Here is a 53,810-nt window from a genome sequence, read left to right as displayed (position 1 = left end):
CCTGTCTGGAAGGGGTAGGGGAAGGGTTAGGTGGGGATTTTGAGTACATGCCCACACCATGTGGAAGATATCACAGGTCTCCCCACAGTGCGGGCATCGCCCATCCGTGTTAGGATCGTAATGCTTTAAGATTGCAGGACAGAGCAGAGTACCTGTCTGCAGGCGCCTTAAAGTTCGCTCCTCCGTCTTACTCATCCCCTTGGCAGGGGCCGGGAAAAGGCGGTGGTTGTCGCTATAATGCGTTATTATTTTCCTGAATCGCAGCAGCGGCTGGTTAGTCTCCGAGCCAGAAGAGCTGGGATGAGGAACCCGGTAAATACGCGCTCGTGCAGCCGCGTCAGCGGCCTCATTACCTCGTACGCCCTGATGGCCAGGAGCCCAAATGATTCTTTTCGGTGTTGGATCAGTGGCAGTCCGTCTTAGAATGCAAGCAGCTAAGGGGGAGATCTCCCCAGCCAAGTAATGATCACATGCTTTTCGGGAGTCCGTAATGATGATTCTCGAATTGGCGTGGGCGGCAGCAAGCGCTATCGCTACTTCCTCGGCTCGCATTGAATTCGGGGCTCGAAAAGAGAGTCCATCGACGTGCATTTCCTGGTGAACAACAGCGGCCGTGTAAAATCCCGTGGGCGACGGCCCTGCTACGTCTACATAATATACACCGGGTCGGGAGCCGTGTTGTCTCTCAAGAGCCCGAGCCCGCGCTTGTCGTCTGTTTTCGTGCATGTCGGTGTCCATGTTACGGGGGACCGGGGAGACCCAGAGCATATGGCGCCACAGTACCGGGATACGCTCCGTCTCCTCTGGAGTGCAGTCGTGTTGGATGTGTAAGCGGTTTAGCAGGTAGCGCCCAGGGGCCGTCTGCATGAGCCGTGTGTATTGGTTCACGAGGTGCGCCTCCCGCAGCTCCTGGTAGGAGTTTAGCACTCCCAATGCCTTCAGTTTGGCATTAAAGGTAGCCACCGGGAGATCCAGGGCTCACTTAGTTGCCTTGCGGATGATGGCGTCTATTCGCGCCTCGTCTTGGTTAGTAGTGCGGAGATATGGCACGGAGGATCCGGCTAGTCACGAAGGCATAGACGAGCTGAAGCGCGTCCCTGCCCCGCAGACCGCCCCGCTTGTTGGAAACGCGGCGGATCATACGCCCTACCTGTTCGCCTACTCTCTTGAGTTTCACAATGGTGGAGTCCGCTCTGAGTCTGTGGTGAATGAAAAGGCCCAGAATACGGAGCTCCTCCACCTCTATAATAGGACCTCCTGACAGAGAGATGTGAATTGCTGTCCTATCCTTTGGGTTCGCTCTGACATGCAGAAGCTCTGATTTCGCTGGAGCACATTGGAGCCCACAGTCCATGCCATACGCATCGACTATGGAAGCGGCCTGCTGAAGGCGGGCCTCCATGTCCCCAAGGCTCCCCTCAGTGGTCCAAATTGTAATGTCATCTGCATATAACGCGTGTTGAATGCCTTCAACCCGGGCCAGTTGGCTTGGGAGGCGCATCATAGCTATGTTGAACAGGAGCGGTGATAACACCGCTCCCTGAGGGGTACCCCGTGTACCCGTCATGTAAGCGCCGTATTCCTCGCCCTCAATCCGAACGAAGGCCTGGCGATTAGTCAAGAAATCTCTTACATACGCGTAGGCCCTAGCCCCACAATCGGTAGAACTAAAGTTGGCCAGGATGCCTCTGTGTTTAACATTGTCGAAAGCCCCTTTCAGGTCAAGGGCGAGGATGGCTTTGTCATTGTGTTGCATAGTTGTGGGTCGTCTTACATCCCTGTGCAGCTGGAGAAGGACATCCTGTTCGGACATATGGGGGCGAAACCCGAACAGGGTTACTGCAAAGACGCCCTTACTCTCCAGGTATGGAGAGAGGCGATCGCGAACCATCGTCTCCATACGCTTGCCCGCACATGAGGTCAGTGATATGGGCCTCAGGTTGTCCGTATTCACGGCCTTACCTGTTTTAGGAAAAAAAGTCACAAGTGACGTTTTCCATTCGGGAGGGAGTGGACGCCCGTCCCAGATCTGGTTGATGTATTCTAATAAATGGAGGTAGGCTGGGTCCTGTAGGTTCGCCAACAGGTTCACTGTTATGTGATCCCGTCCCGGAGCCGTACCCCGTCGCATTTTTGCTAAGGCCGCCTTAAGGTCGTGCAACTCAAAAGGGGCATCAAGTGTTTCATTAGGCCTGCAAGAGTACATGTACTGAGGCCCAGTCGGGTCCTCCGTACGACAGAGATATCTGTCGCACAGAGTGTCCGCAAGTTGCGCCGTCGTACCTTGATACCCTTGCAGAGCCCGCCCGAGCTGCTTTTGCGTCTCCCCTCTCGTTTGGGAGGGGTCGATTAGACTGCGAAACAGACGCCACGTCCCCTTCGAGCTCATCTGATGAGCTGCGGTGTCGCAGCGTGCTATCCAATTTGAATCTGAGAGTTCGCCAGCATACGCTACAGCCTGCTCTGTGAGTTTGCGATTAGTTTGCGATTAGTTTTCTGCTTTTTCCACCGTTTAGTTAAGCTCCGGCGCGCCTCCCAAAAATGCAGGAGGTGGGTGTCCACTGCGGGGATCTCTTCGGTGGTTTGTAGTGTTGTGACGTGTTGTTTCTGAATGTTGTATATGTGGTTAGCCCACTCCGCGTAGCCGCCGGAAAATAGTACGGGATGGATAGTGTGATTTCGGAATTTGTGCCAATCGGTCAGCTTGTCCTGACCCCAATTTTTGCGTGCTGCCTTCGCCATGAGTGTAATCCGGAGAAGGATGTGATCGCTGCCTAGAGAATCTCCCAAGTTCTCCCAAGCAGCCGCTCTAGCATTTTTAACGAGAGAAAGGTCGGGACACGTGTCGCGGGTTACCGAATTCTCCATTCGGGTGGGATACGCCGGGTCCGTGAGCAACGTGAGGCTGAGGGTGGCGATGAGCTCCGCCAGCTTACGTCCTCTTGCCTGTTCGATGTGGCAGCCTCAATGAAGGCTGGGAGCATTGAAGCCTCCAACGATCACTAGAGGCTCTTTGGCTGCCATTTTTATCGCGCGAAAGAAAGATTTCATTAAATGTTTCGCGCGGCTTATGCGGAGGGCAGTATATGTGGAGGATATGTATAGACGGGTCGCGGCGTCTGAGAGGCAGTACCCGGACCATTTTATATTCTTGCTCGGTACTCAAGTCTAAGTCGACCTGAACCACGGAGTAAGCTTTATTCACCAAGATGCACGTAGAGGCGCCCCCCTGAAAGGTGCTGTAGCCTGATAATTTAGCGTCTATGCCGGGCTCCTGCAGGGCAATGAGTGCCGGCATGTCTCCTAGGGACTGCAGGTAGAGCTGGAGGTGTGACCGTTTTTTCCAAGCTCTGAAACCCCTGCAGTTCCATTGGATGATCTGGAATTTTTCAAGGTTTTTATCATTCCTATTAGGTCTGCTAGCCATTTTGTTCTATTTATTTACGGGCGAGCGGACTAGCTCTGGCCGGGAGCCAGCGCAACCCCAGCGATTGGCCGCACCGACCCACCAGCCGCAGAGCCTGAACCATGTTCCTCCGCTGCCTGGCGGGAGGCTGTCTTATGTTTGAGGTGAGAGGATTCGCAGCTAGTGGCGTTCTTAATTTGGGTGCTTACCCAGGGCACTCGATTACTGATCCGGAGTTCCCGGGTTCGAACCTGACCGCGGCGGCTGCGTTTTTATGGAGGAAAAACGGTAAGGCGCCCGTGTGCTGTGCGATGTCAGTGCACGTTAAAGATCCCCAGGTGGTCGAAATTATTCCGGAGCCCTCCACTACGGCACCTCTCTTTTCCTTTCTTCTTTCACTCCCTCCTATATCCCTTCCTTTACGGCGCGGTTCAGGTGTCCAACGATGTATGAGACAGATACTGCGCCGTTTCCTTTCCCCCAAAACAAATTTTTATTATTATTACAAAGAGAGGAAAGTGGATAGCGGCGCAGGCCCCTCGAGGCCATTGCCCCGTCAAAAGTTACGCCATACGCTGCCACGATGGCATTTCCAGCAAGGGCTGCACACGACGCACTTAACGAAAAGAAGCAGATTTGGCCTCCGTGCCCGTCGAGAGCTCAGTTGGTGTAGCGGTCGACTGTAGGAGGCTTCGCACGATGGGCATCCATAGGTCGCTGGTTCGAATTCGGCGCGATGGAGGAATTCCCCCCCCCCCACCAGCTCAGAGTATCCTTGCGCAGTGAACAAGCGCTGATTACCTTCGTCAGTTATTACAGTGACCCTTTTAATACTTTTACTTAAGTGTTTTAGATATGCGTTAGGGTGCAAAATTCAGCTTGGGAAACAAAAATTGCGGAGCTTTCATAGTCATAAACGGCGAATATTGAATATTGAGCACCCCTAGAGAACGTTGCCTTTTAGGTCTATCAGAGAAAGCTAGTTGAGCATGTGTGTCACACGCATGCGTAGTTCGTTCCCCGTGCGGTAACTGGGCAGTACCGAGGCAGCCGCAAGCTAAAGCTTTCTACAAATAATACTCGCGGAAGACGTGCCGTGGTAGCTCCAGAAGGCAGCTCTACGCAGTAACGCTAATCTCAAACGCTCTGTAGACGTAGAAGTCACGAAAAGCGAATCTGTAGCACGGCCTTCACCGTATGCACAAATTATCGTAAACTAAAAAAGGCACAGTCTAACGTTGCCATCTAATTCTTATGTCTTACTGTAACGGGCGTTTTCAAATAACGGATTGCTGTTGCGGCTCTCTTGGCGCTGCCCTTTCCCATAAAGGTAAGAGCGCTGTGTTGCGCCGCGTAGCAGTAAACATTTTTATGAAGCGACTTTCTGCATGGCTGCCGAGTGAATAAATGCTTGGTTAATGGCGCGGGAGTTAAGGGAAAGAAGTCAGTGTGTCAAAAGCGAAAACTTGTGGAGCCGTCAGACGGGGCCACAAGTCTTTGAATGTAGCCAGAGGTCACGGTGGCCGCAAGTTACACCTTGAATGTAGGTAGAGGTCGAACCATGAACATAACTGGTGGTAGTCAGGTTCGACACATGACGTCAGTTGCAGCAGCGACACCAGCGGCTGTTAAACAATCTATCTCGACGACTTTGACCTTGACCTTTGATTTTTGCCCTTTGAGCTTTAACCTTTGACATTTTGCCTTCACCTCCGGTCAAGCGGAAACGCTTCCGCAGGCATCGCATGCGCAGGTCATGAAAGTGCATTCTACATAAAACGCCGGTGCATTTTGGTGCATTCAGCGGGAACGCTAGGTGTGATCGATGCGACGCCTGCCGTGGAGTCCGACACCCGAAACGCGCCCGTAAGGGAAACTAAATGATATGAAAACCCGCCGCGGTCGCTCTGTGGTTAGGGCGCTCGGCTACTGATCAGGAGTTCCCGGGTTCGAACCCGACAGGACCGAGCATGTGTCCTGTCTCTTACTTGCGTCCCTGTCTGTGTTTGCGCTGGTCAATGTTTCACTCGAACCCGGACGCGGCGGCTGCGTTTTTATGGAGACAAAACGCTAAGGTGCCCCTGTGCTGTGCGATGTCAGTTCACATTAAAGATCCCCGGGTGGTCGAAATTATTCCGGAGCCCTCCACTACGGCACCTCTATCTTCCTTTCTTCTTTCACACTCTCCTTTATACCTTCCCTTACGGCGCGGTTCAGGTGTCCAACGATATATGAGACAGATACTGCGCCATTTCCTTTCCCCAAAAACCAATTAATATTATTACGTCACATTACACACATTATTACAGTGGGTGCCCGGTCACTGCGGCATCGCCCGCAACGAAGAAGCTGACGACCTCGCGACCGCTGCACACCAACTACCTGCCAGCGATCTGCCCCTTGCGCTGGAGGACGTGCGTGCGGCCATTCACGGCCATCTCCGAAAGCAGCACCCCGACCCACGCATCGCAGGAGGTGAGCGCATCGAAAGTATCACCGACAGACGCGCACTTACACGGTCACAACGTGCAATGATCCTCCGCGCGCGCATTTGCTGCGTGTGGCCCGGGGAACGACGGGTGCGTCACGGAATCGCGACCAGTGATGTGTGTGACGGATGCGGTGCAGTGGAAACACTAGAACATCGGCTCCTTCGCTGCTCCGCGTTCGCCGATGCTCGTCGCGATATGCTCGCGGCCTATAGGGCGCAGGGCATACTACCAGACTCCATCAAGACGCTATTGTGGCCGCAGGGCAGTGCGCGCACTCGTGAGCGAACTTTGGTGAGCCTCTGTGCATTCCTCGAACACACGGGCTTGACGTCCCGTCTGTTCTCCGTCAGGTAGTTACACGCAGTGACCGAAAGCTCCGCGAGTTCTACCTTGAACGATTAATAACTGGACGCCCCACTCCAGTTGTAACCTACACAGTGCTGTGCGCGTGTGTGATTTAATTCCTCTAAAATGAACTAATCACGCGCACAACCTGGACACATTTCTTATTGTGTAAATAGTTTGTACATATTACTTCTCCCCCTGTCCTCTATTCCTGTTCCCTCACCTCTTTCATTTCATTTCTCCATTCTGCCTGCTGTCCTTTATTTCCGCTGCCCCAGCTCAGGTGCTTCAGTATCGATGGCAGAGTCCGAGGCTAGCAAAAATCTTTTCCTTCCTTTTTACTATTATTTTTAATAAAACCACTACCACCACCCTCCTTTATCCCTTCCCTTACGACGCGGTTCAGTTGTCCAAGGATATATGAGACAGAAACTGCGCAATTTCTTTTCCCGAAAAACCAATTATTATTATCTTTAATAATGAAATGAAAATTGCTTTTAAGGAAAGTAAATTACTCCTGTCTCACATATCTCGGTGGACACCCGAGCGGCGTCTATGGAAACCGCCAGTCGCTCGACCACAAACGCAGCCAGGGAGATGAAGCTTTTCGCTTTCGACCATTGTTAACCTGAGCTAAACCATCAGCAATTTTTCACAAAACCGACAGAGGTTTTAGACCGCCCAGGCCTGGCTTCGGACCCCCGCCGGCGAAATTCATGATGACGGCTGGAAGTGCTATGCACTAAAAAACACCCCACTCATCCAAAGCGAGCAATAATGGTTACAGTAGAGGGGTCAGGTACTTTACATTTTGATGCAAGTATAGTGACATCTTTTGCCTCCATAGTTGGTAGAAAAAAGTAATCTAGCGGAACCAGTGGAGTGGAAAGCATCTCTAGCCTTAAAGAGAAGCATCTCCTGTATATCCGTGTAATGTCCACCTAAATCCGCGAAAAAAACTCGTTTGCTATAGGTGGCTTTTTATCGGAACGTGAAAGCTCTTTAGGATGAATGCGATGGCTCCATGAGCAGTGATCGAACACCTTTCCGCATTCACTCCTCAAATTGCATTATATTCGTATACGTCAAGCAGCATCGGCATTTACATTTATTAATGCGAAAGCATTACTTAGCTGTGGCGGAGAGCGCGTGTACGCAAACCGTGGTGAAAGCCGATGTGTTGTTCTCAGAACAGTTGCGATCAAACGAATGATTGTAATCGATAAATGATGTGAGGGTGATGAGCGACAAGATTTGTTGTCGATGGGATGATTACTTAATTAAAGCCAGAGTACCTAAAAACAGTCAAAATAGCGTGGACGTCGATAAAGTGAGAGCACGGGAAAACAACGGTGCACGGAAGAAAAGTGAAAAATTGTCAATGAAGTGTAAATGAAGATTGAAATGGATTTAAATGTGTTTGATGAGCGATAACTTATCGAACAAAAAAAGTTTCATTGACATAAAGTAATTATTTAGAAGCAAAAGTCTGAACGAGCGGGCTGCGGAGGCTGATTTGTTTGACGAGCGGCAGACGGGTTTCCGTTGGATGCGGTGCACGGCTGATTCTATATCGGACGTTGTTACAGCGCTGGAGCATGCCAAGGCGGCAGGCCAGGTTGCGCTGCTGCTACTACTGGACGTCTCTTGCGCTTTTGACAGCGTTCACCGCGCACCAATTCTCGCGGTGCTTGAGGTGGCCGATGTGAGCGGGCACCTTTTGCGATACGTTCATGGCTTCCTGAGCGGGGGCACCATGCGCGTACGAGCATGGGGTAAGCTCTCCAAGTCTCGCCCGGTGGACATGGGCGTGCCGCAGGGCTCTGTCCAATCACCATTTCTGTTTAATGTGGCCATGTCAGTGGTGCCGGCCTCCCTCCCCACGAGCGGCCGACACCATGTGTACATGTCCATATATGCAGACGACATAGCTGTGTGGTGCCGAGGACCACCGGGCGAGGCGTTCCGCGTGCGGGAGTGCCTTTAGGGAGCCCTGACCAAAATCGATGCGAGCTTGCGCGGCCTTGGTACGTCGCTGAGCGCGGACAAATCGGTGGCCATGGCCTGCGTTTCGTGCTCGCGCGCTCACCTTGCGCCACTGTCACTGTACGGGACTCCGATTCCTTGGCGTAAATCGGTGCGGTACCTTGGCATGGACATCGACTGGCGCCTTTCCTTCCACCCCGCGGAATCCAAGGCCTGTCTGCAGATGAAGAGGATCACCGCCGCCGTGCACAAGCTCACCGCTCGAGGCCAGGGCATCTTCCAGAAAGCCGCGCTGCGGATATACAATGCCGCAGATTTGGGGGCGGTGCTCTATGCGCTGCCGCTCGTCACGGTGCGCAAGCCGTGCTGGAAGAAACTCGAGCTCCAGCTCCGCAAGTCTCTGCGCGTGTGCCTAGGCCTGCCCAAAAACTCGCAGTGCGCCGCAACGTTGGCTGAGGCAGGTGCGTGGCCACTTGAGCTCCAAGCAGCGCGCAGGCCACTGAATCACATCGACCGGCTTCACCGCGCGCCGGACGGCGGCTCGCTGCTGCAGCGTATGCGCTCGCACCCGCACTCACGAATGGGCGCGGTGCTGCTCGAGTATGAGCAATTGACACGAGGCCCCTACGGCTCCTGCGCGTCCTGGCCTGTGTCTCGGAGGTACAGCGAAAGATCGTCGGCATTGCGGGAAAGCAGAGCACACCCCTCTGTGCTGTACCGCAACTGGCCAGAGCCGTCATACACGAGAGCTCCAGGACCATCTCCTCGTGTACACCGACGGCTCAGTGGCCCGCAATAGCTGCTCCCTTGCTGCGGCGGCTACCATCTCCGCCCTGCGACTGCACAGCCAGCATCACGCAACCTTCCTGGGCTCCTTCGCCGCGGCGGAGATGATGGGGATCGGGATCGGGCTGGACCTGCTGCTCACCCTCGGCCCTCCGCCGCCCAGGAGTGCTCTGCTGTGCGACTCCCGCGCCGCCCTCAGCCGCCTGCAATCTAACGGCCGCGGTACCCCACTAGTGCGGGAAATTCGCTCGCGCATCAAGCGCCTCGCGCAGAGAGAATGTGCCGTGGGTGCACAGTGGGTGCCCGGTCTCTGCGGCATCGCCGGCAACGAAGAAGCTGACGACCTCTCGACCGCTGCACACCAACTACCTGCCAGCGTTCTGCCCCTTTCTCTGGAGGACGTGCGTGCGGCCATCCACGACCATGTCCGAAAGCAGCACCCCGACCCACGCATCGCAGGAGGTGACTCATAAACAGTATCACCGACGGTCGCGCACTTACATGGTCACAACGTGCAATGATCCTCCGCGCGCGCATTGGCTGCGTGTGGCCCGGGGAACGACGGGTGCGCCACGGAATCGCGACGAGTGACGTGTGTGACGGATGCGGTGCAGTGGAAACACTAGAACACCTGCTTCTTCATTGTGCCGCGTTCGCCGATGCTCGTCGCGAAATGTTTGCTGCCTATAGGGCTCCATCAAGACGCTATTGTCGCCGCAGGGCAGTGCGCACACCCGTGAGCAAACCTTGGTGAGCCTCATTGCATTCCTCGAACGGACGGGCTTGGCGTCCCGTCTGTTCTCCGCCAGGTAGTTACACGCAGTGACCGAACGCTCCGTGAGTTCTACCTTGGACGATTAACAACTGGACGCCCCACTCCAGCTGTAGTCAACATAGTGCTGTGTGCGTGTGTTTTTATTGCTCCTTCATGAACTAATCACGAGCACTACCTGGACACATTTCTTATTTTGTAAATAGTTTGTGAATATTACCTCCTCCTCCCCTATCCTCTCTTCCTGTCCCCTCACCTCTTTCATCTCATTTCTCCATTGTGCCTGCTATCCTTCATTTCCGCTGCCCCAGCTCAGGTGCTTCAGTATCGATGGCAGATGCCGGGGCTAGCAAAAATCTTTTCCTTCCTCTTTACTATTATTTTATAAAAAAAAACCACTACCCCCAGAAGCAAAAGTCGTCGGACGGCACAGTAGTCTAGAGGGGAAAGAGCAATGGCGCCATATTTGAAAAACCAAAATCTGTGATTAAGGAGAAAATAGGATGTAATCAGACTAAACGTGACACAATAAATGTCAACGCGGTGGCGGCGAGCCAATGGGGCTGCCATGGTAACACATGTTTCCGCGTTCCTCCACGTGAGCAGAATTAAGTGCCCTCCCAATTTTTTCCGAGCCTGATTTATTCATAAGTTTTTGGATAGTTTTACGAATGACAGATTTCTTGATTTTATAAATCTGCAAAACAATTGATTTCGTGCTTTTATACATTTTTTAAAATCAGGAGTAATACAAGACTTTGGCGCTTTCTTTAAAATAGGTAAACTTATTCTAGGAAAAGCGCAATCGTATAAATAGCTGTGATTTTTTCTATGAACATATAGTATAGGATATTACACCCTTTTCGTAGAACGATACATTCCAATTTATATTGTATAAGTGCCTTCTTTTAAAATAATGGGCCATTGCTGACAGCGGCGTTGGCAGCACAATCTGACTGCCTACCAGCTTACGAGCTTCGTTAGCAAAGATGTCATTTTGATCTTGGACTTTCTCTTTTTCTGTTTTTATATGTTACGGCGTTAAAAATGAGTACAAGCTTCTCCTGGCCAAGTAAGTGCTCGGCGAATTCAGGTTTTAATGCTCAGGAAATGGGTCTTTGACCCAATATTGAGCAGTCGAAAGTACCTTGTGCCATGGCGCTCTTTGATCACAGATGCCCTTGCACCATAAAAATCCATCATCCTTATCAAAACAACTGAAGAGTCAGAGTGTACTAAGAGATGTCCGAGAAATTGCCCGACCAATTTTTTAACGGACGAGCGTAAAAAGATGAGGGGCAGGCCAGGATATACAGACGAAAGAAGTAAACAGCGCCTGACACGTACCAAGAAATATTTAGGAGAATGCAATATTTTTCTTTCGTGTCGTGTTGATTACGGCCACAAATCAGTTGTTTGAGCGTCTAAGTAGAAAGTAATTTCACACCAAGTAGAGGAAAAAGCACTGTGCCAACGGTGCGATCCGAACCTACGCCCTCTGCATTTCGCAAGCAGCCCGTTGGTAGAGCACTGGACATGCTGAGGTCATTAATTCGGTTCTCACTAGCAGTGTTGTCCTTTGGCCTACTTTCTTTGAAATTATTTTGTAACAGATTACGCAATTCCTTTTATAATGTAATAAACAAACGACAAAAATAATCGCAGTTACATCATACTTTCTTCGTTTTGAGGGACAGCTGCCTTCTTATGACAAATGTTTTGCGCTACTGCCTGAGCAAGCCAAAATCAGCGTGTCCTGCAGCTCGAGGAAAATAGTCTTGATGGGTGATGCTGATCTGTAATTTTGACATCTACCGCCAAGTCATGCTCAGAAGACCATCAATTATCCCGCATAAGCGCGTAAAACACGTAATCTTCTACACTCACCAGAGGAACCTCAGCTTGGAGGCTGACGAGAAGGCTAGAGACAGAATCAGCACATCGCGGTGGCGAGCTGATCAGCCCTAAGAATGGTGCAACCGCTTTAAATGAGTATTTCGCTTCAATTTCCGCACTAGTCAGGCTCACCTTCATGAGTCGCATACGCACTTTTGTTCACAACCAATGAAAGGATTAAAACAATAATGCAGACGTCCGCATACCAAACCTCATTCGCTCACTTACTCTGTCAACGTCATGTGCCTACGACAAAATCAATCAAAAAGACAGAAAAACACTGAATCACTGAAATATATATATGCTATGACTAATATTTTCGCAATTTTTAGCACTGCTAACATGCCTGACGACTGGAAAATATCACTCAGGAAAATCAGGGGACCACTAAGAACACCCTATGTCAATCAACTTCCATCCTCAACAGCACGGCCGTAGGAAGCTACTTTTATGCGCATCCCAGTTTACATCAGTTACCTGTTTTATTACAATACGTAGACGCTACTCCCTGATTGCTTCACTTTTTTAGGCTTCTCGAAGGGCTTTGATCGTCTCTTTCATGATCACATATTCTTGAAGTTTCGCGGTCTTGTATCTACAAAAAACTTTTGAACGTAAATAGAGCACTTCTTGAAAGAGAGTGTCATAATTGATAATTCTTTCTTTTCGAGCCTAAAATGGCGTCTTCCACAGGACGCGCGGCGGTTTCCTTTAACTTTAGTAATGCACATGAATGACCTGCCGTCTAAAATTGGGTAAAGTGAGATTTTTCGCTGACAACCGCTTCGTACACGACGCCTTAATTGAGCAAGATTACATGAACGCACTCCAAAAAGGCATAAACGCTGTCACACGTGGTGTTAATCTTGGCTCACGCCATTAAACTTTGCGAAATACAAAGCTATGAAATTTTGCCCTCTTCACATTGCAACTCACAGTACAATACCACTCTATACTGGTTATCTACGCGCGATAATATAAATATCAATTCGCACGTGACATCGTCGCTGTAATGTGTGGCACTTATGGAAACGCTCGGTTGCTAAGCCTCGCGAAATTTGGGCGGCTTTTAGCGTTATCTAGGCCACTCACCTTCGGGAAATAAAAAGCCGCTATGTCTAAAGTTGCTTTGACCAAAGTTGAATGACCTTTATCTTTCTGGAACACATCGTAAGCATACCTCGCCGTTGTCCTCGAAGGCATTCATGACTGCGCTCCGCAATTTATCACCTCGACCTGCCGCAAAGATTTAAGCGTGAAGTCACTAAAAGAAGCCTTGAGCTCACGTCCCTCGCATAGCATCTCCTCTGGTCTCGTTTGTGCCTTCACGCATTTTAACACCGCCCACAGTCCTGACATGCACAAATAAATCAGCTAAGATATCTTTCAAGTCACAAGCAGTTTTCAGTAGGCATTCTCTGTGGCGCAAATCAGGGGAGCTTTTAAATTCCGCGTACTCGGTTAAATAGGCACGAATAGTTATTCAAATTTTCATTCTGTGTAAGTTTGCTTATTATAGTGCTTGAAGGGCACATATTATTCTATGAGCAGACTCCAGCCAAAGAGTAGGAAATTGGGAAACAAATGTCTTGGTTCGTGTTGCCTATAGGATTGGGACCGGCATCTATTGCAGGAAAAAATTACTCTAAGTACGAAAAACATTGCCGGCAAGAGGAGAAAAAAGAATATGGGAAAAGAGGCGCGACACTCAAGATGTCACATTTTTTTTCACGATATATCTTGATGTATCTTTCACCAAAAGTGCCTGTTTTGTCTGCCTCCTATGTCTCTTTCTACTGGAACCAATAGCTCACGCAAGGTTTTGCTCCCAGACGCACGTGCCTCTTCGTTTCCTTCCTCACCGTTACTTACGGCAACTTCGCTATGGAATAAACTCCATGCTCAGTTTTTATGCAAAAGCGGTTTCGTGTCCGCGAAATGTGTACGCAGCAGTTATGCCCTCTCAGAAAAGACAGCATCAAACGAATGACTGTAATCGATAGAGGACGATGTGAAAGTGATATGCAGAAAATTTGATGCCAATCGAATGATTAGTTTATTAGTTAGGGCCAAAAATGCCACAAATGTACAGAATGGTTGTGAGCATAGCGAATGGTTATGAAAACAAGTAGGTGGGCGGGAACGAACGATGGCGCCAAATTTCAAAACTCAAAATTTGCGATTGAAATGAATAGAGACGAGGCGCCAATGTTTTCGCATTCCTCCAGTGCAGGTTGCCGCAGAGATTTCTGTTTTTATTCACAAACACTATCACCCTAATAGGGCCTCAACAGGACTGGTTTGAAACCATCTACCATCATGACGGGAACGAAAAAAGGCAGTGCAGTGCAAAAAAAAAAGGAGTGAAAAAAATGCATGAACAGGAGTCGATTTGGTCAAAGTAATATGAGAACAGAATAGGAACAAAAGAGTGCACATACAGTCCAGGCAGAATACAGTGCAAAATATCCATGGAAGTGGTTTCAAACTGCCGAATATATGAACGGAAAGGAAACAAAACAAATGCAGAACAGTTTTAACAAAGCACATCGATAACCCACAAATCAACCTTTATTAAATACATCCGGTAAGAATGATGAGAACACTCCGCCATTCTCAACACTTACAGCTTGTTCTTGCAGCTTGTTCCAGGATGCCTATTCTACGTTATACGTGTTAGTTTCATTAATGTATTTGCGTTTGTTTTTCAGTGTTTTGTTATTGATAATGTTATAAAACAGATTTAACCATTTTATCTTCATTCGAACCTCTTAGGGTGGTAAGTCGGCTCTTTAGTAAAATGGATAAAGAAAATGCAGCGCAGCGCACGTCCTTGGAGATGTTCCGGTTTTGATGCTACTAAAACAAATCCCGAAAAATTTTTCTCCGGGGTCGCTGACCCTTTAAACATATTTAATTACCGTTTTGTGAGTTAATCATTCTTGTGTAACCGTTTTGTTCCGAACGGTCTATTGCCTTCTTGCGGGTTTCTAGTTTTCGTGGTTCTTGCATTATTTGTTATCTTTGCGCGCAAAAACTGTGCTATATTGTCCGACGTCCGGGCGCCATCTCATGTGTTTTATATCACTCGCCCCTGCCTCCTTATGTGATGCCCTTTGGGCCTTTAAGGCTGTAGATAATGCATATGACAGTGATCATAGTTACCGTATATCTTCCGGCACGTTGATCACATTTCACTGCAATTTGGAACACTTATTTGCGCCAGGAGCTCTTGAAAATGGCGTATCTGAACAAATAATAACCACTACAGGAGTCCACTGATAAGAGAACACAATGGGACGAAGAAACCCGAGGGACGCAGCCAATCAGAACAATGGTGAAATAAGCAATTTCTTAGTGCGAAACGCGGGAATGTGAGTTGCCGAGCAGGCCGCTTGGGGCCATTGTCTCGTCCCGCCGCATCCCGAAGGAAGGGTTGTTCTGGGCGCTCTTGATGAAAAGATGCCGGCTGGGTCTTCGTCCCCGTCGATAGCTCAATTGGTAGAGCGGTGGACTGTAGAGGTCAATTGCTGCGGACATCCATAGGTCGCTGCTTCAAATCCGGCTCGAAGGAGTGTTTTTTTTTCTTGATATTTTTCATCCCATGGAAGAGCAGCCTATAGTTGCGAAATGATATCCGGCAGGTTATCGTCGTCACATGAACATTTTGAATTGCAGTGCAGGCACCCTGGGGCCATTGTCTTGTCAGAGCTAACCGATATATTTTTGCCCGCCTCCAGAAGGAATGGCTGCTCTGGGCGCCCTTGAGGAAAAGAAACGCGGCCGCCGCAGCCGGGTTCGAACCCGGGATCTCGGCCCAAGTTCTTCCGGTGTACTACAGGCATATACAGCGCCCTTAAAGCAACGGCGACCGCACGAAACTAGTAAATTATCGGGAAGTAGAAGAGGATGTCGACAGTTGGATGCGCCATGGCGGGCGCTGATGGATCGACTCAGACCAATGAGCGTCGTCCTTAGTAACTGCTTGCTCGATGTGGTGTAACAACGCAAACAGTAAAAGTAAAAAGAAATCGCTAGCGTAATTTCTCAAATAAAATCCAGTTTATTACCAACATTCGAACAATGTTAAAACCTCATATGGCAGAAAGCTGTCAACAGACCTTGACTAGGCCGGGGAACAATTTTGGCAGCCGCGACGTCACATCATGGTGTAAGAACATGCTCTTACACCGTGCGTCCCATACGCAGTACAATGAGTTATGAACGAAATGGTAATATTTCTTTAGGAATTAGATTGAGATTCAAACGTACAATGCAAACAATACCATACATGCAGCGCGTTCATCAACATAACAAAATTGCTCGCGTACACATTACCAGACAATTCCAGCTCTGCACCAGCACAGCTAGATTAGCACTGTCGATTGCGTGTTACCAAAGAGCTTTCCTCACAGCTCTAGTCCTGGGAAAGAGGAAACGGCCTCTTTTGCAGCGGTGTATGATAGCATTGCGTTCAGAAACTCCGTGTGGGCTGCTTCCCACAATGTGATGCTTGCGTAAGGCGTTAGGTGGACATCACCATAGAGTACGTCAAAGTGCGATGTCAATGCATGTTAAATACGAGCTGAACAGAGTCAAACCCTGAAATGGGAGGGGGTTTCACTTACTCTCTCCCATTACCGGTATTGAATTAGAAAAGGCACTGCTACCGAGTTCGCGAAAATCGCGTCTTTGGACGGATAATAGCGATCGCATAGGTGCAAGGAAATGGTCGCATTTAAGCGGAGAAAAATGCAAAATACAAGCGAGTGTTGAAGAAACCCGGGCGGTCGAAATTAATCGGGAACCACGAATACCGCGCCACTATGTCTATCTGCCCTCTACTTTACCAAATCCTTCATTGGCTGGTTAAGGTGTCAAGCGAGAGTGAGGCACCAATTGCGATGCATTTCCGTTTCTCAAAAACATTCATATTTGCAGTAAAACAAAATAATGCAGAGCAAAAACCCTCAGTGCAGAAAGAAAATGAAGGGAATAGCGGCGCAGGCCCCTTGAGGCCAATGTCCAGTCAAAACTAAAGCGATACGCTGCCGCGATGGCTTTTCCATGGAAGGGCTACACACAACGCATTTAAGGAAAAGAAGCCGGTTTCGTCCTCATCCCCGTCGATAGCTCAGTTGGTAGAGCGGTGGACTGTAGGAGGCTTCGCACTATGGACATCCATAGGTCGCTGGTTCGAATCCTGCTCGACGGAGAAATTTTTTTCCCCGTAGCTCACCGAGTATTCTCGCGCAGTGAACAAGTGCTGTGATTACCTTCAGCGGTTATTACGGTCGTCCTGTTACCATGTTTACTACATTTTTCCTAGGGCGCGAAATTCAGCTTGGGAAACAAAATAGCGGAGCTTTCGTAATGATAAACGGCGGATATTGAATATTGGGCACCCCTAGCGAACGTTGCCTTTTAGGTCTAGCAGCCGGAAGCTGGTTGAGCATGGGTGCCACTCGCATGCGTATTTCGTTCCCCGTGCGGCAACTATGCAGTACCGAGGTAGTCTCAAGCTAAACCTTTCTGCAAATAATACTCTCGAAACACGTGCCATGGTAGCTCCCGGAGAAAGCGGTACATGGTAAGGCTAATCTCAAACGCTCTCTAAACGTAGCAATCACGGTAATCGAATCCGGTCTTCACCATACGCACAAATTATCGTAAACTAAAAAGAGTTCCGTGTTACGTTGTCAGCCAATTGTTATACCTTCAGCAATGGGCGTTGTCAAATGAGGATTGGTGTTGCTGCTCTTTTGGCGCTGCCCTTTCTCCATGAAGGTATAAGACCGTGGTGTTGCGCTGCGTAGCAGCACTCTCACAGCTTTACATTTTTATGAAGCGACTTTCTGCATGGCTGCCGGGAATACGAATGCGTGATTAAAGGCGAGGGGGTGATGGGAAAGGAGTCAGTTTGCCAAAGCAAAAGCACCACCTGAGTGAAAGTTCTCTGGGCTCGAAGTAAACTCAGAGACAAAATCATGGGCAACACTACAAGAAATTTAATTAACTACAAGCGCTTGGCATGTCCTCGCCTCGTCCTCTGTAGTTACCGCGCTATACTTTTGTTGCAACGATGAATCAACACTCCCAAACATATTCCCTCCCGGTGTACAACGTCTAACAGCAGTATCTGAACGAGGGACGCGCCGCGTTACGGTAAAATCTGTCGATGTCGGCATCGCAACCGCGAGTTGTATCATTTTCGTTAGCTAGCACGCAGTACTTCGGTCATCGAGCAGAAACGAAAAATAATGTGCGGCTGGTTGCTTCTTTGGGTGAATCTTGGTAACTTAGATTCTTAAACAGTGCGAATGAATGAATGAATGAATGAATGAATGAATGAATGAATATGCATTAGTCATTTATTCACTTAAGACCGGCATGAAACAAAGGACAACATATTTGAACAACGCCTTTAGAAAGCAGCAATAATCTTTACGCCTCATCCTAAGCCTTGAGAATTACAGATGCGCTTAGATGTTTTTTCATCCGGGCTCCCTTACCCTGAGTAATATGCCATGAATAATTTCCCTCGTATAACCACTCAAAAAGATTAGCGGTGGAGGTTTCAATCACTTAGCTCGCCGATACGCTGAATGTTGTATCCTTGGTGCCAGAGAAAATTATATGCAAATTGGGGCCACAGTTCTCCTCGAGCTCATCTGCCGTGCCGCTAACGTGGACGCGACTGCGGCCGGTACGCCCGCAATCTTAATCTAAATTAGCGCAAAGTGTGGACGAGACGTCGGACTGCACGCGAGCGTTGCCTCAAGGCGAGCGTTGCATGTTGGTTGCCTCATCGAGCCACCGAGAAGACTTGCTGTTATCCCTCGTTTTCTGCTGTTCCGTTTTAGAGTTTCTGGTTTCGGCTGGCGCAGCACCAGGTGCCGCACACATCTGCTCGGCGGGGTTGCAACAGTACTGGTGCTTTGCGGCGCAGCTAAGACATTGGCCAATGAAGTTGAGTTCAGTTGAGGTGTTGAATACTACAGGTGGGATTTGCCTTGCTGTTTCTACCGGCAATTGCTCCACCGTAGCGTCCCTTCTATATTAACAATGTCCTAAAGCCTCTCGCATCTACCCCGCTATGCGCACAGTATCTTATAATAGCACACATTCCTCTCCCGCAGTCGCCATTTATGCACACAATCACTCAAGACAGTCCACATCACAGTCCACTCCAGAAGTCACCATCTATGCACATATTCAGTCACAATAGAACATAGTCCATTGTAATGCCACAATTCATACACACATTCACTCACATTTTAACGTAGTCCACTCCAGAAGACATCATCTACACACACATTCAACCACAGTAGGCCATAGTCCGCTCCTGCTGTCACCATTTAGAAACAAGATCAGTGTCCTGCAGAAATGTTAAAAGAAGGCGTGCAGCCTCCCTTCTGCTTGTCCGGTTTCCACTCGGGTAGACAATGTCCTGAACTGTACTGTGAAGGGTTCCTGTCTTCTTGAAGGAAGCGAACATCACATGCTTTTTCGGGTTGTACTCTGGGCAGTACATAATATAAATTTTGACATCCCCGCACGAACCACATAAAGAACATAGCGAAGACGATGCTATGCCCGTCTTATGTATCCAGGCAGGAGTGCGAGCAGTTGGCCAGTGAACTCTGTCACACCTTGGCAAGACTCCAAAAGGGTTACTGTCTGACCGGCCAGCTACCATGTGCGTTAATACATGCTTCCTTGTAGCTTCGCCTATCGCCCGGCTAGCTAAGTCGGTAGAGCATGAGACTCTTAATCTCAGGGTCGTGGGTTCGAGCCTCACGTTGGGCGTACGTTTTTTTATGCTCCTCATTTTTTGCGTTTTGCGTATACTGATTTTTGAACTCGTGTCTCATTAAGTTACAGGCCGTTGCTGACAGTGTGGCTGGGATCACAATCTAACAACCTACAATCTCCAAACTTTCGTTAGCAGAGATGCCATTTTGATTTTGCACGCTTATGCTTTTGACCTGTTGCGTCAAAATAAGAATTGAAGAGTAAAAGTGCACTAAAGAGTGATCAGGGAAGGAAGTTGGGCGAGTTGCTATATATTTAGGATTCACAAAACCTAGCAGCACGGACAAAAGGGAGAATAGCGCTAGTTTTGTCTAGTCTTCCTTCTGTCCGTTTGTGCTGCGTTGTTGTGAATAAGAAGCCGGACTCTCTTTTGTCCCCGTCGATAACTCAGTTGATAGAGCGGTGCACTGTATACCCAACAATTCTGGACAAAATCATTTTTGAGTGGGAAAGCATTTATGAACTAAATTTTTCATATAATGGAAGATATCACTATAACAATCAATATTTCCGCTGATCACACGATGTCGGTCTTGTATTTTTTTTCTATTCACATTTTTGCTGTCGTCAAAAGCGTTCCCCATCGGTTTTCTATATATGGAAGACCTAACTGTTCGATGCGATCGCTGGAAAGACTTCAAAGGAAAGATTTTGCTATACATCAAAATAATGGACCATTACCTTCAATATTTCCATAACAGTGTCTTACGATTTCCCAATTTTCTTTTTTTTTGCACGAGAAAGCTTGACTTGACACAGACAAAAGGGAGACTAACGCTTGTTTTGTCTAGTCTCCCTTTTGTCCGTGTTTTTTGTGTTGTGAATCATGTACTAAAGACTGCCCGAGAAGAAGACAGGGTCTCTTTTGTCCCCGTCGATAGCTCAGTTGGTTTCTAATTCCGGCCACCGAGTGTGACGGAGGAATGCACCATGTGCTCCATCGGAGCTGTTTCAGCGGCCCATGCAGGCCGCGGTAACAGGAGTACGGAAAAACCGGCCGAGGACTATCAACTGATACTACCGCACCTGCCAACAGGTCCGAGTGTTTTGCATACTGTTTTGCATGGCGACGTCAGAGCTAGGCCATATGGCGTTGTAAACTTTCATGACGCTCTCGAGTGTCTGTCATTGCTGCCGGAAGCGGTCGCCCTCAGGGCATTTCATCTGTGGGTTGGGACGTTTTGCAACGAAGAAGCCAAAACCAAAAGTCTACAAGCGGAAGCTTTCAACGTCAAGGACCACCGCTGTGTGGTAATTGTCCCTTGTAACTAGGGCGTCAGACTGAAGCTGTTCTTGCTGCTACACGGCGTGCAAGATGACGACGTGAAGACAGCTTTGGCGGCTTTCGGCAAGGGGACAGATATAGCCTGGGACAAGTGGAGAGCGAAAGGCTGCGTCGACAAGTCGTCAACTGCGCGATCAGTGGCTTCTAAGCTAACTATCGAAGACCTACCACACAAGCTGCGGGTTGGAGAGGACGTCGCACTCACCAACGTTTCGGCCAGCTGCCTTCGGTGCCGACGCACGGGACACATGCGTAAAGAGTGCCGTGTGCCACGTTGCGGGCTCTGTCGTCACTACGGCCATGAATACGCCACGGCGTGCGTACTTATGCTAACATTACCGGCCCAGTGCGTAAGGACGTTGCCGAAGACACATTATGGCCAAAGCCTACGCAGTGGAGGCTACCAGTGAAAGCCAGGAAGACGCACAACCAAAATGCATGGCCTCCGAGAACATCTTGTCGCCTTAAGGACTTGACGCTTCCACCAACGCCGGGGCACCTCAGCCCGACACTAAGGCTGAGGTTGTGGCTGGAAAAGACATCGACCAGGTAGAGACTGCACCGCTTGAGGCAAGTCCGCAGCAGATTGAAGAGAAGGACAGCGACTCCGAGATGCCTGTGGTCTCCTGTTTGCCGGCTTAGAGGACACAAGACGAGACCGATGACGGGGCAACGAGGCTTGAGGACGCGTACCACGAGGAGCCTCTCTCGAAGGCGTCTTCTGTTCGCCGTGCGCCCTTCAAGTCCAAACCAAACGTGCCGCCGCATCGTAGCACTTCATCAGCGTTTCCTCCGTCTTAGCGCAGGCGCTGTTTTAGGTCGCCCATGTGGACGCCCGGTCTGTGATCGGGTTCAGAGGAACACTCAGCTTTGCAGTCAAGATGGACTCTCGTGCATGCCACGCATCAGATCGAACCACTCGGTTGTCTACACTGAGATGCGAGTACGATAGCGACCTTTTCCAATCTTTGAGATGGCTACTCAGTTCAATTCAAGTTTGCGCATAGCTACACTGGATTTAAGGGTGCTGTCTGCGCGGACAAGGAAAAACCAGCTAAATCGCGTCCTGCTCGAAAATGAAATCGATCTGTTAGCTGTTCAGGAAACTAAAATTGAAAGCGAAGAGCTGAGAGATACGGTGGCAGAAGTATACCGCACGCGATTCAGTGTCTGCGTATTCCATGCAGCTGGGAGGTCGGGAGGATGCCTTATTCTCGACTGTAATTGCAAATGGTATGTTGAGTCCGTGATTTCCTGTGAAAGCGGCCGCATTGTAGTATGTGACTTTAACTATTCTGGAATTGAGTGGTGAGCTGTCTGTGCATATGAATAATTATAATAATAATTGGTTTTTGCGGAAAGGAAATGGCCGAATATAATTCTCAACGGAAAGCGTATTTTACGCCGTGTGAAACCTTTCTTGCTTACTGAAAAGCGTGTTCTTCTGCTTGGTGATTTCAACTGGGCGCGCAGATCAATCCATAAAAAAACAGACAAACCGGATTGTTCGTGTCATAAGTGCCGAGCTGTTAAATGAGATGGTTAATGAGACAGACCTAGAAGATGTTGAATCATATTGCAGAATTAAGGACAAACAGGGTACACCCATTTTCAAGGCGACAGTAATGCTAGGGTAGACAGAATTTTTGAAATTTATGCGCCTGTTGAGTATGTGCCTTTGTGGACATTTAATGACAACTTGTTTCATGATGAAGAGTTCATCACCGAGGCTAAAGGTCTTATGGAAATTTTGTTAGAAAAAAATTTAAATTTTATGCAAACATGAGAACAATTTAAATGTGACATTAAAATGGTTGCCATAGAACGAGCATGTGCCTTAAAGTGAAAAGAAAAACAGCAAGAGAGGGAACTTCAGGTTGATCTTGATTACATGCTCTTTATGGAAGGTCTTAAGCCAGGATTATTCACAAAAGAAATAAAAGAAACAAAAACTAAGCTTGACGTTATAGATGAAATGAAGTAACGCGGGGCTGTGATAAGGGCGCGTAGCGAAAGACTGGCTCGAAGAAACGCCCGCCAAAAGGGAGCTTAGCGATGAAAAGTTTGCAGTTTCAAAATAGATAAAAGAAATTTATTATCAAAACGAAGTGACTTGTGAACGTGAGCAGGTTGAAATGGCGTTTCTCGAATATTATAACGACTTGTTTAGTCTCAAAACACCTAACATTGAGCAGTTTAAAGCAGACCTCCTGTCGCTAATGGCAAGAGTTGATTATGAACTGATGCGAGCTCTTGAAAACCGCATAATTGCAGCAGAAATCCAATCTGCAATACAAGAGCTAAGTTTAAACAAGTCCCATGAGCCGGATAGCCTTGGTGCAGCAATTTACAAGACTTTTAAAACGGATATGGCAGTAGCGTTGCAACGGGTAATATGCGAGTGCTATGAAAGAAACCTAACTCCTCCGTCTTTCCGAATTTCGCACAAGATATTAGTTACAACATCTAATTATCCGGTTAAGTGGCAGTCGGTAGTGTATTACAGTCAAATAAGTTTAACAAGTACACACTACAAAATCTATATGAAAGTGTTAGCCCTACGACTCGAAAGCGCAATTAACGCTCTTGTTGGCCCCCACCAGACTTGTGGAAAAAAAGGCAGAACTATTATTACTAACATACGCTTAGCTAGAAGTGTTCCTCAGTCGTGACACCACGCATGATCATGTAGCCATGATGCAATTAGACCTGCATAAGGCGTTCGATAAGGTTGTACATGAAGATCTGTTTGCGCTTTTAGAGCACGTGAAACTTGTATGCATTAGAACAGGTCGAGTAAAAATGATGTATAATGACTGTACAGCTAGCTTCGTAATTAATAAGCATTTGAGGAATAATATTTATTTATTTATTTATTTATTTATTAATCTTTTATTATTTATTTTATTATTTAACAATACTGTTAACCCTCAAGCGAGGGTCCTTACAGAGAGGGTATGAAAACTTCGTAGAAAATAGAATTATTCACAATCACTAAATACATCAGCAGAAGACAGTACATTCGTTCAAGCATCAAATAGCACTTTCAAGCAGATGGTCATCCAGAGATCGCTCAAATTCATGCAGATCATGCTGTTCTACAACACTCATTGGCAAATCATTCCACATTTCAATTACATGGGGGAAGAAGGAATTTCTGAAAGCTTCACTATGGGCGTAGTACGGCTGAATTATCCGACTATTATTTGTTCTAGAACTCCGTTTGCCTGGCGCTTGTATGTATGTTTCCTTTTGAATGTTTACCTGTCCTTGGAGCATCTGGAATAGTAGCTTTAGGCGATTTTTTTCTCTACGTATTTCTAATGAATCCAGGTTACAGGAAGAAAGCATATCTGTAACTGAGTCTGTCCTTCGATATCGGCAGCAAATATACCTTTGTTGTCATCAGTGAGGCATGGTTGCCATCTTTCTCCTCTCATTTTCGCGGATGACAAATAAGTTATTATTATTATTATTATTTTGTATAATTGCTAAGTAACTACCGGCGCTTACCATCGCCTCACCAAAATTTTTGAAGAGCGCATCTTATGCACGGGCTTCCGCGCCAATAAACGTCGCAAAGACACGAAGTGCAATGTTGTCAGTAAACTAAAGGAATCATGGCTTCTGCCACGAGCATATGCAAGTGGCGCGCTGCAGCTGCGGCTGTCCTGATGTTACCTACCTTGTATCCACTTATATATCCTTGCGCCCGTTTGCGCCTAGCGATTTTCTGCATGACTATATCTCAGGACAAGATGGGCATCGTTAGAAGGAAGACAAGGTGCCGGGGATTAGCAGTTTGCTCAAGTGAATCTGCAAGGACGAGCGTCTTCGTATTTACACGCCTTTTCCTCCATGCACCTTCACCAACTCGCCCAAATTTCTGCTCTAATCAAGTGAAGCTCACGGCTTATCCACAAGGATCACGTAAAGCAGAGAGTCAACAGATACATTTATCATAGCGTGTACCGTGTTACCGTTACCGGGGTATCGAGAGTCTAATGTACCGTGCCCCCGCCGCGGTGGCTCAGTGGTTAGGGCGCTCGACTACTGATCTGGAGTTCCCGAGTTTGAACCCGACCGCGGCGGCTGCGTTTTTATGGAGGAAAAACGCTAAGGCGCCCGTGTGCTGTGCGATGTCAGTGCACGTTAAAGATCCCCAGGTGGTCGAAATTATTCTGGAGCCCTCCACTACGGCACCTATTCTTCCTTTCTTCTTTCACTCCCTCCTTTATCCCTTCCCTTACGGCGCGGTTCAGGTGTCCAAAGATATATGAGACAGGTACTGCGCCATTTACTTTCCTCAAAAAACCAATTATTATTAATGTACCGTGTTACCGTTACCATTTACGGAATACCGGGAGCAAGAATACCGAATGCAAGACTGCCGTCGGGTGATCTCCGGATATATTGACAGTTAAAGTGAAAACTTACATTATATGAAAAACTTACGTTCATAAACGATTTCCCGTTGAAAAGGGCTTTTGCCCAGAATTGCTGGGTATACGGTACGCCAGCTTCCTCTGTACGTCCAACTAGAAGTGTCTAATAACTGCACCCTTAAGTCAAATCTATTTCATCTTAGGAGACATTACCTTTGGTTACATTGCACTCAACGCTCCCAGTACGCTGCGAAAAACTCTCTTGAAAAGCGATACAAGTGGGGCCTAAAAAAAATCCATTCATGAAGACGTCTACTTAGCGGCCGAAGGCTGTCCAAACAAAGACAGACAAACAGATCTTGAGTAAGTTGAGGCTACCGAATACAAAGAAAAATCACGAGCCCCTGCCTCAGGCAGGCGGAAATTTGGCACCGCTACCAAGGAAAGTGCACCCACTCTCATGCACACCTGGACACCGTAACTGGCACACACTACAGAACGCCCACTCCTCTGCCTGCATGTCCCTTGCGGCTAGAGCCTCATTGTGAGCGTACTCTTCGGAGAGTAATCGGATGCGGGACTTTCAGTTACGACAGGTACGAGGCTAACGGTGACGACCCTTGACCAGGAGGGAACCTCTCCGGCATAACTATAATAGCGAAGTGATCGAAAGGCGTGTCGTACCACTGCGCACGCTGATGTCAAAGAGTCTGTTGGTGTTGTTGCTTGCATAAAGCTGTGTGAATAGCAGCGATTATTTATTTCTTAATCTATGCAGAAAAAAAAAACGGTAATCAATCCCTAAAATGGACACGGTCACAGGACACAGTTGGCCCGACATCATGCACCTTCCGTGGAGCTACGTTGGACCCGTCTGCGCTGCTCTTTGCGTCGAGCGAAACCTGAGCGGCAAGTCAGTCATGTTAACCCTACCGAAGCGTGCGACGTCGACGAGGCTGCCCACGATAGTAGTCGGCCACCTTTACTGGGCTTTCTGGAACTATTCTTCTTGCTTTTTCCTCTGCGGATCGGTATCTCTGCTTCCCGTAGCAGTTGGCACGGCTCCGAGTGCTGAACGCGCGTGCCCTAAGAGTTAAATCCCCGGGAGCCGCTTGCTAGGAGCCAGTAGAGTACACACTGCGCAACATTCGTTGCCACAACCGAAAAGGCAATAACAATCGCCACCTGATCGTCGTGCTAAGGAGTGCACTAATACGTTCTGCTCAGTCGGTAGAGCATGAGACTCTTAATCTCAGGGTCGTGGGTTCGAGCCCCACGTTGGGCGTAACACTTTTATAAGGATTCTTTTCTTACGTGCAGTGTTTTTCTGTAATGCGCCTTTAGCGCCTGCGATACAGAGCGTAAAAGAATAATTTTTTTTTGTCTGTCTCATATATCGTAGGACACTCGAACCGCGCCATAAGGGAAGGGATAAAGGAAGGAGTAAAAGAAGAAAGGAAGAAAGAGGTGCCGTAGTGGAGGGCCCCGGAATAACTTCGACCACCTGGGGATCTTTAACATGCACTGACATCGGACAGCACACGGGCGCTTAAGTGTTTTGCCTCCACAAAAGCGCAGTCGCCGCGGTCGGGTGTAAAAATGTAAACTTTCTTTTCTGCTCGCAGAAATACATGGGTTGCTGATCTACTGGATGATGCGGCCTTTTCCAACATATTTATCAAAACAGTGCCCATTGCAAGTTTAAGCTATCAGATATGTCTTTGACTGTAATACGCTGCATTAACAAATCCTGTCAGTTTTTAATTTTGCTTTCGACTTACTTACTTCATTGGCCTGCGCATTTGTGCCCTGTTTTGTCATCCTCCGATATACAGAAACCACGAAAATTTGTTAATTCTTCAAAAATGTTAATTACGTTGCGCGTTTCCTTAATATATTTCGTACGTTTCCACACTTCTGCAGTGAAGGGACCATCAGCGCTTAAATAGTGGAGGTTCATATCTTTTATACACTCCCAGCCCCTGCGAATTACTAGGTTGAAACTCTGTTTAAGAGAGCTTTCGGCCATCTTTGACGTAACACAAGCGTTCGCGGAACAATAATAAGAACTTGCTGACAGTAATAATCTAGCAGCTGTACTACACAAAGCGAGTAAGCACCAACTAATTGAAGAAAAACTTTACTCCGTCGAGCCGGATTCGAACCAGTCACCTATGGATATCAGCAGCAAGAGACCTCTACAGTCCACCGCTCTACCAAATGAGCTATCGACGGGGACGAGGCGAAGAGTGCGAAACCAGCTTTCTTTCCTTTGAGTGCGCCATGTACAGCCCCTGATTCAGGAGCCGCAGTACCAGATTATCCGTATACCCTTGACAGGACAATGGCCTCGAGTGGCTGGCGCTGCAAATTCAGTTTACTCGTGTTCTGAATTGGGAGGCTTTTTTGTCGTTTATCTTTTTCTTGTTGGGTCCTTTATCCACTTTCGTTTGTCCTATTTTGTTATTTTATTTGATATGGATATCCGCGATCGTAGTTATCCATTCAGTTAACGGTTTTACACAAGCGCATGGGAAATACTATGCGGATTTGTAGCCGGCCGTTAGTAACAGCCGTATCAGTTTTTATAATTTCGAAATCGCGATTACCCTCGGGAAATTCTGGCTTAACAAACTTGAGCTACCTATCGTGCCTTTTAAAAGTCACACGACTTAAGCGCGCGCCCTGCAACGCCCATCAGTACACGTCACTGCATGGCGCACGTGCCGCGTGGTCTTGTCATCCCCGCCCACGCTCGGCTGTCCACACGACCGTGCTACGGTAGCAAGCGAACACTTTCACTTTCGCCGCCAAAGGCATTGTCAATGGCGGAAACTGTCCGCTTTATCCGCGGTACTTGACACTTGGAGTGTTGGCGGGGTTTTTTTTCACCATAAGTGCGGAGAAAATTTCCCGAATCTGTATTCTTTCATTTCTGACGATTTAAAGGGCCACAGAAAGGGGTGTTTGAGCTTGGCTTTAAAATGCTTGCACTATGTAGAGTACAGGCCACCGAGCGTCCATGCCGCGTACGAGACCTCAAAAGCGAGCGGAAAACTTACAATACATTTTTAAAAATACCCGCTTTCGTACCTCGCGGCGACGCGCGGTGCCGGGCTTTCGCACGAAAACCTGGCAGACGACGTCACGTCTCGCTAATGACGTCAACAGGCGGAGGTTATCATTGGTTCACAGCGCCAAACTCTTTCAGACGTCACGCGCTACCGCGGCCGCGGCCACTCCGCGCGCGCCGCAGCCGGCGGAGGTAGGGGAGGGGCCGAGTGAGTGGATGGATGGATGGATTCGGCTGAACCCTTTAAATCTGGCGGTGGCTCAAGCCACCTAGCCATGCCTTGTAAAATTTTACTCCTGTCTTGCTTTTAGCCACCAATCGTATAACCTTCGCTTGGTTACTTCTAACCTCTTAAAATCCACTTTCCCTTCACTATCCCTAAACCCCAATGCCTTGGGTAAGTCAGCCCCGCTGCTTTCCACTGTAGGGTGAAGCCCTTTACAGAGAAGTATCAAGTGTTCAGCCGTTTCCTCCTTCTCTCCACACGCAATGCACAAAGTGTCTATCTCATGGTACCTTACTCTCTACGTCTTAGTCCGCAAATCTCCAGTCCTGGCCTCAAACCACAAAGAGCTTCCCCTACAATTATCATAGATATTTTCTTTGACAATTTCCTGTTTAAAGGTCCGGTATGTTCCCAGTGCCGATTTCGTCAGCATCCCTGTTTTCCACAGAGCTCTCTCTGTTTCTTTAACCTTTTTCTTAACCGATAATTGCTGATTTGCCCCCTTATTGCTGTCCAGATATTTGCTTGTCAATTTTCTAGTTCACTTTCTCCATTTCGTGTCAACATTCTTTATATACAGGTATCTGAAGACTTTCCTAGCCCACTGCTTTTCCTCAATTTTTCTCAATCGTTCCTCAAATGCTATCTTACTGCTAGCCTCTCTGCTCTCGAAAGACGCCCATCCCATATCACCCTGTACCCCGTGATTTGGTGTATTGCCATGTGCTCCATAAGCTAACCTCCCTACTCCCCGTTGTTTAATTTCTAGCCTTGCTTGAACATCTGGCCTCATACACAGGACGGCATTACCGAAGGTCAGGCTAGGGACCATCACCCCTTTCCAGATCCCTCTTACCACTTCATACCTATTGTAATTCCACAGTGCCCTATTTTTCATGACAGCTGCATTCCTACTACCTTTATTCATTACATATTTTTCATGCTCTGTCAGATACTCAGCACTGTTATTTATTCACCACCCCAAGATACTTGTACTCATTCACCACTTTTAGCACGATCTCCTGTATTCTATGCTGCCGCCCTCTTCATTAAATATCATGACTGCAGATTTTTCCTTACAATACTTGAAGCCTAATCTATCTCCCTCTGTACTGCATATGTCTAACAACTTCTGCAAGTCTTCCTTGTTGTCAGCCATTATCACTATATCGTCCGCGTATATTAGTCCCGGTAATGTCTGTTTAATCCATTCCCCTTGCTTGAAAAAAGAGAGGTTGAAGCCTAGTCCGCTCCCTCTCTAGCTTGGTCTCCAACCCTTGCAGGTACAACATGAACAACAAAGGGGACAGAGGACATCCTTGCCTAAGCCCCCACTGTATGTCTACAGGCCCTGATACATTTTTTTCCATTTTATGAGCACTCTGTTACCTATATATATATATATATATATATATATATATATATATATATATATATATATATATATATATATATATATATATATATATATATATATATATATATATCTTTTAAAAGATTAATTACTTCATTTTCCACATCCAATGTGCCCAGTATGTCTCACAAATGCTCCTGAGTAACGTTGTCATAGGCTCCCCTAATATACAGAAATGCTAGCCATAAAGACCTGTGTTCCTTTTCGGCAATTTCTATACACTGTGTCAATGAAAATAGATTGTCCTCCAACTTCCTTTGTTTCCGGAACCCATTCTGTAGTTCCCCTAATACCACCTCGTTCTCCACCCAAGCCTGCAGTCTATCTTTTATAATCTGCATCACCACCCTGTAAACCACAGATGTCACTGTTATGGGGCGATAGTTACTTACGTCTGCTTTGTCCCCCTTTCCCTTATATATCATGTCCATTGTACTTAATCGCCATTCATCGGGGACTTTCTCATCCACTATCATTTTGTTCACTACCTGTGTTAATGTTTGCTTGGATTTTGGTCCTAACTTCTTTATCAACATAATCGGGATATCATCTGGTCCTGTTGATGTGCCACTAGGAACCTTCTTCTCTGCCCTTTCCCACTCTCCTTGCTCAAGTGTAGCTATTGCTGTAAGCGGTCTATCCTCCTTCGATAAATTATGTACCACGTGCTTTGCTGTAAATTTTTCCGTCATCTTTGTTCCTATGTCTTTTATTGCTTCATCCCCTTCTAGTCGAATACCCTCATCTGTAACAATAAACCTTTGTTCTAGCCTAGTCTTATTACTCATTGCATTTAGATGTTTCCAGAATTTTTGGGCTGCTTTTCTATCCTTTTTATTTACTTTTGACATCCATTGGGCACCCTTTCTTCTAATTTTCTCATTAATCAAATAAGATGCTTCCCTTCTAAACTTTATTAAGGTATCCCATTTTCTGTCTACTTCGGATTTTGGTCCCCCCTCTTCTTGGAATATCTGTGTTCCCTGACGCTTCCTGGCGCTTCTCTATTGCCCTCTTGACCTCCTCATCCCACCAACTCTTGGGTTTGCATCTTTTCCCTTTTACCTTTACTGGCAGCTTAGCCAGCTCAAGCTCCAGTAATAGAGTTAATTTGGTATAAGTCCATTCTGTTTCACTATCCTCAAAAATTACTTTCCCGATTTGTTTGGCTGCTGCTTCCAATTGCTTTTCTGAGTAAAAATTCCCCTCTGATTGTTCATCTCGCTTCAGTCCTACATTGCTTTTTCTTCTGAAGCTTAACTTGATACGCTTGTGGTCACTACCTAGACTTCTGGAACCATGTTCATCTAAGCTCATTACCCCTAATCTATTATACATCCCTGTGACATTAGTGCATAATCTATCGTCGAGTGCAGACTCCCCGCCTCCCATGTTATGAGCCCGTCACACTTCTCGGTGCTGTTGCATACAACTAAATCATGCCTGTCACACATGTCCTGCAGCATGCTTCCTGTCGAATCCGTGTACCCATCCAGGCCTTTTATGTGTGCATTCATGTCGCCTAATATAATTATCCCGCCCTGTCCTCCTAGCTCATCAATGTCGCTTGCAATACATTCTAACATTTTCCTGTTTTCCTCTTTGGCATTAGCCCCTGTCCACAGGTATACAAAGCCAAGGAGTGTTTGCTTGCATGCCACTGTTCCTTTTAACCATAAATGTTCCTTGAATCCCCGTCTAATCCTTTGAAAATTCATACTTTTATGAATGAATGCCCCAATTCCACCTCCCTTTCTGCTGCCTTCTGTTCTATTACCATATTCCCATGCGTAGTCTGGGTTACAGGGTGGTTGCTCCATGTCTCTAACATGTGTTTCCACAAAACCATATACCATAATTCCTCCTGTCTTGACTTTTCTTCTATTTCCTCCCATTTCAGTCTATTCCTGCCACCTTGCATGTTAATGAAACCTATATCTTAATTAACTTGGCCCTGGCGCTTGCGTCTCTTTCTTCCCCTATGGTTCCATCCTCCCTTTGATCTTAATTCTTCCCTCTCTACACTGGTTCCCTCAGAGCTCTGGGTCCCCCCAAAAAAGCTGTTGCCTGGCGACCTATCCTACTACCCACCTTCTTGCCAGTGGCACCACCGTAGTGGATGCCATCCTGTGCAAAAGGGTGGGGCCTAACCTCGTACACTTCCCTGTTGGCTTCCATCACACCGTATCTTAGTCGTCGACTCAACAGCCTAATTACACGGTGCCGGCGGAGGAGCGCCGCCGTTTTGGCGTGCTAGAGGAGAAGGAAAGGCGCGAAGACGCGGAAGTTTTCAAATTTTGTCTGCATATAACTCAGCTTCCACAAAACGCATTAAAATAATTCTTGCTGGGGGATAAATATGAACCGTCGTCTTTTAACGTCCCAGACATATCGCACATTTATTGAGACCCCTTTTCGGGGTCTCTTTAAGGACAAAATTAGGCAAAGGTCTACCCCGCCTAAACCTAAGTAGCCAAAGCGAAAGCTTGAAAGTTAAGCCCGGTAGAGCTTGGCTGGACTTGGTTGTTGCTTGGTGGTGATGACTGACGTCTAGCCAATGTTTACCAGGCTTAAGTTCAAAGCTTTCGCTTTGGTTACTCTCTTCGTCTCTGTGCGGCAGCCTCTCGGCGAGCTGCGTCCACTGGATGAACGGATTCGGCCTGTCGTCTTCGCAGCCTGTGAGACGCAGACAGTTCACGAGGCGTCTCGCCTGGATCATCCATGACAACTGCTGCCGCTATATTCTCGAGAGCTGTTGCAATCCGTTGGCAGCGCCTGTGAGGCAGCGGAGGCTATCTATAAAGAGCGAGCGCATGGCTCCGGCGTAGTTGCAATTAAGTGACGTCATGGTTGTCACGTGACTATGCAGAGGCGAGCGCTCGGTGTTGGCTCCGGCGGCTGAGTGGCGTCACAGCTGCCACGTGGCTTCTCCTTGGTTCAAGGTCAAACTCGCGCACATGGCGAGGAAGGTGAGGAGGGGAGCAGTAAAAGCTTTCGCTTTTAAAACATCAGTAGCCCGTCCAACAAAGGTTCCTTTGCGAGACGATAACTTGGCTTCAACTAATGAGAGTTCACAATTATATTTAAGTACAAATAACGACAAAGCTTGCGACTCTGCAAAAGCGGCGAGGATTTCAAAAGAGAAAGGATAGATTGCGACATGCGCATTATGTCGACAGGTGTGAGTTTTTAATGTACAGGGCATTACGCCCGCGCGGCGTTGCAGGGAAAGCAATAAACGCGAACAGCGCCGCAATGCTGGCAAAATTGAGAAGGGTAGATGATGCTTGTCGTCTGCACAAGAGCGGCCTTCTCTTCTATTGGCCTCTGGTTTTACCCTCGAGAACGCTCACCTCGTTCAAGAAAACCATCTAAGAGAGGTTACAAGAACTAGTTTCAGTGAATGAAAACTCGCAGTTATATTTAATTAGGAATGAGCGCCTTATACGTTCCGCTGTTGTGTCATTACATAATACCTCTCAGAAATAAGGAAGCTCTGAAACATCTGCTGTCGTTAACCTGTCTCCATGCTTTCGTGGATCCGATAGCGATATTTATGACTCAGAATGCGCTAGAGGAGAGATTATATGCAGCCTTTATTTTTTTCACTCAGCAGTGGTGATAAAACATTCATGAAGTTTTATTCGTACAGGCTCTTTCTCCTAAGACTTCACACAATTTTTAAAAATAGGTTTTCTGAGTTAGAAGAGCGCCTTTTTCTGCATAGTATTCTAAGCGCTGTAGTACATCAGAATGTAGCTAAGACGTGCTAACTATAAGGATGGTTAACTAGTATTGAATAGTGAACTGTGCCATTCAAAAACCCCGCGCTTGCGGGAGGGCGCGAACACGACACGCCACAATCTCAGCTCCGCCCGTGCTGCCATCCCTCCCTGCTCGTCGCCCTTTCGCTGCAGCGCGGGCGGTGCAGATTGTCACGTGGTACCTGCGTCATGGAGGGTCGCGATTTGATTGACATCGCTCTGCGCTCTCCATGCACGCGGGCGCTTTTCGAATGGCGCGAGAAATGGCCAATATTAGTCGAGCCATAGCGGCGAGGGCAATTGCGTTTTCGAAATTCTGAGAACTGATATGGCTGTTAATAACAGCAGGCTACAAATCTGCAATTTCAATCAGTGCAAGTCAATAATAGATAAAATGTTTGCTATTATAAATTACTTACACTAGTTAGCATGATTCGCCCGTTTTTGGACGTCCGCTGAAACTGCAGTATTACTATGTCGCAAAAAGCTTCTCTTTACCTTAAAAGCCTACTTTTAAAAGTTTTGGACCTTCTAAACAAACCACATTGTATATAGTGTTTCACTAACTCTGCTTGCTTACGTTGCTCGAGCAGATTCCTTCCGAAAATATATTTCGAGTATATTTTCTTTCATTTTCCAGTCGCACAGCACTGTGGTGGTGGCCAGTGACAGCCGGTAAAGACCCCAGTACTGCATGGCTAGTACATGTCAGTATCGCTTCTCGTGGAATGCCTTTAAATCTGGGAAGTTTCTTGATTTTGCAAAGATTGCGCTATCAGCTGTTAAATTCAGGTGCATCGCAACATTTTTCAGAAAATCGAGAGGCAGCTTTGGTAGTGGCCTGTGGCATAAAAGCAGTGCATTACAAACGAAAAAGTAAGCGCCGAGTATAGATTTTTTCAGACGTGCATTCACTATGCATTTGTAATTTGCCAACCAACGCTGCCTCAGATTGTTTCCGAGGGTGTGTTTCTTGAAACAAATATGCATGTGGCTGTGGTTCAGCAGGAAGATGAGACGGCATGCTTCTGTGCAATTCGAAGTGATCCAGAAACAAGATATGTTAGGGATCCCGATACGCAACACGAACGAAGCTCATCAGTGTTATCGGTATGAAGTCCTTTGGGTCTGCTTTATGTTCCTTGAAAATATACTCTTCCGAAGTAGTTCTTGTCTTGCACGGTCGCTTGTAGATGTAGTCGGATACAAATCAAGAACAAAGCGGCTAAAAAGCAGTAAACAAAAGACGAAATGACAAAGCATAAAAAGAACGCTACGCCCAACGTGGGGCTTGAACCCACGACCCTGAGATTAAGAGTCTCATGCTCTACCGACTGAGCTAGCCGGGCTATGGGCGACGGGACAGAGAAGCATGTATTAACGCACATGCTAGCTGGCCGGTCAGGTGGTAACCCTTTTGGAGTCTTCCCAAGGTGTGGCAGAGTTCATTGGCCGACGTAGCAGCCTTCACAGAGCAGCGGTACTGCTGCAACCTCGCCGAGCAAACGGTGCAGCACTTGGAGTTGTGCCAACCGAAACCAGAAAAGCAGGTACAAAGCATAGTAGAAAACGAAGGAAAATAAGTCTTCTCGGTGGCTCGATGAGGTAACCAACCTGGCGCTCGCGTGCAGTCCGACGTCTCGTCCACACCTTGCGCTGTTTTAGATTAAGATTTCGGGCGCATCGACCGATGTCGCGTCCACGTTAGTGCCACGGCAGATGAGCTCGGGGAGAACTGTGCCTCTAATTTGCATACAATTTTCTCTGGCATCAAGGATACAACCTTCATCGTATCGGCGAGCTAAATAATTAAAACCTCCACTGCTAGCCTTTCTTAATGATTATACGAAAGAAAATATTCAGGGTATATTATTCAAGGTAAGGGAGCCCGGAGGAAGAAAACATGTAAGCGCATCTAGTTTTCAAAGCATAGCATGAAGCTCGGTGTAACGATTCTTGCTGCGTTCTAAAAGCGCTGTTAAAATATGTCGTCCTTTGCGTAATCCCGTTCTTAAGTGAACAAATGCTTCATACATTCATTCTCACTCTTAAAGAATGTAGGTTACCAGGATCCACGCAAGAAACCAAACAGCCCCACATTATTTTCCGTTTTTGCTTCAAGGTCGAAGTACATGTGTGCTTGCTAACAAAAAAATGGCGGTGGTTAAGCTCTGGTTACACCTGGAGTGACAGGATAGCTACAGCTGGCCGAGGGGAACTTGGTCACGTGACCAGAGACGGCGCGGCGCCGCTGGAGCTTCTCCGCACCACGTGACGAATCACGTGACAGCGTGGCGGCGCCGTCACCCTGTGGCTGCGCCGCCACGATCAAGGTTCGAAATGCTACCGTAATGTATCTATCGCTACAAAATGTGACGACATCTCGCGCTGATGATGGCGACATCGGCAAATTTACCCGCGGCGAGTCCCTCGTTCAGATACTGCTGCTAAATGTTGCACTTCGGGAGGGAATATGTTTGGGCGCGTTGGTTCATTGTTACACAAAAAGCATGGCACGGTAACTACAGAGGACTAGGCAAGGACATGACAAGAGCTGGCAGTTAATAAAATTCCTGTAGTGTTGCCCACATGAATTTGTCTCTCAGTTTGCTTCGAGCGCAGAGAGCTTTAGCTCAGGCGGCGTTTTTGCTTTGACAAACTGACTCCTTTCGCATAACCCCCCTTCCTTTATTCACGCATTCGCGTTGCCGGCAGACATGCAGAAAGTCTCTCCATAAAAATGTCAATGTGAGGCACCAGCTTAGTCCTGTGGTGACAACGTCATGATCCTTTACAAAGCGCTGCCCCGCGAAAAGGGACAAAACAATTTATTCGCCCACTTCTCGTGACATCATCGGACTATGGGTGATACTTACTGGGCACTCTAGCCCCATGTCATTGTACGCGCGAGGCAGGCACAAAGGCTAGCGAGCTGGACAGAGTCAAAGGTTGAAATGGGAGGGGGCTTCATTAACGCTTTCTTTTTACTGGTATTCAGTTAGAAAAGGCGCTGCTACCGAGTTCGTCATAATCGGCTAATCGGACGGATAGTAGCGAACGCAGAAGTGCCCAGAAAAAAGAATCCCTGCCGCGATGGCCACCTTCAAGCGGAGACAAGATGCGAAATTCAAGCGAGTTTTGAAAATCTGTACGTGCCCGAAATTAATTTGGATCCAGTAAATATGGCGCCTCTATCTCTTTCTACCCTCTTCTTTATCAATTCCTTCGTTGGCTGGTTAAAGTGTCCAGCGAGAATGAGGCACCAGTTGCGGCGTGTTTCTTGTTCTCTAAAACATTCACATTTGCAGTAAAATAAAACGAGACAAGAAAACACTCAGTGCACAAAGCGAGGAAAGTGGATAGCGGCGCAGGCCCCTCGAGGCCATTGTCCCGTGAAAATTAAAACGATACGCTGCCGCGATGGGTTTTCCTGCAAGGCCTGCACACAACGCTCTTAAGGAAAAGAAGTCCACTTTGCCTGCGTCCCCGTCGATAGCTCAGTTGGTAGAGCGGTGGAATGTAGGAGGCTTCGCACTATGGACATCCATAGAGCGCTGTTTCGAATCCGGCTCGAAGGATAAATTTTTTTCCTGGCTTCCTGAGTAACCTTGCGCAGTGAACAAGCGCTGATTACATTCAGCAGTTATTTCCGCCGTCCTATTAGAACTTTTACTAAAGTTTTTTCCATTTGCGTTAGGGTGCGAAATTGCAGCTTTAGGTTCGAATTTGCGGGATTGGCATAAACATAAAAGGCGGATATTGAATATTAAGCACGCGTAGGGAACGTTGCCTTTTAGATCTATCAGCCGGAAGCTGGGTGCGCATGGGTGCCACTCGCATACGTAGTTCGTTCCCAGCCCGGTAACTGTGCCGTACCGAGGTAGCCGCAAGCTAAAGCTTTCTACAAATAATACTCGCGGAACAGGTGCCATGGAAGCTCCGGAAGGCAGTGTACGTAGTAACGCTAATCTCACACGCTCAATGAAAGTAGAATTCACGAAAAGGGAATCTGCATCACGGTCTTCACCGTACGCACAAATTATCGTAAACTGAAAAGGGCGCAGTGTAACGTTGTCAGCTAATTGTTATGTCTTCAAGAATTTGCGCTGTCAAATGACGGACAGTAGTTGCAGCTGTCTCGGCGCTACCCAGTTCCCTTGAAGGTAACAGTGTAGTGTTGCGCCGCGTTGCCCCACTCACTGGGCGTGACCTTTCAGGTCACGACCCCCAACACCTATCTCTATGATTAATAAATGTGTTCAGCACCCGCTCACCGGTATACATTTTTATGAAGCGGCTTTCTGCGTGGCTGCCGAGGACATAAATCCTAAAATGTAATGAAATTCTCGATAAACTGGGCGTGCGGTTGCAGTCTAACTTTTCTTAAACTTAATGCTAGCAAAACCAAAGCGATATTATTTCGCACCCGAAATAATATATTTAAGGTGGATAGTACACTACGATATTTAGGCCAACCTAGCGAACCTGTCCAACAACATAATATTCTAGGCGTAAAATTTCACAGCGATTTGAGCTGAAACGATCATATCGGCTGCAACTGTAAAAAGGTTTCGGTCGTTGCTGGGGCGCTATCCCGCTGTCGAATGCTACTGCCTGCAAAAGCCAAGCTTCAAGTGTTATGTTATATTATGTTATGGCTTATTTTTCTCTCAAATAAACTATTGCAACCTAGTTTGGCTTACCACAACAAAAACCAATGTAAACAAAATCAGTGTCCTTCAAAATGAAATTATGCGCCCCTTAGCAAATATTGATCCCGGCTTGATCACCACCGAGAGTTTTCCTGACTACATTATTATCCTAATCCATCACGTTTATGAGTATCTTATCTTAAAGTGATGTCTCTTTTCCACAAAAGAGTTGGAACCTTTCTTGTAACATGTATCTTCATTGACACGCCATGAACTCAATGTTGCTACCCGTAACACCGGCCCTCGGCTCAATCCTCATTTTCGCACCGATTATATACGTTGCAATCCATAAAGCACAATCTACCTTTTGTATTAAATCGGCATAAAGATATTGTTACGGGGAAATACTATTTACAGCTATTTACAAGTGTTGGGGGTTAGAAAAAAGAGTTCCTAGAAGGGAGCACCAACGCGAACAGGGAGCTGCTGCATTAACCTCCTCTTCGTTCGTCCTCTCACGCGGGAGGCCACTTCGTCTTCCACTGCCACTTCGTCGTAACATGAGTCCCGGCGGCACGAGCGCCGTCTCGGCGCTACGCCGGTGGTCGAGAAGCAACGTGGTATTGCTTGAGGAGCATGGCGTGAACAATATCGGTGGGTGCATGGTCTACATGATGAGGATGCAGGCGTATGAGGAGCAACTTCATACGTGATGTCGGTGACCTGACGCACCACACGATAAGGGCCATGGTAGAGGACAAAGTTTCTCAGAGAGGCCGACGCGGCGGGAAGGAGACCACAGAAGAACGAGCGACCGCGGTTAGTAGGTGACATGACGATGGCGATTGTCGTACAGACTTCTGTGCTTGCACGGACGCTTGGAGCCGACTACGGGCGATGTGGCGAGCGTCTTCAGCTTGAACAATGGCGTAACGGGCGTAGGCGGTGACGGGACGGTCAGCAGATAGGACAAGTGTGTTCAAAGACAGGACGGCGTGTCTCCCATATAAGAGATAGAACGGAGAGTAATCAGTTGTGTCATGCCGGGAGGTGTTGTAAGCGAATGTCACGTAGGGCAATTCGAGATCCCAGTCTTTGTGGTCGGGGCAGACGAACATAGACTACATGTCTGTTAATGTCCGGTTAAAACACTCGGGCGCGTCTATAGGGTGCAGAAGACCGGGAGGTAGTGCTGAAGGCTTCTTGCTGCATTGACAGAGCTCGCAAGTGGTGACGTAACGCTGGACTGTACGGTATAAGCCAGGCCAAAAGAATCGGCGCCATATTCGGTCGTAGGTTCTTGCCACACCAAGGTGTTAAGCTGCAGGTAGGTCATGGAGTTCTGCGATTATAGAAGAGCGCAGCTGCTGAGGAATGACTAGAAGGTGGGAGGGCCCGTCAGGGCGGAAGTTGCGGCGATAGAGGATGCCATTTTTGGTATCGATTGGATTGTAAAACATTTAATTCGTCAGAAAAGGCAGAATGCAGACGATCCGTGATAGGTGGCTATCAGTCCACGGCTGACAGCGACCTGGGTAGCCAAGTCAATGACCCGGGTTTGAACTCCCAAGTCTGAGCTGACCAACACGGCCTCCCACTGCTCGAGAGTAGGAACCTGTATTAGACATTTCGGGGGCGGCTCCTCTTTACAATTCCACAATAGGTGATCATAAGTGTCTAAATCACCACATAATGTACATGCAGGGTCGTATTCACCAGGGTAGATTTTTGACAACAGGTAAGGCGTCATGAAGGATCGCGTCTGGAGTCGCCTCCAAGTGGTCTCCTGCTCCTTATTAAAGGCTTTGTCTGGAGGAGGGAATATCCTCATTTCAAGTTTAAAATGATTAGTAATATCGTGAAAAGATGATAGGCCGTCCTTCGAAAACTCTCAGCAACGACAGCGTCCCCTGCTCGGCTGACGAATCCTCGAGCTGTTATGTGTGCCGCTTCGTTACCAGGGTTCCCCGAGTGAGCCGGGACCCATATGAATTCAATAATTCTGTCTAAGTCGTTGGTTTGACCCAATATGCTCATTGCAGCCTGAGAAATTCTGCCCCTCGCATAATTGCGTATGGCAAATCTAGAGTCGTTGAGTATGGTAGTAGCTTCTGTGTTAATGATAGCAAGGGCGATTGTCGCCTCTTCTGCCGTTTCCGAGGATTTCGTTATGGTAGTGCCGGAGACTATCAGTTTACCTTGCGTATCCACCGCCGTTAGTGCGAACGCTTGTTTCTGGGGATATTCTGCGGCGTCTACATATACTGCATGTTCATCTTGGTTGTATATGTTGTGTAGAGCTTTTGCCCTAGCCCTTCTTCTCCCCTCGTGGTGAGCAGGATGCATATTCTTAGCTAGTGGCTTAACTCTTATTACCTTAGCGATGCGTTTAGGCATCTGTGTATTGGTATCTTGGGGTGGCAACTGTATGCCTAGGCCTAAACGATCAAGTATGGTTCTTCCTGCTTTGGTGCGGGAAAGCCGGCCTCTCTGCATTGTTAAGTGTGCCTCTGTAAGCTCGTCTAAGGTGTTGTGTACTCCCAAGCCCAGAAACCTTTCGGTGGAGGTACAGTTCGGTAGCCCTAATGCTACCTTGTATGCTGTTCTAATCAGAGACTCTACTTTGGCTTTTTCACTACTGTCTAATTTTAAGTATGGGAGTGCGTAGACAAGCCTGGTTATTACAAATGCTTGTACTATTTCGCAAAGTTCTGTCTCCTTCACTCCCTTCCTTTTGCTTGCAATTCGTCTAATTAGTCTTACCGTAATATTGACGGTTGTCTGGAGTTTTTGTAGTGTTTCCTTGTTCTTCCGGTTCGACTGAAGGAAGAGTCCTAGGATTCTTATATTTTGAACTTCCTTTACAGGGAGCCCTTCTACCCAGATTTTTAGTGGAGGCGGAGGTTTGTAATTTTTTGCTCGAGGGCCCCTTGGTTTGTATCTGATTAGAAATAATTCGGACTTGGAGGGCGAGCAGGTTAGCCCTGCTTTACCCGCCAGGTCTTGTATTATGTCTACAGCTTGTTGCAGGGTATCCTCTATCTGACCATCGCTGCCAGTTGTGGTCCATAAAGTGATATCATCTGCGTAGAATGTGTGTTGCAGCCCCGGAATGGCTGCTAATTTAGAAGGAATTTTAAATAGTGAGAGATTAAAAAGGCAGGGTGACAGGACTGAGCCCTGTGGCGTTCCTTTACCTCCAAGTGAGATAGAGTCTGATTTAATCTCTCCTACTGCTACCTCTGCCGTTCTGTTACTGAGAAATGACTTGATGTACTGGAAAGTTCTTTCCCTGGGTTGATGTCCGAGAGATTCCTTAAGATAGCATCGTGCGTGACGTTATCAAACGCCTTGTTCAAATCCAAGCCTAATATGGCTTTAGTTAATCTGCTGCGTTCCATGTCTATTTATTTATTTATTTCCTCAAAGGTCTCGGTTGAGACATTACATGAGGGAGTGGACGGTATGTGGCAAACAATGGTAAAAAATGTTAAGATGAAAGGTTGGCGACGCTCCGCTTGAATTCTAGTGGGTTGATGATAATGGCAACTTCGGTGGGCAGGTCATTCCAGTCTCGTGCAGTACGCTGAAAAAATGACTGCTGAAATGTCACAGTATGGGCTTGTAGGGGATACACTGCGTGCTGCATAACATCTTGGGTAGAAAGATTAGCCATGAAGCCTAGCATGGAGTTAGGGAGTAAGCTATTGTCCTCAGCGTATTCTTGTAGCCGATCGAGAATTATATGTTCCATTAACTTTCCTAAGCAGGATGTTAAAGAGATTGGGCGTAGATTCTCTTACACAATTTCTTGCCCGGCTTTGGAATGAATGTAATCTTTGCATGTTTCCATTCTTGTGGAATGTTTCCGTTTGTCTTGGTATCGAAGAGCTGCAGGTAGCGCTTCGAGGTTCCCGAGCTGAGTCCCTCAATGATAGTTCGCAAACATGGGTCCTTGCGCTGCTCCTCAGCGATATTGTGTAGATCAGAAATTCCAAATAGAGAAGGGATTTCGTCAGTGTCACTGAGATGAGGGGGCTCGACAGGGTACCGAGACAGGCAGTCAGCGTCTTGTCGAAGACGTCCAGAGTTGTACACAACAGTGTACGAATACTCCTGAAGGCGTAGTTCCCAGCGGCCAAGACGCACGGAGGGGTCTTTCAGCGAGGACAGCCAGCAAAGGGCATGGTGGTCCGTGACAACAGAAAAATCACGCCCGAACAAGTATGGCCGGAATTTAGCTACAGCCCAAACAAGGGCGAGGCACTCCTGTTCGGTAATCGAGTAATTTCGCTCGGCAGGTGAAAGCAGGCGGCTAGCATACGCAACGACGCGGTCTGGACCCCGGGAGCGTTGTGCGAGCACTGCTCCGCTCCCGTAGCCGCAGACGGAGTTCATTAGGGGCCGCGGGATCAAAATGTGCCAGAATCGGTGATGACGTCAGCAGGCGGACAAGCATGGAAAACGCATTTGTTGATCAAGGTCCCAAGAAAACTCGGTGTCGGTCTTCAGTAGGTCAGTGAGGAGACGAGCGATAAGGGAAAAATCTTGAATAAAACGGCGAAAGTAGGAACACAGCTCAAGAAAACTGCGCACGTCCTTCTGGGACTGTGGACGAGGGAAATGTTGCACCGCTTCAATTTTAGCAGGATCCGGACGTACGCCGGAGGCGTCGACGAGATGTCCAAGAATGGTGAGTTGCTGGCGGCCGAATCGGCATTTGGACGAGTTGAGCTGTAGCCCAGCCGTACGAAATACAGTGACGCTCAAGGTGCGAGGCAAAGGAGGGCTTGAAGACAACATCGTCGAGGTAGCACATACACGTAGTCCACTTAAATCCGCGAAATAGCGAGTCGATCATCCTTTCGAAGGTAGCTGGTGCATTACGAAGTCCGAAAGGCATGACTTTGAACTGTTATAAACCGTCAGGTGTGACAAAAGCTGTTTTTTCGCGTTCCTGCTCATCAAAGGCGATTTGCCAATAACCGGAATGAAGATCAATGGAAGAATAGTATTGAGATTCGCGGAGGCCGTCGAGAGCGTCATCGATCCTTGCGAGTGGGTACACGTCTCTTCTTATGATGCGGTTCAGGTGGCGGTAATCAAAGCAGAAACGCCAACTGTCGCCTTTATTTTCAACAAGAACGTCGGAAGAGGCCCAAGGACTGGAGGACGGTTCGATGATGTCCTTAGCGAGCATCTTTTCGACTTCCTTTTGTATCACTTGGCGTTCGGAACTGGACACGCTGTAAGGGCGGCGGCGTTGAGGAGCGGCGTCACCGGTGTCTATACGGTGCTGCACAATAGACGTACGCGCTAAGGGCGGTCATTGAAATCAAATATGTGCTGAAAGGATGGCAGTAAATGGGTAAGCGCATGTGCTTGGTCTGCGGAGAGATCGGAAGCGATCATATTGGCATAATGGTCAGGTCTCTAAATACCTGTGAAATGACCGTCCGAAGGGGGCGATAGACAGTTTGTGACTGCAGAGATCACGTACTCGTCGGTCGGGGACAGCGTGGCGAGGCACATGCCTTGAGGAAGCGTCTGGACGTGCGTACTGAAGTTGAGAACAGGTAGACATGCGTTGTTTGCCGATACTGTGACAACTGCGTATGCAAAGGCAGCATTCTTTGTTACGGGCAAATCAAGGTCAGCAGTGATGACATACTGGCCGTTGGGAAGAGGTGGAACCGCTTTAAACTAAACGTAAGTAGCGGCTGCGGGTGGTAAGCGGATGAACTCGGCAGTACAGAGACGGTGCACAACTGGGGTAGGTGGTTCTAAGAGGAAAGGTAGGTCTAACTCAACAACAATGAATACATTTTGGCGCAAAAAGCTACACGAATACTTCAGTAAATTGTAATTGCCTTCTGTCTCGCATTTTTTGGTTATATAACTCTGTATATGTGCCCTGTTTTGTGTGCTTTGTATTTATGTATGTATACTTGTAATATATGTACACTCTGTATACCATTTCTCTGTATATACTGGCTATGTCGCTGCTCTGTAAACGTCTCCGGGACTCTGTCAAGGCCCAGTCGGACCTTTTGGCTCGGAGAACGTTTCATTGTATAGCTGGAGACGAAATAGAATTGACTTGAATTGAAATGCACTATTAAAACCAGGGAGTTATGGGAAAGAAGTCAGTTTGTGAAAACAAAAACACAGCCTGAGCTAAAGCTCAAAGCGATTGAAGTAAACTGAGAGGCAAACCGATGGGCATACAGGAAATTTTTCTGAAATACAACGTGGAACAGGAGTTTCTGAACGTGGGACGCGCCATTGGTAAAATTCGACAATGTCGTCATCATCACCGCGAGATGTCGTAACAAATTTGTTAGTAAGCACACATTTACTTCGATCTCGCAGCTGAAACGAAAACAGGTGTGCTGCTGGCTTGTTTCTTGGGTGAATTCAAGAAAGAATATATTGATTTTTTCTTGGGTTTGTTTTATGGGGTTTAACTTCCCAAAGCGACTAAGGTTATGAGGGACGTTATAGCGGCGGAGGACTGCGGATAATTTCGGCCACTTGGGATTATTTAACATACCCTGACATCGCACAGCACACAGGTTGCTTTCATCGAAATGCGACTGCCGTAGCCAATACTGAGACAAACTGTATCGGGTCAGATGACGAGTGCCATTACCACTGAGCCAGAGCGGTTGCTGAGAAAGGAAGTCATGGTAACCTTGATTCATAACTGTGAGAATGAATGAAGCGTTTGTTGACTTAGCACTGGCTTTCAACCAAGGATGACGCACTTGAACAACGTCTTTAGAAGAGAGCAAAAATGGTGGCATCAAGACTCATCTTGAACCTTGAAAAGTTCATGCGCAAAGACGTTTCTACATGAAGGCTCCCTTTGCCTGAATTAAGTTCCTTCGCAACCTTTTAAGAAGTTTGGAGGTTTGAACCACTTAGCTCGATGACAGCAGAAAGTTGCAGCCATGCTTCTCGAGGCATCTGTGCCAGAGGACTTCGTCATCGATCGCGATCAGTTGTTGCTTCAACCGCCAGAGTAATCATTTGTCTAGGACGAACATTGCATGCAAAGTGGAGGCGAATTTCTCCCTGAAGCAATCTTCCGGGGTGCTAACGTGGACGCGGCAGCGCTGCTTGTTTCATCCAGCCGAGCCGGTACACCCGCGATCTTTATCGAAGTCAGAGCGAAGTGTGGAAGGTTAGTTGCCTCGTCTAGCTACCGACAAGGCACTTTCTTCGTTTTCTACGCTACTTCGCGTCTCCGTTTCTCGTTTCCGCTGGCACAGCTCCAGGTGCTGCACCCGTTTGCTCGGCGAGGTTGCAGTTGTAGCACTGCTCTGTGGCGGCCGCTATAACATCGGCAAGTCAACTCTGGTGCACCCCTTGGCAAAGCTACAAAAGAATTGCCGCCTGACCGAGCAGCCAACCGATGCTACTCTGCCGCCTCGGCCGTTGCCCGGCTAGCTCAGTCTGTAGAGCATGAGACTCTTAATCTCAGGGTCATGGCTTCAAGCCCCACGTTGGGCGTAATGTATATTTATGCTCCACTTTTTCTTTTAAGCGAAGAGCTTCACCACGCCAGCTTTTGGAGCTGTCAGCGGGGCCGCAAGTTCTTGAATGTAGCTAGAGGTCACGGTGGCCACAACTTTCACCCTGAATGTAGGTAGAGGTCAAACCATGAGCATAACTGGTGGTAGTAATGTTCGACACATGACGTCAGCTACAGCAGCGACACCAGCGGCTGTTACACAATCTATCTCGACTTTGACCTTGACCTTTGATTTTTGCCCTTTGACCTTACCCTTTCACATTTTTGTGATGACCCCCATAATGCGCAGGTCAACACGGGACGGAGAGGCAAAGAGACACCGTATGGCTCAGTTTAAACAAACAGGTATATTCAATAATTACACATGATTAAGATTATACATCAGAGGCTGGGGCGTCCGAGCTTACGTGCCGACGACTTCATGGGGGCGATGGAGTGGCTCCGGAGTTGGGCTCGAGCGGTTGCTGGCAGAAGCTGCACGCCGTCGGGCTTCGGCGCTGAAGGCCCTCTTGGCGAACGATGTCGTCCTGAGCGTCCCCCTTCCGTACTGCTTCTCGATTTTTATATCCTCTTCTCCACACCCCCTAGGGTGAGGACGCCCACGCCGGAGGGGAAGGAGGGGGGGCTAGGGCTTTCACTTGGGCGCACAAACATACCACCGCACTTATTGTCTCGCCCCCCTCACGTGTTGTGTCCGAGGGAAAGAATGTTGTCTTCGAGGTAGCGCATAGCGTCGGCTGTGGTAAGGCGCGCTCTGGCCCGCTGACAGTTCCCGCGGGTCACCGGCCTCCATTCTCCATCCATGAACTGACACTCGCTCCTCAAGGTAAGGCGCGCTCTGGCCCGCTGACAGTTCCCTTGTCCTGGAATGTGCTCGCGAGGGCCGCCCCTGGAACCGCCACGCCAATTGGGGAGGATAAGCCCGTTTCCCCGCGGCGACGGCGGCGGGTCCCTTCGTTCTGGTCGTCACTCAAAGAGCATGGCTGGGTAATTGATGATGCCGCTGTCATCTGGGTCTCCGTCTACGCCGCGCCGTCGAACGCGGAACCTCGTAGCACACACAAGGAATGTACCTCGTAGCACACACAAGGAATGTACCTCGTAGCACACACAAGGAATGTACCTCGTAGCACACACAAGGAATGTCACACTCGCTCACCCTCCAGAAGAATGTTCTCCGAACATTTGAGTCCACGCAGCTCCCCTTGTCTTTCTGAATCGCCTCGCACAGTGCGTCCGACAAAACACTTTTCGCTGCACTCAACACCACTGCACAACACCATATGCCTCCGCTGTCATAACTGGCGTCTCCAGGGGCAGCACTGATCTTCTTTTACAGATAAACATGAAACTCAGCACCCAAGCCTCTCCTTTCTAGTCCAAACTGGACGAAATAAATTTACCACAGTTACAAAGGAGCTCCCACTTCTAGCACGATCACGGCACAGACAAAAATATAGATAACGAAAGGAAGTAGGGCAGGTTCTGCATGCGCTCCGCATGCTCTCCTGTGAAGGTGTTACTTAATGACAGAAAGGTTTAACTACCAACTCCGATAACTTAACACATAAGCACATAGCAATGTTATGAGCTGTGGCATTACACAATTCTAACCAGTTCAAAACTCCGCTCTGTTTACGCCATTAGTCCGACTTAGCTTTCCGATTTCGCAGCGGATATCGGCCTTCATGAGTCATACTAAGTACGTCTGTGACCCTTTGTCTGCTTTGGGACTCGCGAGGGCTCGTGGCAGGAGCCTCTCCTGGCATTATCTGCGCGGCAACCTCGCGCGCTTCTTCTTCTAGCAATGCATGAAGTAAATCCGGTGGCATTCCGGCCGTCACCTCTGGCGCCTGCCGAACAAATGCAGGAGAGGGCGTTTCTTGCGAACTATCTGCGCGCTCCGCTTCACTTCTGTCCCAATCAAAATCCGCGCTTTCCCTTTCCTCATTTCGTGAATACTGAACCGGTGCCGACTTGAGGCGATTTGCGTGTATCCTTATCAAGCGCCGGTTTCCGTCTCGGACTCTGAAGTTTACCGGAGAAAGCTTCTCGACAACCTCCCACGGTCCTCTCCACTTCGTCTGGAACTTACGAGCTAGCCCAATCTGCCTTTGGCAGTTTTCAATGTACACGCTGTCCCCCACATTAAACGGCGCGTCTCTAGCACTGCGATCGTGCACCTCCTTCCTGCGCTTCGCCGCTTTCTTTAAGGCCTCCTTTGCGATGACCCTCGCCACTTGCAAGCGCGATTCTAGCTCAACCTTATAGTCGTCCAGTGAAGCGTATGCGACACGACGGGGGCCCTCTGGCACTTCACTAGGCTGGTCCGGGTCTCGGCCGTAGAGAAGAAAGAATGGCGATTCGCCCGTGCTCTCGTGTGCTGCGGAATTGTAGGCAAACATTGCATACGGGAGCCACAAGTCCCAGTCCCGCTGGTCGCGCGAAACAAAATGCGACAGGAACCCGGCCACGGTTTGGTTCAGTCGCTCCACCGCGCCGTTGCAAGCCGGATGGTACGGTGTTGTCTGCTTCTTAGCGATCTTAAGCAGCTCGCAAACTCTCCTCATTAGCTGCGACACGAAGTTCGTTCCCCGATCTGTCAAGAGTTGCCTCGGGGGTCCATGTCGGAGCACGATCTGTTCGACAAATGCTCTTGCAACCGTGTCTGCCTTCTGATCTGGTGTGCTACCGCTTCCGCGTATTTTGAAAGATGATCGACAAATACTAAAATGTACCTGTTTCCGGAAGTGGTCGTGGGCAATGGGCCCATTATGTCCATACCTGTCCGCTCGAAGGGAGCCGAAACCTCAGAGAACGGCTGAATTGGAGCTGGTCTTCGTCCCTTGGGTGTTTTTCTTTCGAGACAGGAATGACACTTCGCAAAGTAGTCTCTAACATCCTGTCGCATGCCACTCCAAAAGTACAAACGCTCCACACGCCTGCGTGTCTTCGCTACGCCAAAATGACCGGCGCATGGCGCATCGTGAAACGCGCGAAGAACCCTTTCTGTCCACGACCGAGGTATGACGACTCTCTCCCAAGCGGTTTTCTCTGGTCTCCCTTTCCTGGTTGGCCTCGTGCGCCGACACAGGGTGCCGTCTTTGTCAATGAAATAACCTAGCTGTTCGGGGTGAGACGGTGCGCCCTCTAAGCTTTCGATTATTCGCTTCAGGTCAGGATCTTTGCACTGCTCTGTGCGTAATTCGGCGGGGTCGACTACGGGGACAAACTCATCTATAGCTGCCACGGCAGCTGTGCGGCTGAGTGCATCAGCATTCAGATGTGTCTTTCCTGACTTGTGCTCAACTTCAAAGCAGTATTCCTGCAGGTGTAGATTCCATCTAGCGAGTCGCGAGCTAGGGTCCCTGACACTCATCACCCATTTCAGAGGATGGCAGTCTGTGACTAGCTTGAATTTGCGGCCGTAAAGGTAGCATCTGAAGTGCTTTACTGCCCAGACAACGGCGAGGCACTCCCTTTCCGTAGCTCCGTACTTTTGCTCTGTGGGGCTCAGCTGTCGGCTAGCGAAAGCAACGGGATGTTCTTTGCCCTCGATAACCTGAGATAGCATGGCACCAACTGCGAACTTTGACGCATCTGTGGCCATAACGAAGGGCACATTAAAATCCGGGTGGCGCAACAGCGGTGCACTCATTAGCTTCCTTTTCAGGGCCCCAAAAGCATTCTCCGCGTTTTCGTCCCAGCGAAAGGCGACATTTTTGGCTGTTAAGGCGGTGAGCGGCTTAGCGAGCTTGGCGAACTCCTCTATGTGCCTTCGGTAGTAACCGATCAGGCCGAGAAACTGCCGGACCTGGCGGACGCTAGTCGGGGATGGAAAATCCGAGACACACCTTAGTTTCTCAGGGTCCGGTCGCACGCCGTCAGCTGAAACAACGTGCCCGAGGTATTTCACCTCGTTTTTGAGGAATTGGCACTTAGAGGGCTTCAGCTTGAGACCCGCTGCTCTTAGTCGCACCAAAACCTGCTCAATATCGCGCAAATGGTTATCAAAACTGTCACTGTATATGATGTCATCCATATACACGAAGCACAGCCTCCCCAGAAGACCTGCCAGGATAACATCAGCGGTTCTCTGCCAGACAGCAGGGCTGTTGGCCAGACCCATCGGCATTCTTTTCCATTCATAGTGCCCTGAGGGCGTGTTGAATGCCGTTTTCTCGGCATCTGCCGGATCCATTGCTATCTGCCAGAATCCCGCCGCCATGTCCACTACCGTGAAGTACCTGGCAGAGCCCAGCTGAGAAAGCGTCTCCTGTATATTGGGGATGGGGTATGGATCGATGCGAGTTACGGCATTTAGTTTGCGGTAGTCCACTACCAATCGATACGAGCCATCTGGCTTTTCCACCAATAGTGCTGGTGCTCCCCAGGGTGACTTTGAGTGTTCGACAATGCCGCGATCAATCAGGTCCTGCACCTGCCGCTCTATCTCCTCACGTTGGGAGTAAGGAATCCTGTACGCACGCTGGTAAACGGGCGATGAAGTGCCGGTTTCTATCCTGTGCTTTATAACGCCACAGCAGCCCAAATCCAGGTTGGACGCGGCGAATACCTCCGAGTAGTCGTTCAGCAAACCAGCCAGAGCCTCCCTCTCCCTGGATTTTACGTGAGAAAGATCGAACGACACCTTTGGAGCAGCCGAAGGACTAGCATGCTCTACAGTTGCGAGTACCGTATCGGTGGGCTCACGTTTCTCTATCGCAGAGGTGAAGAAAGCCAATGTTTTGTTCTTGGGAAGGCTCAGTGGCTGCTGGCTACAGTTAACCACCCGTAGGGGCACTCTGTGGGCGTCATTAACTGTCACGAGGCACGCGGCTGCCTTCAGGCCATTGCTGAGAGAGTCGACCGGCTCAAGCACTCCCACGGCGCAGCTCTCTACATCTGAAGGCACAAACGCGTACATACAAAATGTGCTCCGACCAAGGAAGGACGACCGCCTCATCGATCAGCCTGACGGCAACCCGCGAATATACCTTCTCCAATGATCCCACTGTTTGACGGGTGTCAATATCGGTAACGCGAATCTCAGCCCCTCTCCTGTTCAAAAACAGAACTTTTGATCCGCCCGCATTAACCTCTTCCTCAGAGAATGAGACTACTACCTTCCCTTTTCTCAAAAAATCCTGCCCTAATATACCTGACACTCCGTTTGGCAGAGACACCGTGTCCGAGCATACGTAGCAGGGGTGCTCCAATGCAATTCCGCCGAGAGAGAAGTGTAACCGGTAGAGTCCACTTATGCCAAGAGGATCCCCCGTTATGCCTACAAATTTGGTTGCCATACCACCAGACGCTTCCAACACCTCGCGGTCCCCCTTCCTTCGAAGCGTGTTAAAACTGCTCTCCTTAAGCAATGTCACCTTTGACCCCGTATCTATCAACAATTCCATGCAACAACCATTTAACTTGCAACGCACAACAGGGCATGCCTCGTCGGCCACACAAACTACCACCACCTCATCATCCACTGCTCCCTCCCCACGCTCCTCAGGCTGGGGAGGACTATCTAGTTTTTTGTCTCGGTATCTGGAGCCCCGCTGTAGGCTTGCTTAGGGCGTGTCTCGCCTGCTTCTCTTTGTGGCTCCCCACGGCGCACGTTTTGGCAGAACCTGGCGATGTGTCCGCGACCCTGGCAAGCGAAGCATACGATTTCTTCAAACTCTCGCATACCGCGCCTGTAGCTTTGTGGCGGTCTCCGGTTTCCAGCGAATGGGCGCTGTTGAGCGCGCGCTTCAACCTGGCGTTCTACCTGCTGAGATAGCAGCTGTTCTAAGCGATCTAACCGCTCTGTCAAGAGAGCAACCTCAGGGTTGAGCACCGCTCTCTCTATGACGCGTACTCTCGCTGCGGCTGTCGTTAACGCCTCATTTTGTTCCTCATCCAATGCGGCCTCCACGGCTTGGTCGAAATTGCTCGGCTTGCGCGAGAGCACGAGCCGGCGCACGGGGTCTTGCAGACCAGCCACGAACAAAGCGGTCATTTCCCCTTTAAGTATATCCTCCGCGTATTTCTTCTTAAGCTGGTCTCCTTCCTCCTCCCTGCTTAACGTATCGCGCGCTAAGCGCTGAAGCCGCGACGCAAACGTTCGCACGTCCTCCCCTACCATCTGTCCGGCGTCACGGAACCTCTGTACTCGCACGTGACGTGGTTCAGTGTCAAAATGCTCAAACGCGAGCTTCTTAAATTCCGCAAATGATTTTGTGGATTTTACTTTTTCGTCTCGCCATGCAAAATCATGAGCAGCTCCTGCCATCTTACACCTCGCCATTCCCAGCATTTGAGCATCGGACCATCCCCCCATTTTCCCAATCTCTTCTAGCATGGAAAAGAAATCGCAGATTGGAACCCCTGTCTTCTCTCCCGTAAACGTCGGAATGACGCTTCCTAATGCCAGCATGCTTGCTCCGAGCGACGGCTGTGGAGTGGGAGCTCCCTCAGATACATTTTTTTTTCAAGCCCTCCGGTGCCTCAAGCCTCTCAAATGGGGGTAAAAGTCCCACAATCAGTCCCGTGATTCCCTTTTGATTACAATTTTGAAGTCATGAATGTCGCAGCATTCAGAGGACATTTGCTTTTGAGACCCCACTTCTGACACCAGTGTGATGACCCCCATAATGCGCAGGTCCACACGGGACGGAGAGGCAAAGAGACACCGTATGGCTCAGTTTAAACAAACCGGTATATTCAATAATTACACATGATTAAGATTATACATCAGAGGCTGGGGCGTCCGAGCTTACGTGCCGACGACTTCATGGGGGCGATGGAGTGGCTCCGGAGTTGGGCTCGAGCGGTTGCTGGCAGAAGCTGCACGCCGTCGGGCTTCGGCGCTGAAGGCCCTCTTGGCGAACGATGTCGTCCTGAGCGTCCCCCTTCCGTACTGCTTCTCGATTTTTATATCCTCTTCTCCACACCCCCTAGGGTGAGGACGCCCACGCCGGAGGGGAAGGAGGGGGGGGGCTAGGGCTTTCACTTGGGCGAACAAACATACCACCGCACTTATTGTCTCGCCCCCCTCACGTGTTGAGTCCGAGGGAAAGAATGTTGTCTTCGAGGTAGCGCATAGCGTCGGCTGTGGTAAGGCGCGCTCTGGCCCGCTGACAGTTCCCGCGGGTCACCGGCCTCCATTCTCCATCCATCAACTGACACTCGCTCCTCAAGGTAAGGCGCGCTCTGGCCCGCTGACAGTTCCCTTGTCCTGGAATGTGCTCGCGAGGGCCGCCCCTGGAACCGCCACGCCAATTGGGGAGGATAAGCCCGTTTCCCCGCGGCGACGGCGGCGGGTCCCTTCGTTCTGGTCGTCACTCAAAGAGCATGGCTGGGTAATTGATGATGCCGCTGTCATCTGGGTCTCCGTCTACGCCGCGCCGTCGAACGCGGAACCTCGTAGCACACACAAGGAATGTACCTCGTAGCACACACAAGGCATGTACCTCGTAGCACACACAAGGAATGTACCTCGTAGCACACACAAGGAATGTCACATTTTACCTTGACCTCCGGTCAAGCGGAAACGCTTCTGCCGGCATCACATGCGCAGGTCATGAAAGTGGGTTCTACATAAAACGCTGGCGCATTTTGGTGCGTTCAGCGGGAACGCTAGGTGTGATCGATGTGACGTAATAATAATAATTGGTTTTTGGGGAAAGGAAATGGCGCAGTATCTGTCTCATATATCGTTGGACACCTGAACCGCGTCGTAAGGGAAGGGATAAAGGAGGGAGTGAAAGAAGAAATGAAGAAGAGGTGCCGTAATGGAGGGCCGCGCTGTGACGAGACATCCCCGGGGTTCCTCCTAAGAGCTCTGTCTCGACGCGTTCGTCCTGTTCATCGCGGCCCCGACGGCTCTGCTCTGCTGGGAACGATCGGCTAAGTTTCGGGTGGCTGATTGTGGCATTTTCTCTCTGCGTCTTTGCGCGGTAAGGCAGTAAGTCCGGACTATGTCCACCCAG

The 53,810-nt window shown here is 48.6% G+C and overlaps 7 non-coding genes across 7 annotated transcripts; 5 read left to right on the top strand and 2 right to left on the bottom strand.

Annotated features, from left to right (window-relative positions):
* Window positions 1-15,166: 15,166 nt before the first annotated feature.
* Window positions 15,167-15,257, top strand: TRNAY-GUA (transfer RNA tyrosine (anticodon GUA)). The gene is given in 2 exon segments: window positions 15,167-15,203; window positions 15,222-15,257. It is a non-coding gene; the product is annotated as a tRNA-Tyr (tRNA).
* A 1,549-nt stretch (window positions 15,258-16,806) lies between these two features.
* Window positions 16,807-16,898, top strand: TRNAY-GUA (transfer RNA tyrosine (anticodon GUA)). Its single transcript is given in 2 exon segments — window positions 16,807-16,843; window positions 16,863-16,898. It is a non-coding gene; the product is annotated as a tRNA-Tyr (tRNA).
* Window positions 16,899-19,419: 2,521 nt separating this feature from the next.
* On the top strand, window positions 19,420-19,492 carry TRNAK-CUU (transfer RNA lysine (anticodon CUU)). The gene has a single exon. It is a non-coding gene; the product is annotated as a tRNA-Lys (tRNA).
* A 6,889-nt stretch (window positions 19,493-26,381) lies between these two features.
* On the top strand, window positions 26,382-26,456 carry TRNAK-CUU (transfer RNA lysine (anticodon CUU)). The gene has a single exon. It is a non-coding gene; the product is annotated as a tRNA-Lys (tRNA).
* An 856-nt stretch (window positions 26,457-27,312) lies between these two features.
* TRNAY-GUA (transfer RNA tyrosine (anticodon GUA)) lies at window positions 27,313-27,403 on the bottom strand. The gene is given in 2 exon segments: window positions 27,313-27,348; window positions 27,367-27,403. It is a non-coding gene; the product is annotated as a tRNA-Tyr (tRNA).
* Window positions 27,404-34,921: 7,518 nt separating this feature from the next.
* On the bottom strand, window positions 34,922-34,994 carry TRNAK-CUU (transfer RNA lysine (anticodon CUU)). Its single transcript has one exon. It is a non-coding gene; the product is annotated as a tRNA-Lys (tRNA).
* A 10,745-nt stretch (window positions 34,995-45,739) lies between these two features.
* On the top strand, window positions 45,740-45,812 carry TRNAK-CUU (transfer RNA lysine (anticodon CUU)). Its single transcript has one exon. It is a non-coding gene; the product is annotated as a tRNA-Lys (tRNA).
* The last annotated feature ends 7,998 nt before the right edge of the window (window positions 45,813-53,810 follow it).

The sequence above is a fragment of the Amblyomma americanum genome, chromosome 2, assembly GCF_052857255.1.
Source record: "Amblyomma americanum isolate KBUSLIRL-KWMA chromosome 2, ASM5285725v1, whole genome shotgun sequence".
NCBI classification, from domain to species: domain Eukaryota; kingdom Metazoa; phylum Arthropoda; class Arachnida; order Ixodida; family Ixodidae; genus Amblyomma; species Amblyomma americanum.
Note: the sequence above shows the minus strand (reverse complement) of the source record. Positions and strands in the feature narration are given on the sequence as shown.